This window comes from Cyrtonyx montezumae, unplaced genomic scaffold (genome assembly GCF_038088225.1).
Source record: "Cyrtonyx montezumae isolate F1298 unplaced genomic scaffold, pur_monq_1.0 scaffold_11, whole genome shotgun sequence".
NCBI lineage: Eukaryota > Metazoa > Chordata > Aves > Galliformes > Odontophoridae > Cyrtonyx > Cyrtonyx montezumae.
Window position 1 is genome coordinate 18,228,962 of NW_027071837.1, and position 72,089 is coordinate 18,301,050.

A 72,089-nucleotide genomic window follows, 5' to 3' on the forward strand; every position below is an offset into this window, starting at 1 on the left:
CCGGAGCACGGCTCTGCTCGGGCGGCCGCGCGGCCACTGATGCAGTTTTTTTGTTTTTTGTTTTCTTTTTTCTCTCTCCCTTCTCGGTTTCCATTGGGTGTAATCCGTGACATCCATGCAGAAAAAATGACAGCCATTAACATTAATTGACACTAGTGAACATTTATAGAGACCAAACAGTGGATGTGAGCACAGTGCAGTAGTGGGTAGTGTGTTTCAGCAGTGGTGACAGTGGGTCACTTCTGGTGCAGGTTTTTAAAAGTATGGCATGCAGGCTGCTGTTCATTGCTGACAAAAATAGAAAGCTAATGACTATGTTGAAAAATGGGTTTCTGTGGCTGAGAATGTGCTGTATCGAACAGTACTACTGTGCTCATTATAGCTGTTGTTTTCATGGAATTAAACAGGAGGCATTACTTTTGGAACGACCTACATATGTGGAGCCCAAGATAATTCCCATTCAGTGCAGCCTGGGTGAGCCGTAGGGTTGCATACCCACATTCTAAACACTACACAGGCTAGCAAACTATTGGAAGGAAAATATATAGACTTACTGTACAAAAGTAAATTAAAAGCCTGCTAATTCATATATCAGATTATGTTTAAATGTGTTTAAAGTCCCATATAGAAGTTCAAATAGTTGGTATGCCCTCGTTTTTGTATTTCCTTTTCTCACAAAGACTTTCAAGTGTGAATTGCATGGCATGCACAGCTCAGCTGGAACACTTTTAGTAGGTAATAAGCACTTTTGTGAGCAGTTGAACTAGGGCCTGGTTCACTTCACCCTTGTGTGTCCTGGTTAGATTTCTTCAGAACAAATACTTTGAAAATACTGAAAGTCTTTCTGTTTTGTTTTGTTTTGTTTTGTTTTTCCCTTTTCATTTTCTTTCCCCTTTCTTTCTGCTTTTATTTTTCCACTTTTCACTTTTTTTTCTTTCTCCTTTCTTATTCTCTTTCTTCTCTTTTTTTCTTTGTTTCTCTTCCTTCTTCCCTTCTCTTCCCTTCTCTTCCCTTCCCCTTTCCCTTCCTCTTTACTTCCCCTTCTTCCCCTCTCCCATTTCCCTGTTCCCCTCTCCTCATTTCCCTTTTTTTCCCATTCTCCTTCTCCCTCTTTCCCCCTTTCCATTTTCTTTTTTTAAATCCGGAGCATACACAATATATGCTCATAAGGATTTTTTTTCTGATATTATTTGGAACTTAATATTTTCAAAGGCTGTATCTTTCTCTCAGTCTTGCAGTCAGGATTCCTTAAAAACTATTAGTGTGTTCTCAAGACACCCATGCAACCACACCACTTTCACTGTGTATGAAATAGAGAGAAGATTGGCTACCCTGCTATTTACTGAAATATAAATCAATTAATTATATAATTAAATATAACTTGTGCCATGACCAATATAAAATTTCTCAGCATTTAATACAATTTTATATCTCTGACATTGATACATAATATGTAATTTTATATTCACAATATGTGCTTCTGTTTTATATATTTTTTTCTTCATGGATTGAATTTTTATTTGTCCAGAACTATCATAATCTTGGAAACTTTACCACCACTCTCTGTACTCTGCAACCTTCAAAAATATGTAGACAGATGCTGAGTTCTGTTTTCAGTAATGCTAAGTATCTTCAAATGGGAATAGAAGGAGTTATGAAAGTTCATCTTTAAGTTGAGATTTAAAAATGTGTGTATCTGAAGGAATTTAATAGGAACAAATTTCCAAGAAGGAGATCAAAACCTGATTGTGAGTTGCCTGCCTATAAAATGTGCTGATTTTTTAATTTTTATTTTTAATTTTCCCTTCAGACTTCAAAAGAAAAGCATCAGATTCCATTAAGAATTTATTAAGAAATGTTTTCAGTAAAATGAACTTTTCTTCATATTTCTATTTTATAAAAAAGAAAAAAAAAAGTATTTACGTGGGAATAAGAGATCAGAGGCTAATAATGCTTATATTCAGATGAGAAAGGATATAGGTACTGTAACAATGATTTCCACCCCAAGATGTGTTTTTAAATTACCCATATATCTTAAAGTTATATGTCAAATGAGTGGTCTATAAAAATAGGAATAGGAAGTCATAACAACAGATGTTTTTATGTTGATGATTTGATGCCTCCTTTTGCTCTGTCTTTGTAGTACTGATAGAGACAGATGTAATAAACACCAGTGTTTGATAGTACAAAATGTGTGTGTGTATATGTGCTTTGATTCTCCTTTCACTCATGTAAAATAATATTTTGCCTCTAAGGAGCCACAGCAATGTAAACAAATAATATTTTAGTTAAAAAAAAGGAAGTAATTTATTTAAATATGACATTGAGGAATTTGGATCTTTCTAGTAATAAAAGCAGGTTGAAATGTCTGAGAAACTGAACCAGGTAAGGAGAATGATCTCAGAAGTAGAATCTTCCCTTTGCTTGCATATTGCCTTTTCCCAACCTGAATCTAATTACATTTCTCATCCTTATTTCTTTACTGACCAAATCCTTTTCTTTCAAATACTCCTGAAAAGATAAGTCTCAGTTTAGTCTATAAGCAAGTTAAAAGCAAAGTGTCAGTTACTTTTATCTAATGTATGTAATGTAATGTATCTAATGAACATATACATGACCAAATTGATTTTCGTAACATTCCATGCTATTGTTCCTTATTTGGTATCCCTTGCCAGCTTTCTGGACTATTGTTATTTACTTAATGTTTACATCCATTATCTATGCTGCATTCAAGATAAGCCTTGAATTTATATTATACAATAAATTTTTGTGACTAGCTATATAATATATGTTCCAAAGATCCAGACCCAATTGCATGTTAATTTGTCGATTACACTGAATTTTCTTATTTTGTTTCTATTTATTTATTTATTTATTTATTAAAGAAGGGGAAAAGGACATCCTTCCACCTTGGATATGTTGGTACTGAATTATGTATTCTATAACTTTCCTTTTTGCTTCTGCTTTTTATAAGCTTTCTGAAAAGAGATTGCTTAAAGTTGTTCATAAGGGAAGTGCATCACCATTACTCTAAATATCATTTTATATTAATGGCAGATAAATGCAGAATTACATTAGCAATGTCAGTGGTGGCACACCACTTGGCTGCTTTTGACTTTGGTTCATACTGGAGTTCTAACATGTCTGGCATAGCAGCACTCAGTGGGGATGTGACTTCATCCAGGCCACTGTTATCTACCATCAGCCTCCATTCTCCTCTGGCTTTATGCACTGGAGTGAGTTTTGCTGATCACTCCCTGGCTCTCTAGTTGAAGAATTAAATTATGAATGGAAAGCAAGGAATCCCTGTTAGTATGGTACTGCTGTCTGTGCATCCTTTTGTAGCAATTGGTACCTATTGTACATTCCCTCTCAGCTTGGAGACTCTCTCTGGATCATTTTCTACTCTCTCCTGGAGACTCTCCCTTTTGGCCCAGAGACTTTCCCTTTTGGTTTGGAGACCCTCTCACTCTATTTCAGAGACTCTATGATTCTCACGTATAGTACTGAATAAGGTCCAATAAGCATAATCCAGATCACAAATAATTTGTGCCTCCCCTGATCTGTCTGAGCCGCAACATCCCTGTCTCAAATATCTGCTTCTGTTCTCAGGATCTTGCAGGTGTTCAGGAGAAAAGTTCCATGACAACAGTGATGCCCATTTCTCTAAAGTCTCTCCCAAGCCCCTCCAAACTCCCTGCCAGTCAGTATTCTCTGGCTTTGAGGAAGGCTTCCTTGAAATTTTATAAATGCAGATACTGTGTAAAATGATGAAGAGTACATTCAGGGAGACTGACACCATGATCATTATGATCACTGGATGAGAATTCAAAAAACTCACAAGGGATTCAAGGGAGAGACTGGGAGACTGTTTATAAATCACAAGTTCTGTAAAATTAGCAACTCCCCCTGGAGTCACTCCTTCTGGAGCTGTATGCCACATTGTAGGCAGATATCAGGTATTTACAAGAAAGTTTTTAATTTATCATATATACCTATAGCTCCATAGATCAAACTGGCAAACTGAATTAAGTCCCAGTATGTTCTGAGCATTAAAAGAGGAAAAATGATGAAATGCAATACCTTTAAGAGCAGTTTTAAAGAGAAAGCTTTTTATTCTTTTTTTACTCTTTACAGCCCCCAAATAGTTTATAAATATCTCAGAAAAATTAGCAGTCTGTTTGGACTTCAAGGCTGTGTTTTCAGTACAGCACCTGCAGTACAGATAAGCTTTCTAATGAAGCTCTCTGAGGGCAGAGAGAGAGAACATTTGAAAAGTATGTCTCTACCCGCCCAAAAGAGCCTCTACCCTCATCCTTCACCAAAAATGTCAATGCTTTAAGGACTCAGTTCCATGATGACTGGGGCAGGGGATCCCACAGACCTATGCTCCAGGAAAGTGGAAGTGGAAAAGGGAAAAAGGAAAAGGGAGATGGGACTAAAAAAAAAACAGCAGCAACAATCTGAGGAGGAAAGCTAATTTACTAAATAAGATACTGGAATGCAAAATAACACAATATAATACAATATAACTGGAATTAAAGCTAATAAATCAAATAAAATAAGATTTAGATAGTCTAAAACTGAAGACCTTACACTAACACTGAAAACTAGGTCGAGCCATTTTTCTTGGCTGCAGTTCCACCTGCACCACTTGGTTTGTAGTAGAGGCAGGAGAGCAGGGACTGTGCAGACCTATCCCCTTTTTTCTTGCCATTTTTCTTGCCATTTTTCTTGGCTGCAGTTCCACCTGCACCACTTGGTTTGTAGTAGAGGCAGGAGAGTAGGGACTGTGCAGACCTATCCCCTTTTTTTTTCTGAATTCACTGGGGCTGTGCCTGTTGGAAAGATGCCACGCTTCAAGAGAAGCAGATGGAAATTAGAAGCCATCTTTGGGAAATAAATTATTGTAAATAACTCTTTGTATACCACTGAAACTTAAAACTACAAATTTTCCTTCAGAAAAATTAGCTTTGGAAGAAAACAAAATGAAGGAAAACAATAACAAAAGTATTTCTCCATCTGGAAGTTATTTGTATCAAGATCTGTCACTAATTGTTTTAAAAAAATCTCTTGTTACTGGTCTGGAGAAGACCCTTCTTTATGGACAGGGCACTAAAATTTCATCCCTTATGTTGTCACTTGGGGCTTTCTTATCTTTCTTTCAAATATCTAGTGTTCATTACAGTCAGAAACAGCATACTCTCACAGAGTTGTGAGATTTAGTTTAGCTATTCTAAATTTCAGCAAATGAAACACTGTATTTGCAATTTGCTTAATGAGTAACACAAGACAAAGAATGTCCTTACCTTTCCTTAGAGAGATTGTAGAATTTTCCAAGGACAGTGCAGAGGACTTCTCAAGTGGTAAATTACCTATTTTCAGTAAATTGCCTCCTTTCTCAGTAGTACAAGCAAGTCTCTTCTATAGCTCTACAATAAGATACTGCAAGGTGTTATACATAGTGCAGACAATGCACTATTTTACCAGTTGCTACCAGACTAAAAGCAGTCAACATTTTTTCTATTTTAAAGTAAAGTAAGTTCATTAGTATTTTTCAAGCACACAAGCAAGGGAAGAATATCTCTCTGCGTATCTATCTCAGGCACAGCTCATCTTTGGTACTTTCACATGGAAACATTAGCAGCAGCTTCTATTACTCACATTTTTTGTCTACTCTATGAAGGTAGAACAGCACTAATCCTTTAATTTAACTTTCTCTGTGTCAACGATTTCCAGTCTGTTTCAGCCATGTACCATGACTAATGGGGCAAGGGGACCCACTGTCCCATGCGCTGGAAAAGGGGAAAGGGTAGGGAGATGGGCCTAAAAATGAAATAGTGGCAACAATTTGAGGAGGGAAAGATAATTTACTAAATAAGGTATCAGAATGCAAAATAACACAATATAATACAATATAATTGGAATTGAGGATAATAAATAAAATGAGAGTGTCCAAAAACTGAAGGCCTTGATCTAATGCTGAAGACAAGACAGCTAGAGAGCATGCACTGCAAAGATGAGCAGAAAGGGAAAATGGGGCTTCTTATGATTTATAGATTCATAGATACATTAGGTTGGAAAGGACCTACAAGATCATCTAGTCCAACCATCCTCCTATCACCATCCCTACCCACTGAACTACTCAATCAAATCCCTTAGCACCTCATCTAAATGCTTCTTGAACAGCGCTAGGGATGGTGCCTCAACCACCTCCCTAGGCAGGCCATCCCAGTGCCTGACCACTCTTGCAGAGAAAAATGTTTCCTCAAATCTAATCTAAATCTTCCCCGGCGCAACTTGTGGCCATTCCCTCTTGTCCTGTCATTATTTATCAGGGAGAAGAGGCCCACCCCCTCCTCACCACAACCACCCTTCAGGAAGTGGTAGAGTGCAATAAGGTCTCCTCTGAGCCTCCTCTTCTCCAGACTAAACAATCCCAGCTCCCTCAGCCGCTCCTCATTGTGCTCCAGACCCCTCCCCAGTTTTGTTGCCCTTCTCTGAACACGCTCCAGGGCCTCAATGTCCTTCTTGTAGTGAGGGGCCCAAAACTGAACACAGTACTCGAGGTGCGGCCGCACCAGAGCTGAGTACAGGGGGATGATCACCTCCCTGCTCCTGCTGGCTACACTATTTCTAATACAGGCCAGGATGCCGTTGGCCTTCTTGGCCACCTGGGCACACTGCCGGCTCATGTTAAGCCGAGCATCAACCAACACCCCAGGTCCTTTTCCTCTCTACATTCTTCAAGCCATTCTGCCCCAAGCCTATAGCATTGCATGGGGTTATTGTGGCTAAAGTGCAGGACCCGGCACTTGGCCTTATTGAACCTCATACCACTGAGCTCAGCCCAGCTGTTCAGCCTATCCAAATCCCTCTGAAGGGCCTCCTTACCCTCAGGCAGTTTGACACATCCTCCCAACTTGGTGTCATCTGCAAACTTACTGAGGGTACACTCAATCCCCTCATCTAGGTCATCAATAAAGATATTAAACAGTTTTTATATTTTCCTATGAATGGAAAACAGAAACAGAACAGTGAATGGTCTTTTGGGCTTTGTAGTTCTCATCTGGAGCTGGAGCATTAATTCTTTAACTCCCAGTGCACTACATGATATTATGATGTGGAATACCTAAAACAAAAATCATAAAACCATGACATTCCAATGTAGCTCTTGTAAAGCTCAGCTAGGAAGAAGATGCAAAGTGTGTGTTAACATTATCCTGAAAAGGGATAAAAGAAAGGGTTGTATTGCCTGAAAGTGCTCAGTCTTTTTTGGTCTTTTTTTCTTTTTAAGGAAGAGGATGTGGGTTTGAGGGCTCATTATGATGTCAGTTAGTGATAAAGAAGAAGTGTAAGCTTAATTGGAAAACAATAAATCAAATAAATATACCTGGAAAAACTAAGCAAATGTAAATATATATAGGAAAATTTCCCCATGTGCACTATCTGCATATCTCTGGAGATGATTTATTTTAATGCAAATTGAATGAAATATTTCCACTTGCTAACAAATTTGATCAAGCACAATTAATATTATGCTGGAGCATTAGTGTAATTCTATTACCTGGAAACCAGTACATAAAACAGCCATGCAGATACCTAACAAAACAGTTTCTTGAATTTGCTGAAAAATATCAGTGTAAGTCATGTAAGTCTAATAATCTATCGCAAAGGTAAGAGAAAGCAATATCTCTAGTCTTGTCATAAACATAAGTATGGAAGAAGGCTTATGCTTTGCATAAAAATGCATACTAGATTTAATGTAAGTGGTATTAAGGTAAAATTGAAATTAGGAAACCAATAAAAGTATCCTTTGATAACCTGATATAAAGTATATATTGGAAAATACAAACTGCACTGAAATAAAATCAGATAGAACTACTTCTGCCATATAGGTTTCATTATTCATCCCATCACACCATTACTATGCAGTCAAGGAGTTGCAGGGCACCTGGGGGCTTTAATCTACAATAAAATAAAAGTCTTCATTACTCATCCTTATTGTACCAAAAATTGCCTATGCCATTTACTCTCTTAACACAACAGGCACAGCAAGTGTCCTTAGGATAAAAACAGATATTTTTCTGAGGGAAATGTTCTCAAGTGCTCCCTAGCCAGACATTTGTCCAGTGCAAGGCAGCATTTTAAGTACTGTTTCTCTTGGAATATAACCTCCTATTGTCCTGTTTTCTACGTGGTCATGGCTGTGATTTTAATCTCAGAAAGTTTGTTAATGAGGATGTACAATTGAAATTGTAATTGTAGGTGAAAATTAATTTTGAGCTTAAAAGTTTGGAAAAGTGTTTGAAAGGAGAAGTGTTTTATCACAGCTCTGAAGGTTTTTCCAATGCCTTTTATTGCAGCAGTGGATGACACTTGTTGATCAGTACAAGTCATGTATGCTGATGGTCCTGAAGATGAGTCAACATAGTGAAGGTCAGGCTGTAAGGCTAATCCTGGACTACTGTCTCCAACGGAGGCACCTGAGGAAGGTTGTCAAGTACATATTTTGTGAAGAAAATTCACGTGTGTATATACTGGGTGAGCACTTATGAAAAAAAAAAGAAAACCAGCTGTAAAAGAAAGTTGAGTCCATTATTGCTCCAATTAAAGGGTTAGAATCTTTCTTAATGCTCATTAGAATAAAACTAACTACTTTCCCTGTCTGTTGACTACATGCTGTTTTTGTAAACGAATCAGTACTTAACAGATGAAATCAATAAGACCAAAGCTATTTTGCAGAACATAAAAAACAACAAAAACAGTGTTAATTTTATTTAATAAAAAGAATGGAACACTCCCTGACTTAAAGGAATGTTCTCAAATGAATAGAATGGATAAAACTCATTACTGTCAGTGGAAATTCCTTTTTCCTTTCCTGACAGTATAATATCACCTGTAGTGAAATCAAAGCAGTAATCAAATCAAGAAAGATTAAGTTTCCACCTAATCATGCTGGGAAAGAAGCTACATTTTGTTTGAAGAAAACATAAACAAACAGAAACATAATTCCCCTCTCGTCTTATCTTACACATGTTCAGAGCTTCAGGAGTTTTCTGTATCTGATCAGAATGCAGCAGCTCAGCAACTACTATTTAAAATGATTTCATGTAAGCATTCTTCCTGAAGAGAGTTTTAGTAGTATACTGGAACTGGAAATGGTTTGAATATGACAATGCTGAAATTATAATGTATTGCAATTTACTACTTGTCATGGTTGTATGTTTTTTGTAATTGGTATTCCACATCATAACATCATGTAGTGCATTGGGAGTAAAAGAGATGATGCTTCACCTCTGTGAGTCATTGATAGTTCTGGGTATACCTATCTCAGAAGAGAGGAAGAACTATGTACCCCAAGGGACTTAGCATTGAATTGTAGTTTTACATTTTTCCACTCAGAGGGAAAGATAAAAACAGTGTGTCACGAGACACTCTCTTTCCTTTGGGGGATTGACCCAGCAGCGGTGCTCGCTGCTGTCTCGCCTTCAGTATTTAGCATATGGCCTTCGATTTTTTCAGACACTCTCTCTTGCTCATTTGATTTGATTTATTAGCTTCAATCCCAGTTATATTGTATTATATTGTGTTATTTTGCTTTCCAATATCTTATTTAGTAAATTAGCTTTCCTCCTCAGATTGTTGCTGCTGTTTTGTTTCTAGGCCCATCTCCCTTTCCCCCTTCCCCCTTTCCTGGGGCGTGGGTCCCACACCCCAGTTGTCATGGAACCAGGCCGAACCAACCCGTAAACCATGGACACTACTATTCTAGTACACTAACTATCTGCTTTCAAACATACTCTGATAATGGACCTGACCTGTCTCTGCCATTCAATTCAACAGCATTGTCATTATCTTCTCTGAATGTATGTACCAGCCTGTTTGCATTGCATTGGGTTTAAAATCTGGAATACATACAAAACTGGAAAAGGGATCATCAGCTGAAGAAGACCAATGTATGAAAATATTAATCATTTCTTCAAAAGTTTTTATTTCACTGTGTCATTTTTTTCTTTAAAAAGTTCACCTGTCTTGGATGAAAAAATATCCATCTTTTCTCTAATGATGTTGGATCTAGCTTGGGAGAGACTCAGTGCCAGCAACTAACCTGACATGCTGTATTCTGGTTATTCAGTTGTGTCACATGGTAAAAGATAGGGTTACTTTTGAACTGAGAACTTGAGGAATAGCTACAGAGAGCAGTACCCATCGTTAAAAACATTGTGCTCTACACCAGCACATGCAGCTATTCCCTGATCTATCCAGAACTGTACTTACTATTGTTATGAGCAAATAACTAAATTACACACCTTAAGTAGCCTGGGATTTGAAAATAGGTCTAGGATCCCCTGATTTGTAAAGGTTATGATATGAGATGGCCCACTGAAAGTAGATTAATTACTAAGTATTGAGTGTAGTATGCATGAATGTGTGTGTGTAAATATGTGACTTGATTGCACATAGATTTTGTTAATGGATTATCTTAAAGTGCTCTCAGTATAATGGAATAGGTCGTGTCATACAGACTGACAGATAGGAAAATCATTGCTAAGTAAAATACTCAGTAAGATTACTTCCTGTGTTCAAATATCTAGCCAAGTATCTTCCCTTATGAAACAAAATTTCCTGCTCTTATCATTTCTAAAAGTAGAATATAATTTTAGATAGCTCTGGAAAAAGGAGGAGCAAAAGTAATCATTTCACACAAGTGTGTGATTACAGAATTTAATCTGAGTAGGCCAAACCTCTCAGGAAGATTGCATCTGAGTCTGTAATACTTGGGAAGCCTCAGAGAAATGTTTCTGCTTCTATGAGAAAAAGCAGGAACATTCTTACTGGCTGTGAACATTCTCTGCTGGCTGAGAAAATGCATCTAACTTTCAATCAGGGAAAATGGAAGAATAGCCCATACTACAAAGGTTGTTTTAGTGTCTTATATTTTATACTGAAAAAAATAAAGGACCTGAAAAGATTTGTGTGTAACTTGCCTATTTCTTCATCTTTGACACAGGCAGTTTTACCAGAAAATTAATAATTTGCATTGAAATATATATATATATATTCTGTGTCAGCCTTGATCCATATAGACCTTAGAGAAAAACAGGGTCTCCCTCCTTTATATTGGAGCATGACAAACTGGAGTGTGTGTCTCCTGTGCTTTCTGTATAAGCATTACACAGGTAGCTTCCAACTACTGAAGCCAAGCACTTGGTGCTATTCAGTAAAGTGATAGGAAGAGCAAGAACAGAACTGTACAGTCATACAAATTGAGATTATCTAAAGGAGAACATGTTTCAAAACTGTTAGAAGCCCCCAAACCTACAATCCAGGCTTCAGCAGATTTGTATGAAAGGGTACATACCTATATGCATACAATCCTATTGTATAGGCTTTATACAGGTTTTGTAAACTACACTGCTGATCACTGTGACTGAAGCTTAATTCAGCCTGTTTTCTGGCCTAATCTGGATATCATCTCCTATAATTCCATTTTCCTAAATATTTCTTTGTATCATACAGTTTTGGAGTTCATCCAAAATCACCTTAAGTGTTAGCCTGAAGGTTATTTCTTTAATTTTGTTGAAAGATTGGTGATCTCAATTAGAAGACAAACCTAATAAAATATTTTGCCAGCTGTCTTATTAGGTTGTCAGCTTGTTTTTCATAGCAGCTGCTATAAATTAATGCTTTTTATAACAGAAAATTTAGTGAATAAGCCAAAATGCAATTACAGACAAAATATCTTCCCCCATTCTGAATTAATAATGATAAAAATGTTATTGGGTCATTTTTTTGTATATGTGTTTATTTGTTGTTGTAGTTGTTTGACATTATGGGTTTGTGCTTTGTGCGTTTTTTTGTTTGTTTGTTTTGTGTTTGTTTGTTTGTTTTTAATGAAGAAAATAAAGCTTTCCTTCCTTCTCCATAGCTGGAGATCAGATATCTTGCTCTCAATACTGTCAGAATATCATTATAATAAGTACTTTTATTTTCCCTTGACAAATAAAATAAAATAAAATAAAATAAAATAAAATAAAATAAAATAAAATAAAGACATTGTGGTTAGTATAGAAATCTTGCTCAGTATATAGTCTCCAAATGGACACCATCCAAAACCTCCTAGAGTCAGTAGAAAAATGTTCATGTTCTTCATCTGATTTTTGATCAGCTTTTATTTTAGCCACAACCAAGATGACTTTTATATTTTTTGCATATTTTTGGATATTACAGGTCTGTATAAAAACATGTTCTTGCATAGATATTTGAAATCACTAAATCATCAGTCATCAGCCTTCAGGCTTCCCCAAGTCAAGTAAAAATAAGAATACCACTGAGTTTCACCAAAGATTTAATTCTCGCTTATTTTAGTTGTTGGCAAGATAGAATGGTAGTATGGATTATTTTTGTTTCAAATTTTGTCCTTTTTCTCCTCATGAGCTCCCAGTATATTTGTATTGCCAGGTATAGGAAATTAAGGCATTAAGAATGATCTGTTATCTTGGAAAAAATATTAATGCTCTTATTTCTCATTATTCTTCATTACATTGTTAATAGTAATGGAGTTGCATGCCTAATTTCACCCTTATATCTAAAATTAAGAGCAGTTCTGCTGCCAAGATTTTTGGAAGAAAAAAATTCACAAAGGAATGCTTGGATCTCATCTGAGAGAGCTGTAAAATTAAAAAAAATACCACATCTAGTTATCACAGCTTTTGGTTTTTTTTACTATCTTTCTCTCTAGTGATGTAAAGATCAAAGTTAGGTTTCACAGTGTGCATTTAATGAGCTAGTTTGAATTGTGACTTCTATTAAAATGCCAAAACAACATTTTTCTGTCTATTTGTATTTCATCCTTTCTGTGTTTAAACAATCTAGCACACTTCAGATAATTTCAATTCAACACTACTAATCAAGTTTCCACCAGACTCCATTACCAGCCGTTTATGCAGAGAAGAACTTCACTTTCTTCAGCTGTACTCACATGACTCTTTTACTCTTAAACAGTAAAAAAAGAGGCAAGTGAGCTTTATTTTCTTTTGCAGCAATTTCAAATTAATGCCCTTTGTGTCAATAAGCTATTTAAGGATAACAGAAAGACCTGTGTTTCTAACAGCAAAGAGATATATTTACTATTAATGGGTAGAAAAAACAGGATGTAGACACTACTGCTGCTTTTGCAAAAGAAAAACTCCAGACACTTGAAATGATCAAAGTGAAGTTGAGGAATCAATGTTGATGGTGAGAACCTGTAATCTACTTCATGAAGAAGACAGCTAACTAATGCAGTTTTGTATTTCAGTGACCACATGTGGGCTTCTAAATAATCACAGAATCACATAATCGTAGCTGTTGGAAAGAACTTCAGAGGTCTCCCAGTCCAACCCCCTGCTAAAAGCAGGCTACCTATAATAAGTTTCACAATGAAGCATCCAGGCAGGTTGAATATCTCCAGAGAAGGCACCACAACCTCTCTGGACAGCTGCCGCAGAATGCAGGTTTCCAAAATGATTGCTCTCGAGCAGGGAAGCACCACTGGACCCAACATGAGTGATCAGGCTTCAGTTTATTGCTGACAATACGTGACTTATATAGTCCTCTTGAGAATAGCACACAATCATTGGCTGAGAGTGCTGAAGAAAAACAACCTTAAAACAACTCCCAACAGTTAACAGCAGTGAGAAACACATTCTGGAAGAGGCGACCTTTGAGATCATCCTAATCCTAAAAAAACCAGACAGGAATGCATCGGCAGCAGATGTGAAAGGCAGTGCTGGCAGGGCGTCCCCTGTTTCAAAGTGCACTTTTCCTCTCCCACTTGCCACAGACCATCTCCTGCTTTTACTTTTCTCAAGGTTCAAACAGTGTAGTTTCCTTTGAGCACCATATCAGCGTGGCCAGTGCATAACACACAGCCCAAAGAGAACACCTGCTAGCTAAACAGAATAGACTACCAAGGACAGCTTACTCTAAAAAATACCTATAGTTACAATTATCAGCAGTTCTGTGAGGTCTTCGCTGAAGGCAGGCTGAACAACATAATCACAGAAGTTTCCCATAGACATCTTGGCAACTTGGGTTGCTCAGCTGAAGCAGTTCATGTCTGCCTTGAGGTGCTTATCACTTGGCCCAGGGACATCGTGACCTCCTATCAACATCTAATACTTTTCCATGAGTATAGTCTGTGCTGCTGTGCAAACTATACTCGTATGTATCACAGTGACCTCCCTGCCACAACAGACAGCCTGTTCCAGGTTCTGTCACTTCTAAAGTAAAGAAGCTTATTTTCATGTTCATATGAAACTTCCTATGTTCCAGTTTGGACCCATTGCCCTGTGTGTCTCTGGACACTGTTGAAAAGAGCCTGACCCCATCCACTTGACTCCCACCCTTTAGATATTGATATGTGTTGATGGGTCCCCTCTCCACCTTCTTCAGGCTGCAGTCCAAGGTCTCTCAGCCTTTCCTCATAAGAGAGGTGCTCCAGACCCTGATCATCTCTGTGGCCCTTTGCTGGATCAGAATAACTTCAATACCGTAACCTTGTAATGGACCTTTTGATGGGTTCTGAATACTTTTGCATATATGTAGTTGATGGCTGTGATAATGAGATGGAGTTCCCAGCTTGATGAAAGCATGAAGCCATTTAATTGATACACACAGCTGAGTTTATATACCTTTTCAGCTATAGCTAAAAATAGTACACCAATAATATTTCTGCAACTAGGCTATATTATTTAATCATAACTAAGTAACATTAATCAGAGCCTAGTTCAAAACAAACCAGGTATGAACAGTATTTGCGTGATTCCACACAGAACAGCATACTAAGCACATCATACCAAGCACTCTCTTATCTCTTGCATTCCTTCTTCGGGATCCCACTTTCTTTTGCCAAGGCTTGTGTTCTACTATAGCTTGTACATCTATATTGGTTGTTTGTAACTTCCAGTCCTGCTCTCTAACTGTATCTCCACATGTAGTTAAAGAATAACAGCGTTGGGTTTTTTCTATGCTGTCTGTGGTGAAAGCTTTTCTGCCTCTGAAAATTGATTACTTCACTCTGTATATTTTCCTAAGCCATTCAAATGCATCACAGCTATAAATGCTTGTCTTACTAAGCGATGGTCTGGCTATGGTAGCACTTATGGAAGTTAAGTGAATTGTTTCCAGTGAACTTGCCACATCCATACCATTAATATACTACCACCTACCTTAAAAATGGTCAATCAATTTGTTACATTGCATCTTTGTATTAAGAGAATTGTATGGATTAGTTGTTCTCAGGCTAAATATGTATCACTGTATCATCTTTTCCAAATGACCTAGCCTGTTTGGTTTTTACCTCTTTCAGTGTGTAAAGCACATAACATTAACACATACTGCAAAATAAAATGGTAAAAAGTCATAGATTTTCAAGATCACATTACCCCCTTCCTCTTGTTTTTCATTATAGTTCCCTTATTTGAAAGATATACCAGATACACTGTCACTGCAACAGATAGTGGTGAGAAAAGAGTAACTCAGAAAGCTTCAAATACTTCAGTGGCCAAAGATAGCTTGATAGAATCAGGCTTTTTCTAGGTGTGTGGGATAAGTCACAGTTCCAAAATACCTCAAGAGCAGACTGAACAAAATACTAGGATTTCATTCTTCTGATATAAATCTAAATCCTCTCAAGTCTGGTGAAGATTACTGAGCCTTCGTTTAATAGCTGACTGTAGATTTTTATTTTTATTTTTATTTTTATTTTTACAGTAGGTAAGAGAATATCCAAGATGTGTAACTATGTGTTCACTTTGATATTTTAAAGAACATTTGGTATGTTGGAAGAGTCCTGTTATATCTTTTTAAGCTTCATACTGGTTTCTTAGCTGTTGTCTTGTGGTGGATTTTCGCTATTCTTAGCAGATATGGTCATGATCCTGCATAAGAGAGCAAGATTGACTTCCATTTAGGTTTTGCTGATAATGAGACACTATGGTTTGTGAGAATACAAAGATTCAAAAAATCTCAGCAGTTGAAAGGGATCTCTGGAGACTCCCCAGTCCAAATGTTTTGCCAGAGCTTGTTCCTTAAAGTAGATTTTATGGAAAGCATCCATGTGGATCTTGGATATCTCCATAGAAGGAGATTCCACAACCTCTTGGGGCAGCCTGTTCCAGTGCTCTACCATCCCACAGTAAAACATTCTTCCTGATATTTGCATGGAACTTCTTGTGTTACAGTTTTTGCCCATTGCCCATTGTCCTGTTACTGCACACCACTGAAAATAGCTCAGCCCCACCAAACTGACTTTTGCACTTCAGATATATATAAACAATGATAAGATCACCTCTCAATCTTCTCTTGTCCAGGCTGAAAAGTCCCAGGTTTCTCAGCCTTTCCTCAGGCTGGAAATGCTCCAGGTTCGTAATCATTGTGTCCTTCCATTGGACTCTCTCTAGAATATCTCTGTCATTTATGAACTGAGGAGACCAGAACTGGACACAATACTTGAGATTTAGCCTCACCAGGGCAGAGTAGATGGGGAAGATCACAGAATCATAGAATTGTAGGGGTTCACACCCCAATTTCAAGAATCTCCCTAACTCAGTGAGAAGTTAATGCGCTCACATGGGTTTCCTGATGACTGTGTCAAACAGAAGGTTTCTTTCTTCTACAGCGTTAATGGTTTCTGGACTGGTTATAACCAACCTGCCACGCCTCCACATATTTATACTTTTGCTGTCACCCTTCCCCCCAGAGAAGTTTCATCCTCTTGGCTTGTTTAATTGTAGTATATATATCACAGTCATGAATAACCTGTGTGATAGCGTCCATAGTTAAGTCCACCCCTTGGTCGCTAGCCCACTTACATGTTGCATCTCTCTCTTGATGGCCCGAGGTCTCATGGGCACACCGAGCTAAAAATAATTCACCCTTTTGTTGCCAGTCCAAGTCTACTTGAGCCACCTAAATTTTGTCATCTTGATCTACCTGATGGTTATTTTGTTGTACTTCAGTAGCCCAACTTTTGGCCACATGAGCATCTACAAGATACACCTTTACAACCATATTCTTTATTCAGGCAGCAATGTCTTTCCACTGTTCAGCAGCCCAAATAGGTTTACCACTTCATTGACAGTCATTTTGTTCTCACTGCTGTAACAACCCCCACAAAGAATTTGCCGCCATCCATGAGTCAGTGTAAAGATAAAGCACTGGCCACCTCTCCCATTCAGCAACATCTAAGGTCAGCTGGACAGCCTTTAGCTCTGCAAATTGGCTTGACTCTCCTTGGCCATGATCATATCTGGGATTCCTGGGTGACTGAGGTTCCCCATCCAAGCTTTCTGTGTCATCAGTGCAATCCACTTACTCCAAGTGGCATCAGTGGCATGATGGGTGGAGGGAACCTTTCCTTTAAAAAGGAAAGGAGCACCTCAACTGCCAGTTCAGTACTGGCAGCTGAGGTGCTGAAAGGAGCTGTGTTTCATTACCAATTACTTCAGAAGCAGCCCTAACCCCTTCATATATAGCTAAGACCTCCTTTTCAGTTGGAGTGTACTCCAACTATGTCAGCCCAATTTATAGGAAGGAGAAGAGGATCTTTTTAATATATATATACCTGACAGTAAGATTAAGACACAATGGGTCAAATGTTAGCCCAACCAGTTTATTACAAATCCTAGTTGCTTAGGGATATGGGAAAGGGAAGATGGGCAATAGAAAAGAGATAAGAAATAAAAAGCAAGGAGTCTTTGTAGAAAGCAAGAGAGAAAGAGTGAGTCACCACCGTGGGTTGAGCGAGATTTGTAGTTTAGGTGCTGAACTCCAGTAGTGATTTATCGATGGACGTTGTGTTGTTTGGTTGATGATGATGACTTCTTTTTTCTCCACACTCTTTTTTTTTTTTTTTTTTCTCTCTAAATTCTTAATGAAGATATAACTTATTTATAAGTCTAAGGTGGTTGAGTCATCTCTTTTTGGAGAGGCAGCTCCTGGCTTTTAGATCTCAGCAGGAACTCCTTTGTTCCCATCTTCCAGGCCTTGCCAGCATGTAAGAGGGAGCAGGGAGATGCCCAAATTGTGTCTTGCCTTCACAGCATACATTGGTATCATCTCCCAATCTTCTGAACCAGTTATTTGGCCACAGGCCAGATCTTCTGCCAGTGAACACTCATGAGCGTTTCCTTTTGAAGGCAAACGACTCCAAAGAAACCCTTTCAAATGTAAAACTGTCCACAAAGTGATACCAGGTCGTGACATCCACCACTGCCTCTGAGATAAGTCAGATATAAGTCTTATCACAAAAAAATGCCTTAGAAAGCAAGTTCTGAGCCATGAGAAAAAGCAATTGTTGTCTTTCACACAGCCCCTCCTCACAGCTTTGTATCATCAGCTTGCTGAGGATGCCTTCTCTCTCACTAATGAAGATGTTGAACAATATCTGTCTTCACACTGATCCCTAGGAACACTAGTAGCAAGAGGTCTCAAACTAGGATTCTAAGCTTTGCTGGTCAGCCAATTCTCAATCCATCTTGCTGTCCACTGATCTATGCCACACTTCCTAAGCTTACCCACATGGATGTTAGAGGAGGCAGTGTCAAAAGCTTTACTGTAGTCAAGGTAGACAACATCCACTGCTCTCTTCTCTTCTACCCATCTGGTCACTACATCACAGAAGGTTACCAGGTACATCAGATGATTCTGTCCGAACCCTCCACACTCCTGGGTGAATCCTGTTGGGGCCCATGGATTTGTGTGCATTGAATTTTCCTAGACAATCTCTGACCAGATACTCCTCAACCAAGGGGGAATCTTGTTTTCTCCATTCATTCAAGCTGAAACCTATTGATCTACCAAAGTGAGTTGTTGATGGAGTATTGAAACAGTGACAGTGTTTATGATAAGAGCTATTAGAGATTTTGCAGGCTCATCTGACTCATCTTTCTTTGCAATGATATTTGAGGACAGAAAACTTATATTTCTGAGATGTGTGACATATTGTCCTGCAGCTCTAATCCATTTCAAAAGCTCTGGAGATATTTTCTTAATTTATTCTGGTATAATGGGAAGTTGCCATATCTCATGACATATTTAAAAAGGCAGATCATACTTTTAATTACTTAGTAAATCACAGCATGAAAGGGTCACTCTACTCAAAGACATTACTTTTTTCCAGGATAAAGTTTGATTGGATTCTGTCAAATCAAAGCTAGCTGTTTGATTGCAGAGAGTATAGCTTATATTGCTGATCAAACAGACAAGTTCACTGCTGACATTCTGTACTGTAAGTTGACTGACCTATAAAACACAGGTAGTTATTTCTTGCTCTCAGGTGTGGATTAGCACATGTGATGTCTGCCCCAGCTGTCACAACAAGCTCTTCTGTTTCAGCCAAACATAGATTAGAAAAACCAACAACAGTAAAAAAAAATAAAAATACAGACCTAAAATATAACTGAATGGCTAAATGAAGAGATGAATGACTTGGCAAACTAAGGAGTACCTAATCAGAGAATAGTTGAGGATCCAGCTTCCCTGAACTGATCAATAGACTCATTACTTCTAACCACTGAGAAACGTGCTGCTCTCTTTGTCACACAACCTGTCTCATCTAATTAGCAAAATGACTTGAACATCTTGACAGCATGTAACTATTTTCACTGCCTATGCTAAGTGATTTAAAACCAATTTGCTCTTCTCTTTGTAGGCAGGGTGTAACTGCTGATTGTTGCTAAGCTCCTCTAAAAGTTATTCATTAACTACAGTTCCTATAGGAAAATTATGACACTGTGAAACAGATGGTGCAATGCACCAGGATGCGTATTTCTTCTGTATGTTAATGATCTCCCACTCATTCCCAACTGGTACCTCAGTACAATGCCTTGAGTGCATTCAGACTGAATCAACATTCAGTGACTCAACAGACAAATTCTATATTGGCTCATTGTTTCTCTGAATGCTTTTAACGCACAGCTAATTCTTAGAACTGAAAGTTCAGGATTTTTTAAACACGTTGTTTGTGTCTGACAAACATATTTAAATGTCAAGCTTCATTTCTCTCATTTAGTACCATCCGTTTTAAAGGACCATATTTATATTTTTTTCCCCGCTGTGAATGGAGAGATCAAAACTTTTAAGAGAGGTCCTACAAGTTTGGATTTTTTACTGTACTATTGATTATGAGAAGGATATATCACCATTTAGCAACCGTAAATATTGAGTTCTGCATTCCTCAGAGACCTAAGGTTTGAGTGTTAACATCCAGCGAAGAAAACATAAAAAACAGATGTGAAAACATTTTTCATGTTGTCTCATCTCTGATAGTGAGTTGCCTGTAAAAGGTTGCTTTAAGCAACAATGCTGTTTTTATTGCTGCTGTCCACTTTCTAATTTCTATATTTCTGTAGGCAACTGGCATGCATGCTGGAAAAGTTATTTAATCTTGGGGAACAGCTTGTATTTTAATTTTATTCTGACGAACTCTAAAAAAAAAAGTTTCTACATCAATATCCTTTGTATTTTTTAATGGAAGATTTTGTTTATTTATTTTTAAAATTAAAAAAATACACAATTTTTTACTTTTTCATCACTGACCAGAATTAAATCTCTAAGAATTCCTATAAAAATTGTCTCAAAGTCAGAGAGACTTCTCAAGGAAAAGAAGAAATCACTTCTGTCATTCTTGTATTCATCTCTGCTGAATAAGGAATTCTTTATAAGTTTCATAAGACTTGGATGAATCCCACTTCAGACAAATGGTTACCAGATACATCAGGTCATTGGGGTGAAGTTATTTTTTTGTAAAGGCATTGAAGTGCTGTCCAAAGGTTCATATTTCAAATGTTTTCATTATTCCCCTCATGTATCAGAGAAGGGTGAATTTTATTTTCAATACAAATGCGCTTTTTTGGGAAATAGGCCTAAGCGATTAACTTCTGTCCTGCACAGATGTAATTGCTTCTTCCCAGTGTTGGTATAAAAGCTCACAGCATCAAGTCACAGAGTCTTTCATGTTAAGGAAGTTTTTGCCTTAAAGTGCCACTGTCAGCCTTTTATTTTGCTGCTTCAAGATTTTTCTTGCATATTCCTCTAGTACTATTTAGATCAGCTGGTCGCTTACGGCTCCAAGCTGTTGTCACTTGATTTATCTGCTCACAAATCAGCTAAGTCAAAATTAAGGAATTTTTTTTTCTGAGCTCTCCCAAATAATTCATTTGTAATTTATTCAAAGTAGTAAAAACATTTGCCTTGGCATTATTTGTCCAAGGTGACTATGAAAATGGATGTGCTCAAAAAATATTTGCAGAAAGATGTTTTTGAAATGCTACAAACTTGATTTAAAATGTCTCGTTTCATTGTAGAGAAGGAAAAAATATAAGCCTTACTTTTAGTTAGTGTGGAAACTAAATATGAAAGATGCCATACTACCTATGTACCTGCATGATAAAAAATAAAATAAAATAAAAATAAAAGCTGCATTTTCTTGACTCCTGGGATTAGACTGTCTAGCAGAAACTCATCAGAGCAAAGCATATAATTATCCTTTATTCTTCAACGTCACAATGTAAGTAGAGGGTATACACACCACACCACTGTATCAAGCTAGTAATTACGGTGTCACTACAGATTTTATCCTTTATAGGATAATGCTTTTATAAAGGAGAGCAGAAAACAAGTAGAATGTGCAGCAGTGGGAAGCCAGTATCTGCCTGTATTCTGTACTTCCTAAAATAAGCTTGATTTTAAAACTACACCATCATGTTTATTTCAGCAGCAGTAGAAAGAGAAACTTTAGAAATATTAAAGGAGCTTTCATCACTGGATGAACATAAACTTGGAGTAGTGCATGGCCCCCATTAATTTGCTGGGCGGGGGGAGGTTGTGAGTTTTTCAAAGACAAGTAATGGCCAAAAATACTGAAAGATGAGTCATATTTCCAAGGTAATTTGAAACCTGCCTTTTGTTAAGGTAATAGTTCCTAATCCAAGACAGATGAGCACTGCCAAGTACTGCTGAAGTCCCATCAGGATTGGCTTTCCTTGATTTTTGTGTCACTCACTGGCTACCTTTTCTACATAATTTGCTTTATGGGGCAGTAAGGGAATCTTTTTAGTCAGCGTGGTAGAGAGCAGAAAATGAGTGCAAACTGTACTGAAATATGAATTAAGGTAGCATGTGTGATGGCTTTATTTCATAATATTTGTCCACTGCAACTCCTCTGCAATGTCTGGTTTCCAGGGATGCAGGATGATACGAAGCATGATGATAAGTGTGGAAGAGAAGGCCCTTCTAGTGGTTTGCTAAGCAACAGTTTAGCAAACACCCACTCCTTGGATGATGTTTCAGTATCATTTCCTCTCTGTTCCCCAAGGAGAGAGTGGAACAGTGAAGTGCTGATTCATGCACCCACATGGGAGAAATTCAAGGAAGATGAGCCATGTTAAGATTGTACATTAGCTAAAATGCATCAAACTTTTTCTGAGTGAAAAGCAGCATTAGTTAGTTTGCTCATCTTATAGTAAATAAAAATGAGCAGTTCAGACAGGAAGGGTTTGTCTCCACCATCACACTTGGTTAATGATAGCCTTACTGATGGCAATTCATTTAGTGGTATAATCTTCATAAATAGGGTAAGACCAATCTCTTGAAATTCAGGACATGCTCTGATTATCATTCCAGGTAACTACTGAGATGCCTCATGTAAGCATGCCTAAGAATTCTCATAACATTTCTTCACTTATTCCAAAGTGGTTAAATCATTCTGCATATAGTTTCAGGCATACAGTCATCTGCTGTGTAGGTGTAAACAGTTGTTTTACATCATTACTGTAGCATAACAGAGAACCTGTCTTCTCCAGAAGTGCAGTCAGTTGGATAGTACTTGTAAAGAATATGTACTGCTGAGAAATAAAGCTGTATGTAACTAGAGCACTATAACTGCAGGGAAGCATTTGGCTTCATTTCATTTCATTTTATTTTGCTTTTACATGTAAAAAAGGTAAAAATGTTCAGATAGACATTCAGATGTTCAGAAAGAATAGCTTCATAGGTGCCCTGTAGCTCCTTCTCGTGAATAAGATGGCTGTTTCATAGGAACTCAGCTTATTGTCATTGTTTTTGGCAAACAAGAAGAAAAAGAGTTCAGCTGTTCCTATTATGAAATCCTATTCTGTAGCATCAACAAAGAGGAGATGCCTATCATTTTTCCTTTCTCAACCACTACAACACAGCCTTTGCAAACTTGGCATGGAAACACTGAAGAGAAGCCAGACCTATGTACGAAAACCTTATTCCTCTGTATCCATATTACTTCCTTCTAGAAAGGAAAACGTCTGCTCATATTAAAGGCGGTGATTCTACAAATTACCTTCTAACCAAAGATTTTTAATATGACAGTTATTTTCTTTGAAACTTCAGAAGTATATGTATGTTTGTTTGTGCTGCTGGAAGAAGAAAATTATGATGAAGCAATGGATGTTTTCTGCATGTCATGGGGGTCTTGACAATGTGTTCTTTGGCTGTTTTGCAAATGATTTTGAACAAAAAAATCCTTAAGTATTACTTTTCCTTGTTATTTTGATTGAACAACATGAATTATTCATTTATTTATTTTTAGAGATTCCAAAAAATAGGAAAATTTCATTGTTAGCATTAATTTCTTTCATAAGACTACTTCTCATTAACAAAAAAAAATGTAAAGGACCTTTGGTCAGCTACCTGTACCCATTTTTCTTCCATTTAGGTCCATTTGCATCAATGATAATTTCTTCTTTATTCTACCATAGAACACGGGTTAAAATATGGGAAATCTGACCTCTGGAAGTGTTCGTAAATTGTTTTGCTTTTAGTTCCAGATGCTGAAGTTGATCTCTCCTCCCTTCAAGGTGTACTCCCTTGTCAACATGCTATGTGTGCTAAGTCTGTTTTATGATCCTCTTAGCTTAGAGTGGGTACTGAACAAGGAGGGAATTGATTCTTAACATTGTTCCCAGCTTGTACTTCTTGACTGCCTTAGTACAAAACGTTTCAAACTCAATTGACAGATTTGGTGTTTAAATGGATTTTGAGCCTGAAACCAACTTCTAGCAGAACCTGCAGTCAGGGCTCACCATCCACTCTCTGGAAAAAGAGTTTGGCTTTGCCCCTCTGCATCCTCCTTCTGTGACCTGGCAGGCTGCCTCATGGCACTGCTAACTCCCTTGATGACTCTATTTTGTTCATACACTTGAGTGTTTTGTGTGCAACTGAGATACATTTTAGAATAATACAGACTGTAGGAGTTTCTTAGTTCTCCATTGGGTGTCTGTTTCCCTGGTATTCTTCCTGGAGTTCCTTTTTTGTCCTTGCTTCCATTCCCACATGAGGCCTGGAATCATCTACTGGCTTTACACACTGAGCAAGAAATTGGTAGCTGTTCAGCTTTATTAAAGAAATATCATTTTATTGATGTGTTATTGTGTTGCTTTTTTGTTTGTTTGTTTATTTGTTTTTTTAGAGTAGCAGCTGTTATTGCTTGTGTTACTTATATTTATGGAGTAAAATAATTATAACTTTTACTAGGAGTAGTTCTTAAACAAATATCTGTATTAATATTTAATTACCTGATGGGAAGTAACTGCCTGTCATAGTGATGTGCTGCATGAGACACTGCTTTGAACATAATAAATTGCAGCCTATTCCCATAAACATATGTTGTAATCATAGTCTCAGAGTAATGAAAATCACGCATCATAAAGAGAACAGTGTGTTAGAAGTACTGCAAAACAACCTTAATTTATCACAGATTCTGACTTGGCAATTATAACTGCAGTGGAGCAGAATCCCAACTGGCATAACTGCTTGTAATGACATAAAGCTGATAAATACCAATTTCAAAATCTATAATGAAGTTCCTGTCACATATGTCGAAGTGCTTCAAGTTGCATTCTGTAGAGTTTTCTATATTTGGTTTCTCAGTTCTTTCCAGTACTGTTATTTTTGGTGCCCATCTTTTGCCTTTGCACTGAATGGAATGGTTGAATATATTCAGCTACAACTGGGCCACAGTTTGGGATTTGCTTACCAACTTTTTTATGTCAAGAGCAGAAAAGCTGCACTACTAAGCATGCAAGCCAAGACAGCAACATGAATCAACCTTGAGTTTCTGGATGTGTTAGCAGACGATACGAGTTTCTTTCATAGCAGCTTGGTTATGGGCTTTGCTTTGTAATAGACTTCTCTTTTCTTGTTGTCTGACAGGAAAACAGGCTACAAAAGGTCTGGTCCTAAAAGAGCTGGTGTAAAGGACTGCTCAGTCAACAGAATTTTTTCAATGATCATTTGCTGTCATACAATAATTTAGGCAGAATACAGACAAGGAATGAGAGACAGATAACTGAAGGACTGTGAGAATCCACTGACATTGTAGATCTTCATACTTTCTCTCTGCTTATAGGATACTGATTGGTAATGTGTAGCTGAGCGCTGTTGTGCTCAAGGGAAGAGATCAGAACTTTTCTGAAGGAGGCTCAGTCAAGCTGAGCAAGTATTCTCAATGGATTTGGGGATGTCGGGGAAAGATAGATCTACAGCACAGCTCAGATTTTGCTGTGTGTACCTACCTGTGAAAGAGAATAGGTGCAAAAGGGAAATAAATGCCCACAAGCATTCTATTTGTGAAAGTAGACAAAGCTGGGCATTAATGTTTGTAGACATGTGAATTGAGTCGTCATTGAAAATATATCTTATATTGCCAAGATTAAGCAAATTCTTCAGGTATACCACCACTTCAAACTCCCTGAGTAATCTGGGACTGATAGCTCTCCCATACTACAACAGTATTACCAGTCAGTCAATACTTCTCTGCCTTTTGTGCCTTCCTTATGTGCTATCACTGCTGTCTGTTATTAATTAGTCTAATACAAGTTGAGGCTCCAGATTTTCTGACAAATACAATTTGTCCTGTTGTTTCTCATTTCTTCCGCCATCCCTGTTTCAGGCAGCACTTGCTTCCAGACTATATTCTACACCATAGTTTTCTGGAGCAAAGGGTGTCATTTCAAAGAGACTGCTGATGTCATTTCCATTGTAGGAGCAATTATTTTATGGAGCAGTTATTTTATAGTACAATTATTTTTCTGCATTTATGTTGAGTATAAAACATTACAGTCTCTTAGTTAAAATGAACAAACAAGACTTGATTAATGAAAAAAATAATATGGCTGTGACTGAAATTGGCAAAATTTCTACTCACTTTGGAAGACAACAACAGTTCATTCTGCATCTTATGTGGTGATAGTTTTCTTATGTCTGAATGTTGCAGAACACAAAAACTTTCATGAGTTCCTATTGTATTACACTAGAAAAGACTTTATTTCACTCCTTCACAGCCCAGCAGTTAATAAAGAATATATAGCAGATGTGTGGGTTAGGATTTTGAAATATTTCAGCTTTTCCTTGTTTATCCATTGAACTCATGAAAGACTAGAAGCTTTGTGAGGCCTTTCTGTTGATAAGGCTCTAACTGAGAAATGCAAATTATTTAGAGGGAGTCATTGTGCTACAGTGCCTTTGCTAATGGATAAAGATAAGCAGAAATAGGGGTAAGTAGTCTTCTTCGGGGTACGGCTTGGAGCAGCTGATCACTGCAAAAGATGATAATGCTTGTGCATGGCAATGAAGGTACCACTCCGTGCTGGCTTATCTGTCTGGCCAGATATGTCATACTAATAGAGAGAATAAAAACAACTGAGAAATGGGGGATAAAAGGCCTTCACAAAACTAAGGACTTTGGAGAAGAACTCCCAAAGTAAAAAAAATAAAACCTCTGATGGAGAATTCCCTGAGGGGAAAACCTCTTTGGAAGAACCTCCTGAGGCCTGCTTGCTGCAAAGCTTCCTGGCTTTCTCCCATCCCCCACAGTGACCAGAGAGTTCTTGAGGTCAACGGACCTACTATGAACCTCGCTGAATCCACGGTGGTGATTTTCTCTCTCTTGCTTTCTACCAAGACTCCTTGCTTTTTTATTACTTTTCTATTGCTCCTCTTCCCTTCCCCATATCCCTAAGCAACTAGGATTTGTAATAAACTGGTTGGGCTAACATTTGACCCATGGTGTCTTAATCTCGCCATTGTGTGTACTTATATTGAAAAGAGCCTCTTCTCCCTCCTATAAATTGGAGCGGGACAGTTGTAAAACATAAATTGGTTATTTTTTTAATTTTTTTTTTTTTACATTTAATGGATTCTAAACACTGTAAATAAGATGCTGGGTTTTTTTCCCTCTGCAAATGAAGGGTGTAATTAAGAATGTGCAATTTGAACAAATTTTGTATTAGTGGCTCTTCCTTGGGCTGATATGCAGATATCCAGAAGAAAAAAATACCATTTATCAATATTCTATCAAGATTCAAAATTACAAAGGATATGAATCATAATGCTTCAGGGCATGAACTGATTTTTCTGTAGGTTTATGAAGATAGTCAGCAGTGTAATTGTGTAAGTGACTGGCTAAGCTATTTTTAACTCCTAATCAGTGTAAACTGCAAGTGTGGGCCATTGCAGGAAGTGGACTGCTAGCTATCATTACCTCCTTTTTCCTCCAGAAAGCTACTTCTAAAACTCTTGAAAATGAATATCCTTATCAGTTTTGAGGAGACGAGGAGGGTAGGGAAGTTGGATCTTCCACTTCAGCAAGCATTATGAGTTTCCTCTATTATTGATAGACTTCTTTTAAAATTCTTTTGGGAATTACGTTAAGAACAGAGTGGACAGATGTTGTAGTTTAACCCAGCTGGTGGCTCATCACCACACAGTCATTTATTTGCTCATTCCACCCCTCTGCCCAGTGGGATCAGGAAAGACTAGGAAAACAAAAAACAAAACAAAACAAAACAAAAAAAGAACAACAAAAAAAAGTAGAACTTGTGGGCTGAGGTAAAACTATTTACAAAGACAGAAAAGAAAAAGTATAATAGTTTTGAATGTATATATACACATATATATATGTGAATGTATATAGCAAGGGGTGCACAAGCAATTGCTCACCCAACTGATGCCCAGCTAGTCCCCAAGAAGCAAAAGAGAGGGACATGAACTCCCACCCGCTCCAAAATTCACCTCATATTAAGTCATTTTTTATGGAATATTCCTTTGGCCAGTTTAAGTCATCTGTCCTAATTCCTGTCATAGAGAACACACAATCGTATCAGACACTGAAGAAAACAGTTCAATTCCAGCTGAAACTAAGACAGCAGAGATTTCTAACTGACATTTTAATGTAAGAATTTATGGGATTGCCTCAGTTTTGGCTATTTACTTAAAGTTTCTATTCAAAATACTTTTGAATGCAGTCTGAGATCCACACTGTCTATTAAAGATAGCTAAAGACAACCATTGGTTAACTCCCCAGAATACTGTAGTAGGAATTCAAGTGAGCAATGTTTATTACCTACATAAATCTCTGGTGATTTCAGCCCAAAAGGACTGCTTCAAGTAAGAGGCAGTGCAGAAAGTGAACAAGGACAGCAAATTGCTCCAAGAGGGGATAGGTGGATCTCAACTCTGCTGATAGCTATTGCTCCAGCCAGAGGAGTGGCAGTGATGGAAAAGCATAGCACCTAAGGTAGAAAAAGGCAAAGAGTCTGTTTCAATAGGAAAGCTTTGAGTGGAAAAGGAATGGTATCTTCCATACATCATGATGAAGAAAAGGTACTATTGAAGATAATATTTCCATGAAACAACTACTGCAGGAAAATCCCTAAGTATATTCAAAAAGCTCCAGCCTATATTGTATATGTATCTGTGTGTAATTATATATACAATGTATACACTCTATAAGTTCAAATTGTTTCATTGGAAAGAAGAGCAGTTTATAACTAATATTTAGTTTGTCAAGTACACACTGAAGTGTGCCCATTTGTACATACTGGCTTCTGAGATTAGAGATAAAATAGTATTAGGTCTTCTCTATACGAATTGTCTTTCTTCTTTAGTTCATCTGAACAAACTCTACAGCAAACCTCCTGCCCAACCAGGAAAGAATTCTCCTCTTTTGTTTGTCATGAATAGAATTTAGTTAACAAATTCAGAATGAATATGAGCAGTTGTACTAAGAAATTGCCTATCTATGCATTGATGTTTAAGCAAAGATGTTATAGAATTAGTGCTTTAGCTTAGTTAGTACTAAGTTATAGTACTGAGTTATGAAAAGCCACATATTATTCAGTTTTGCTTATAATTAATATTTAAATGATTTCTGAATGATGTGCGTATAATGTAAAGATGTGTGGTCTTGAAGAACTGATGGAAAAAATTGACTACTACAAGCAAGGTTTTCTTTTTCTTGTGAATTTATACAAAGTATGGGAACACAAGTGGGATTTTGAAGCAACAGTGGATCTCATAGTTTGCCAGTTACTCAGATGACTTCTGTAGACTCATTAGAACACAGTTAACTGTGCCTGTGTGACAAAAGACACCCTTATTGTGAGTTCACTCTAACATTCTACATATTTTAATTTCTAATTAGATGCATGATGCAATTTTGTTGCTGAAGATATGATTCAGTTTTCCTCATCAGAAGCCACCTATATATAATCTTCTTTTGCAGCTCTGTTTATATGGATCAATTTGGATTAAACTTGAGCAGCAACAGAGAGCAGAGAACTTATCTTAATCCTTATTCTGTAAAGCATTGATTGATTGGAAAATGATATTATTTATACAGAAATTTTATTGTAATAATTTAATTTTGATGTAAAAAATAAATTTGAATTGGAGTATTTTTAGACTGTTTCAAGGAACAGTGATTGCTGGCCCCTTATGGTTCCACTGCATTAAAATAATCTTTTGAACCTTAGATTTCAATCATACAAAAGAATGAGTTATCACAGAAAGGTAGGCTTTCAAAGGGGGCTCTGGAGACCGTATAGTCCAACTCCCTTTAGCAGATTCTCTACAGTAGGTTGCACAGGAAAATATCTAGGCAGGTTTTGAATATGTCCACAGAAAAAACTTGACAACTCCCTTGGGCAGCCTGTTCTAGTGCTCCGTTACTCTCAAACAATTCTTTAACTTCACGATCATAGGGATCTTCCTGTGTTTCAGTTTGTGCCCATTGCTCCTTGTTTTGTCAGCATTGAAAAGAACCTGGCTCCATCCACTTGATTCTTGTCCACTAAATATTCATGAGCACTGATAGGGTCCCTCCTCAGTCTTCTCTTCTGCAGGCTGAATAGACACCTGTCTCTCAGCCTTTCCTCCTAAAGGACATGCTCCAGGCCTCAGTCATTTTTGTGGCCCTCTGCTGGACTGTTGCTAGAAGATCCCTGTCTTTCTTGAACTGAAAAGACCAGAAAAAAACCCTCAAAATATGGCCTCACCAAGGTGTGCCAGGATATCATTGACCTTGGCCATGAGGGCACACTACTGACTTATGGCCAACCTGTTGTCTGCCAGGACACCCAAGTCCTTCTCTTCAGAGTTCTTTTTCAGCAGGTTATCTTCTACTCTATACTTGTTCTTCTTGAGGCTCATCAGCTTCTACTCCGCCCAACTCACCCATCTGTCCAGGTCTCCCTGAACAGTAGTACAGCATTCCACTGTCTGAGCCACTCCTTCCAGCTCTGTATCATCAGCAGACTTGCTGAGAATACATTCTATTCCTTCATCTGAGCCACTGATGAAGATATTGAACAAGACCTAACCTGTTGCCAACTCTCAGAGAACACTGATAGCAAGAGGTCTCCAAGTAGACTGTGCCATTTATCACAATTCTTCCAGCTAGCCAGTTCTCAATCCACCTCACCGTTCATTTTCTTGCCCTTTTTAAAGACAGAAGTGACACTGGCTTCTCCTGTTCAGCACAACTTTTCAAAGATGATGGAAAGTAGGTCAGCAATCATTTCTGCCAGCCCCCTCAGCACTCCTGGGTGCATCCCATCAGGGCCCACAAAGTTGTGTGCATTCATCAATCTCCAGACCTAGACTATCTCTGATCAGATCTTCTTTAATCAAGGAGTCTTCCTTTCTCTCTTACCTCCAGGGTCTGGCTTTCCTGAGGAGCAGTCTTAGCAGTAAAGACAGACGCAAAGAAAGCATTCAGTAACTCTGCTTTCTTGGTGCTTTCCATTACCATGGTACCCACTTCATTCAGCTGTAGGCCCACATTTTCCCTAGTCTTTCTTTTGCTACTTACAGACTTAAAGAAGCCTTTCATGTTGTCTTTGACTTATCTCCCCAGATTTAATTGCAAATGAGCCTTAGCCCATCCCTACACATCCTGACAACATTCCTATATTCCTCCCAAGTGACTAGACCATTTTTCCTCCATTTTCTTCCTCTTTTTGATTTTTTTTCCATGTGCTCCTTGCTAACCCATGCAGGGATCCCGCCACCTTTGCCTTATTTCTTGCTCTTAGATATGTACAGATCTTGATCTTGGAAGAAGTGGTGCTTGAATATCAACCAAGTCTTTTGGCCCCCCTTTATTTCCAATGCTCTAACCCATGGAATACCTCCAAATAGGTTCTTGAAGAGGTAAGAGTTGGTTTGCTGAAGTCCAGAGTGGCAATCCTACTCAGCAACCTCGCAGCAGTATCCCAGATTTTGACCCCTGGGAGACAGCAGAATTCAAGAGACTCCTTGTCAGTCTGGCAGAGGGAAGCCTCAGTGTCTTTTAACAGGGAGTAGCTACAAACATTCATTGTTTTGTTTTACAGTACCCACTGCTGGCTTTTGGTGTTATTTCTCCTTGCAGATCTTGGTCATGGTCATCATGGGTGTCTGTAGTTGTTAAAGCTTCATATCTATCTTTGATAGCAAAGCTGGAGGGTGGAAAATGAAGTGCAGCCCTTCTTATTGCCCATATGAAGCATTCTATGAAATAAACAAACAAACAACCCCCCACAGTGGAAAAGACACTCTCACTGAGAATATAGAGGATGTTACTCCATTCTACTATGTAAATATATATATATATTATTGATTAAATATATAATTAATGTAAGGTAGCCTCTTTTATGACATGCCATAAGATTATAGACTTACAGAGCAATATATTTTGACAAAAATAAATGGAAATTTATTCAGGAAGATTTATATTATGCTGTAAGACAGCAAAAGATGAATGATAGAAACTCCCATAATCAGAGTTATATACATGTTAAGTTTTCACAGTAGGCCAAATAAAGTAGTTTCCTGGTTTGTTTGTTTGTTTGTTTGTTTCCTCTAGAAAAGTTGCTTGATCCAAACAACAAAAGCAGCAGCTTTTTATTCATATTTTTGGCACTATATCAATCACAGGAATGAAGACATGCATCCTTTGTAAAGTGAGCCACTGTCTATATAGTGGTTATCCTATAACATGTCCTAGCATTCAATTGCTAAACGTCTCTTTTATTATACCACCCTATCAAAATGTTTCCCCTAGTTCCTGGTTATGTTGCCTTTTTAATTAAAAAGAAATAAGTCTGTCTACTTAACTTTGAATTAGATCCTCCAATCATGAATATAACAATTATATTGAAGTCAAATAGAAAATAAAAATAATAAAAAAATGCAAATGTACAGAGGAAAAACAAACAAACAAACAAAAAAACCTAAATCTTATTTCTCAGTTACCTTCAGATAGTATACTTTATAGTAATGACAAGGTTTTATGACTGATTAATGTACATGAGCTTTCATGAGGATCCACTCTGAAAATTATCTGGGATTTATTAACCACAAATGTTTTGCTTTTTCACTTTTTTCACTGAATTATTGACTGAATCTAAGAAATGATGTTCATGGAATTTGTGCAAAGTAAGTAAGTTAACTTTTAAGTTAAATTATCCTTAACTTTTAATTTGAAAAGATATAATACAATAATCTAAATATTTTTCACCCTACATTATTTTAGATTAGAAAATGCTTAATAAACCACTGTGAATTGGACCATCAAACTTGTGATCTACTATCCTCTATAGTTTATCATTTATGTTCTAATTATGCAAATCACAACATGGAGATGAAAGTTAATGAAACTTCAAATATACCTGATGAACCACTGATGATACCCCAGAATACACTGAAAAGATAGAAATGTGTAGTATTCTCTGGTCTTTCTTACTTCTGCTAGAGAGTATCAAGACCTCCCGTGAAAATTTACTTCAGTGGACATCAGTAACCGAGGCACTCATTTCCTTTCTACTAATGTCTGCAGAACATTTATTCCTTTAAATGATATCTGGAACAGTCTACTGGATGTACTTACAGAGATCCAGGGATATTCTTCATTTTTTTCTTTTTTCTTTTTCTTTTTCTTTTTCTTTTTTCTTTTTCTTTTTCTTTTTCTTTTTCTTTTTCTTTTTCTTTTTCTTTTTCTTTTTCTTTTTCTTTTTCTTTTTCTTTTTCTTTTTCTTTTTCTTTTTCTTTTTCTTTTTCTTTTTCTTTTTCTTTTTCTTTTTCTTTTTCTTTTTCTTTTTCTTTCTTTTCCTTTTCCTTTTCCTTTTCCTTTTTTTTCTTTTCCTTTTCCTCTTTTTTTTTTCTTGGTCAGGAAACATTATTACATTTATATTTTAATTGATTTCATTATATTTATAAGGACTTGGATTTTCGTACCTTGTGTGTGGAAGTGCTACTATTGGTATGCATTATATGTAGATAAAAACCCTGGTGATTTGTTTCTAACTGTAGGGAATAATTATGCATACACAAGCAGAACTGGTAAAACTTTAATCACAATTCATCAGATTATACCTGTACAAGTACAAAAACACTGTCTTATAACCTTCAAGGCCAGAGTGATTATCTGTAAACTTGTTGATTACCAAATCATTCCTACACCAGTCTATGGGAACTTGGCCACCAAAAACTGTTAGTATGTCCACTACCAGGTCACACAGAAACCTCATAGACTGAGTGTGTATTAGTGGCAATCACTTCTTTTTACATTTTAAAAATGTAAGATGGAATTTCATTTGGAATAAATTAATTAAGCTGACTACATTCTGCCTTAGTTCAAATATAATAGCACCTTTTCAACTTATCTATCCAGAATACCAAACAAGAAAATTATGCAAGCATTCTTTTGAGTGATATTTAAAAAGGCTAACATGATGTTACATGTGCATGTTTTTCACAGTCAGTTAAAAGGAAAAAATACTTGTGGTGTGATGTAACTAGTAGATAAGAAGCTTACATTAGGAAAAAAAAATGAAGAAAAATATCAATTAGAAATGGTTGATGATATTTTCGATGTACAGAGGCTTGTAAATGGATGACAAGTCACTTCTATAGCCTTATGGTATGAATAGCCCAATTGTAAGTAATCCAATTTTCAGAGTGCAGACTGGCCTGTGGAGGTGTGTATAAGTGATTAGAATTTCAAGGAGCTCAGAATAAACACCAGCTCTTTGATGGATTAATTTATGCATGACATGGCAGGAAGAGCTGCGTTGTTCTTGGAAAGTTCACACAGAGCACTTTTAAGGCCTTGAAAATAAGTTTGATATTTGATTGCTGGTAATATAAATGCAGTATGAGACCTTTACCAAATTAAGTCACTGAGAAAGGTTTCCCCATGAAGAATTTACTGAAGGCTGCTAGTACTGGAAGATTTGTATAAAAAGAGGAGGACATGTAGTACCAAAGAAATAAAATATTAGTTCAGAAGGCAAAATTTTAGTGTGATCATGCAACTTCGGGAAGGATTTTTTGTACAATACTAAAACATGCAATGTAAAAAGAAACTTCAATTTTTTCACATGAATGGGGAAGGAAACAGGATGTGGTATTCTGTTCATCAGGGATATCTGCTGGCTTTCATTCCTTTTCTGTCTATGGTCTACATTATTCCTTCTGATCTGAGAATACAGAAAGGTATGTCTGAAAATTATAAACCACTAGGTGACCTTTTCACAGCTGTTTGATCCCTGTCTAGTCTTATCTAAACTTCTACTGATGTTGAAGACTGTATAGGAAAAAAAGTGCTCAATTGTCAAACTGCTGTAGAAAATGTAAAACAGTGACTTGGACTTCAAAACTTCAGACAGTTGGCACTATATTGTGTAACCAAGAGATGAACGAGTTTTAGACAGGATATATACTGGGTTTTTTTTTTTTGGAATTTGAAATCAACTTTAATGCTTCACCTCCCAGTAAGACCAGTGTTACAGTGTTACAGGCTTTCACGACTGCTTTTTCTGAGTAAAGTTCTCATCTCCCTTTTGAACTTTGAGGATTAAGTATTGTCAGAGACAGTGCTAATTCTGTCAAAGCAGTGTTTTGCTCCAGTACTTTTCTTTTCAGTGACTTTTAGTTTATCAGAAAATAACCTAAGACAAAAAGCTGTTCATTTTCCTGAAATGTGTAAGAATAATAATGTAACATTGTAAAAGATAGTAAGGGGTGAATTTATGTTTCTCATATATTTTTATATATTGGGTAACATTTACACAGGTAATCTATAAAACCCAAACAATGATCAGAGTACAATGGACTCAGTAATGTAAACCATCCTTAAAAGAAGTGTATCTCCATTTCAAAATATGTCTTTGCTCTTGTAAGGCATTGCAAGAAGTGTTGGAATCATTAGATTTGTGTAGCTGGTAGACTTCAAAATAGTTTATTAGCAACATAAAGGAGCTGCTGCCCACCCAGCATAGAAGAATATGTAGCCTTATAGGACGAGATCCAAAATCATCTTCAAAGACAGAGAAGAAAACCCATGCTCAGAAGGACAGTGATTCATCTGGAAATTCAGATCCTGTGAGTATCCCATCCTTCCTCTGTAAGTAAAGATCAGGTTCATCACCACCTGAGGAACCCAAACATTCACATGTCTATGGGTCCCAATGAGATGCATCTCAGTGTCCTGAGGAGACTGGCTGATGCAGTCACCCAGACACTCTTGATTACTTCTGAGAAGTCATGGCAGTCAGGTGAAGTGCCTGGTGATTGGAAAAAAAGGCAACATCACACTCACTTTCAAGAAAGGCAATAAGGATGACTCCCAGAACTCCGACTGGCACAATCACCTCTGTGCTGGGACAGATCATGCAGCAGGTCCTCCGGAAAGCTATGCTAAGGCACATGGAATATAGAGGTGATATGGGATAACCAGCATGGCTTCACTAAGAGCAAACCCTGCTTGACCAACCAGGTGGCCTTCCATGATGCTCTCACTGCATCAATAAAGTAAGAGACCCTGATGTCATCTATCTGGATTTCAGAAAGGTCCTTGACATGTACCCTACAACATCCCTCTCTCCACACTGGAAAGATATGGATTTAATGGGTGGACTGTTTGATGGATGAAGATCTGGCTGCAGGATCAAAGCCAGAGAATGGTGGTCAGTGACTCCATATCTGGATGGAGATCAGTGACAAGGGGTGTCCCTCAGGGGTTGATGCTGGGGCCAATGCTCTTTTAACACCTTAATCACTGACGCTGACAATGGGATTGAGTACACACTCAGCAAGTTTGTGGATGACACCAAGCTGAGAGGTGCACTTGACAAGTCCAAGGGACAGGATGCCATCCAGTGGGCCCTAGACAGGCTGAGCAGTGGGCCCAGAAGAATCTTACAATGTTCAGTAAAACCAAGTGCAAGGTCTGTCACCTGAGTCCAAAGCATCCAAAGCAGTGTGTCCAGCAGGGCAAGTGAGGGGATCTGTCCTTCTCTTCTGTGCTGTGAGACCTCACTTGGAGTGCTGTGTCCAGATGGGGAGTGCTCAGCACAGGAGAGACAGGGAGCTGTTGAAATGTGTCCAGAGGAGGGCCACAAAAATGATCTGAGGGATGGAACAGCTCTCCTATGATCACAGTCTGAAAGAGCTGGGGCTGTGCAGCAAGGAGGATGGAATGCTCTGAAGTGACCTGAGAATGTCTACTGACCAACCTTTAGGATGGTTACTGGTGACTGGACAAGGGGAAATGATTTCAAACTTAAAAAGTGTAGATTTAGTCTGGATATATAAAGTTGTTTACGGTAAGGGTGGTGAGACACTGGAACAAATTGCCTAGCGATGTGGTTGATGCCCCATCCCTGGAGATTTTCAAGACAAGGCTGCATGTTCCCCTGAGCAATCTGATCTATCTCTAGATGTCCCTGTTCATTGCAGGGGAATTGGACTAGATAACATTTAAAGGTCCCTTTCATTTCAAACAGTTCTACTATACTGATTCAAAGTTTAGCATTTTAATTGGCAAACTAAAAAAACTGACTGACTAATATACTGCTATAATGCTGATGATAATGTTCTTATTTGTAGACTAGCCTTTGCCAGAATGCATAAAAGAGAACATTAATGGAATTTAATTTTTATTATTACCTAATAAGATAAAACAAACCAAATCTATTCAGACATATTAACTCACTGCTAAAGGTTATTTTCAAAGTCAATAAGCTAATACTAATTTTTAATACATTAAACTGTAAGTAACCAGAGTAAATATGGTTTTCGCGTTTTGGCTGCCATATTAATCTTCATGATCTATGAGTAGGTCAGCCAATTTTCTAGTGTAGAATTATTTATCTTCTCCCTTGAGTTCAAGAACTGAATATTGGTCAAAAAATGGGATGATGACCATGTAAGAATACTGATCTGATGCTGTAAGACATCTTACATATGTGTTCCTACATAAGGAAGTAGGAATTTCATCTACAGGAAAGACCAAATATTTGATTAATGTTTATCACAGAATCACAGAATTTCAGGGGTTGGAAGGGACCTCCGGAGATCATCTAGTCCAACCCCACTGCCAAAACAGCCTCCCTAGACCAGGTTGCACAGGTATTCATCCAGGCAGGTCTTGAACTGGAGTGAGCTCCAGAGGAGATTCCACCACCACTCTGGGCAGCCTGTTCCAGTGCTCTATCACTCTCTTCATGAGGAAGTTCCCGCACACATTTTTGCGCAACTTCCTATGTTTCAGTTTGTGGCCATTTCCCCTCTTCCTACCACCATGCATCGCTGAGAAGAGTTCAGCCTTGTCCCTTTGCCTCCTGCACCTTAGTTACTTATAGACATGGATCAGATCCCCTCTGAGTCTTCTTTTCTCAAGGATGAACAGACCGAGGATGTTCAGCCTTTCCTCATAAAAGAGGTGTTCCATGCCCTTTATCATATTTATGGCCCTCTGCTGGACTCTTTCCAAAAGATCCGTCTTTTTTTGTACCTGGGAGCACAGAACTGGCCATAATACTCCAGGTGAGGTCTCACCAGGGCAGAGTAGATGGGGAGGATCACATCCCTTGACCTGATGGCCACACTGTTTTGAATGCACCCCAGGATCCCACTGGCCTTCTTGGCCACCAGGGCACACTGTTGGCTCATAACCAACCTGTCATCCACCAGGACACCTAGTGTGAAGGACAGAAATAATATTCTCTATTATTGTTATGAAGTTGCTTAATAACACACACAAAAAAAAACAATCTACTATCTAAAGATTTAAAATTAATTCTTCTTGGTTATAAACTACATCATCAAACTTTTAGTAAAAAATGTTAGCTGTTTATCATAATTAGTTCTGTAGCACGTATGTCACAAATACCTGTCAAGAAGATAGGTGTTTGTGAAGGACAGAAACTGTTTTTACTTTTGTTGTCTCAAAGCTTGCTTCATGAGGCCTTTCTGGTTATAAGACTCTAATTGACACTGCAAATCATCTAGATGGTTGTCGCGGCCCCTCAGTGTCCCTATTTATGGTTGTAAAGATAAGCAGAAATGGGGGCAAGTAGTCTTTTTTGGGGTACAGCTTAGAGAAGCTGATCACCTGATACTGATACTTGTGCATGGCAACAAAGGTGCTACTCCCTGCTGATTTATCTGTTGGGCCACATATGTTACACAAACAGAGAACAAAACTTAGAAATGGGGGTGGGTATAAATCAAGCTAATACAAGAACGTGGAGGCAACTAAACCTGTCGATAAGAAAGCAGGACAGACATCCTGTTGTCCCAACGAGATAACCAAACAGATGTCTCTCTTAAACAAAACACACACAGGAATGGTGGGGATCTCTCCCCCTTCAAGGTATAAAATTTTACAGTAAAATTGACCCTTTGGTTTAATCTCTTCAATAACCAGAGTTTGGAATGTGATGAATATGCATGTGCTATACCTTTAAGTATGTATTTGTTTCTCTCTTTGGTGTGAATGTTTGGTGGAACGACCCCCCCCCCCATGTACCAGCACAGTAACGGGGGTAATAGCTGCTTGACATAACTCATTGGTGTATCAAGTTGCTCAGTCGGTTTTCTTGGCACCACTAAACCAAAGACTTTGAAGAACTTCCCTGAGGGAAAAACCTCTTTGGAAGAATTTCCTTCCCCCACAACTCCCCATGGTGCCTGCATGCTGTGAAGCTTCCCAGCTTTCTCCCATCCTCTGCGGTGACCATATGAGTTCCTGAGATCAACGGACTACGGACCTCGCTGGATCCACGGTGGTGATGGTCTCTCTCTCTCTCTCTCTCTCTCTCTCTCTCTCGCTTTCTGCCAAGTTTCCTTGCTTTTCATCTCTTTTCTATTGCCCACCTTCCCTTCCCCATATCCCTAAGCAACTAGTATTTGTAATAAACTGGTTGGGCTAACATTTGACCCACTGTGTCTTAATCTCGCCATCAGGTATACATATACATATAAAGAACCTTGTTTCCCTCCTTTATATTGGAGCATGACACCCAGGTCCCTCTCCTCAGAGCTCCTCTCCAGCAGATCACCCCAACGTGTACCTGTGCATGTGATTGTTCCTCCGTAGGTGCAAGACTACTTGTACTTTTTTACTTCTTATAATACATACTTTTTTTTCTTTTAAATTCTTATTTAATTTGTTCTCATGCCAGTGTGTAGAAGAATTAAATACATATTGTTCAAGTGATGATTAAAATAGTTATCCAGAGTTTAGTAAAAAATCAAGAGTTAAATCCTAGTATTACCCATAGACACGTCAGAGGATTTTTGTGAACAAATTCAGAAAACAGAAAACACAATAACCCCTTCGAGTCTTAACCTGAGCAAGTGCATGGGATAACTAAATCAAAGACAGAAGTTTACATATTTTTTACACAAAAGGACAGTGGGCTTTGAGTGAAGACAGCAGTCATATTGTTTGTAGATGTAGAAACATCAATTGGCTATTTTTCACTTTTTTAGACGTTTTATTTCTATGCACCTCACAATCCTGTTTCCTTGTAGTATGTAATTTATTAAAAGACTATCCAGACAGTGGACAGCTGATTGTTTCATCAGCTTGAATGCTTTTCATAATAGCCTTTGCTTCCATCTGTTCCGCTTATCCATTTCTCCACAGGCAAAATCTATCAACTCTATAGCATAAATATATGTGTCACATGCAATAACCTGACACAACCTTTGCATGTAAGTTTCTCAACAAAAGAGAAAGCCTAAGAGTTGGGATAGGTATATCTGTAAGTTTTCCCCCACATTAAAATTATTCAGAACCAAGATCATAATCTACTCAGTTACTGCTTTTTTTTTTTTTTTTTGAATTTACTAAATCGTTGTATTGTTCTGTGGGTAGAATATTCTGAGGTGTATGCAAACATATGTATGTCTTTCAAAATCTACAAGTGTGAGCAGAATTGAAGAGTTATGGAGAACTTGTGAAGAAGTTATTGCAAAATCACTATAAAATCACTGTAAAATAGAGATATCTGAAAAGGAGAGGTATTCCAGCCATCTGATCATCTTCGTGGTCCTTCTCTGGACCCACTCCAATGACATCACACCCTTCTTGTGCTGGGGGCCCTAGGTCTGGATTCAGTGCTCCAGGTGGGGCCTCATGAAGGCAGAGTAGAGGAGTAGAATCACCTTACTCTCCCTGCTGCCAACCCTATTTTGACACAGTCCAGGTTACACAGTCCAGCTTTTCTTGCTCTTTTGCATAAGTATTATGCAAAAACAGAAAAACACTGAATTCTTCATTATCAAAATTTCTTTTGATTTAATCAAAATCTCGTGATTAGTACCTTGTTAGTCAGGAAAAGGGAGCTGTCCTACTTTTGGTGTCTAGTAGAATCCCATTTAATGAACAACAGAGGTCTTATTTACATATCCTTCAGCCTCTGTTTACAAGACCAGACTATTGAGGTATTGATCTTATTTCATAATTTCTAACAAAAGTTTCCAAAATTCCTTTTTTTAATATATATTTTCTTATCTGAAGACAATCTTGTGCAAATACTGGCAACTTTGCCAACCTAATGGTACATGTGTATTCTGACAAATTCTAAACTAAAATCAAATGCACTCTTTTTCATGCTATCATTGCACTTAATAATGCCACTCAATAAACAAAAGACAATAAATTATTAAATTTCGAGGTTCAAATGTGTCATTATAATGTAATACTGCATTTAAACTGTGCTTTAGAATGTTGTGCATAGTATAATGAGTGAAAAGATCTATTACATTCAGCAAGGCAACGGATCATCCAGAGCAAAAATCTCATCTTTTTCATATATTTGTTTTCTCTTGATATTGAAGCATAAAAAGGAACTTAAAAATTGTTATTTTAATGAACCACAATTAAACATAAACAGTTTCAAATTGATAAAATAAACACCTGTCTCAATATTAAGCTGTTGTTTTTATTTTAAAGACAGCAGAATTATCATAATACAGTGAATATACTAAATACAGTAACCTATTGTATTAAATAGATCAGTGAACAGTAAAAGTGCATAATAATTTTTTTTTCTTTTCCACTGTGCTTCACTATAAAAAGATTTTAGGATAATCTTCTCTCAAGAAATTAAAAAATACAAATACCTTGATAACACTGGGCTCCTGAATTGATGATGGCATTAACTTAATGGCAATTTCTCCATTAGCTGGTTGTGATGTGTTGAAAATCTAGGGACTTTGAGACAGAATGTTGGTGTTGTAAGGCATTCACCTCTCACAACAGTAGAGAGTCAATGGAGATGCACAGCATAGTTAAAAAAACATTCTGACATTCTGACAAAAAAAAAGTCTGACATTCTATCTGGAGTACAATTTTCAGGCAGGATAATTACCATCTTCTTCTTATCAAAGAAATTTTACAAACAAAATGTGTTTTTTTTTTTTTGTAAGATCATAGAGGATGCAAACTTAGCCTACTTCCACTTTTTTTAAAACAGAAGCAAATTAAGTGCTTGTGTTTTCTATTCTTGTAAAGTCTTTAACCTCACACGCCTGGAAGTGCTAATCTTTCCATAACTAATATGTTAAGAGGACTTTTTATAAACGTGCATGACCTTAGCTTTTAATAATAGCAATGTTAGATGTTGATTTGCAGTCTAGCATTGTGTTAAATTAATTCTTTTTTTTTTTCCAGGTCATATTTTATTTTATGGTCAGAGAATGGGAGGACATCAGTTACAGAATACAAAACTTAGCTGAAAGCATTTCAAAGGTCATACAAACATTATTCACATTTACTTAATAGTCTATTTGTCATGAACAAAGAAGAGATACAAAATAATGACTAATAAGCTATTTTGTTGGGTTTAATAAATCCTTGGATTCGTTTCTGTATTTGTAACATTAGAACAAAGGAGTTTTCCTGGAAATAGTCTTAATAGAATGATTTGACAGTGTTAATTATTTCTTCAGTCCATGAAAAAGTAAATAATATTCTTGATTTTTAAACCATTAAATGAAATCTGTAATATGCATATTTTTATAAAATATGATGTACTTCAAATTACTTTAAGCATTCTTTTTAGGACTAGCAATTTAGTCTTTTTCCTAAGAAAATATAAAGTGGTGCAACCTTTATAACAGTAATTGCTCTTTCAAAGTATTTATTTATAGGGAACACTATCAAATGAAAAACAGTAGGTGGTTCTTCTGAAGAATAGTAAACTAGAACCTTCACTTTAAATAATTAATTTAAACAGTGGAGTTTCTTGAGTCTAGCCATTTTCTGGACTTTATTCTCTTTTTAGTAGTCTTTTAGCACATTCTTTCAAAACACATCATCATCTGCTTTTGTTCTCCTATCCTACAGATGTGACCTGAATTTTTGCTGGCCAGCATTTCTCCCTTTAATGATAATATTGCTAATAAGTCATAGAATTAAAGTTGTGGGAAAAACAACTACAGAAAAAAAATCTACAGAATGACCACAGAAGATCAAGCAGGAAAATAATTGGCCTTACAGAGTATGCTGAAGAGTCTGACTTTATAAAATACATTCACTCTTCTCTTAAAGATTTAGCTGCAGGACACAATTCGTATTTTCCAAGTTACAGAAAAAGCTCACAGCCCCTACAAATGGTAAGAAAGCAAGATCAATTCCTGAAATGCTTTAGTTATTGAGATAGGAAATATGCATTAAAAATAGCATAAGGATGAAGAAGAATTCTATGAAAAAATGGGGAGACAAGCCTAAAAATGATCTGTTGAAATGTCTAGTATGTAAAGAAATCTTTAGGTTCATAAAAATAGAGTGCTCTGACATTCCTGGTAATATCTGCCCACTGCAAGAATGGATTATAAAGGATTATAAAGTTTATAAGGCTTTGATTTATTAGGAATACAAATGAACTGAAGACTACCTGAAGAATTGTTATTTGAGGCCAGATTCTTTAAATTCTATGGGATTCTTCAAGTGATAGTATCCACTTGAGGAAATCATGCTGGTCCTATTTTACTGCATCAACTCAAAAGGAAGGTTATTGGATCCCTGGAATCCATAGAGCTCACACATTTATCACCAATTTTTAGGATTTTCATCAGATCTTCATTAGGTAAGTGCAGATACAAGTGTCACTTCAGGATCTTTCTAATTCTTTTTCAACAGGAACCTCCTCTGCAGAAACTGAAAAACTGACTCCACTACTCTGGAGATGAGGAAAGTATGCATAAAAGAGCCTAGAACCAGCACTTGCTACTTCTTTAATTTTTGAGCATGTAGGAGATTGCTGAGCTATTTCAAAATTCTGCATAGAATTGTTTGGGCACTTAAGGTTTTCAGATCTCTCTTAAATCAAGCTAAATGGCTAAGTGCCTCTAGTACATACAGCTGGGACTAAAGTTTTAAAAACATGGAGATTCAACTTGAACCCTCAGGCAAAGTTCTTATTTTTTCAAACAGCATAACATCCAGATAGAAGAATGAGCATAGGTGAGCATAGTCTGGGAGCTCTTGAGGAAACCTGAAGTGAGTAGTTGCCTGAAGGCTGATTTCTATGTAAGCACAACCTGGAAAGTTGTAAGGGTGGTGAGTCCATGGGAAACTTTGATGAGCATGGCACACAGGCACAGCTAATAGTGCTGGCTATGTTGAAAAAGAGTGTTTCATACCAGAAAATATGTTCTATCAATCAGTGTTATTGTACTTACACACATATCTATTTTGTCTTGAGGGAAAAAAAAATCTAAACAGTATTAAATTATCAAATCAAATTTCTGTTGCTATGGGAAACATTAAGTTATTCATGTTACAGTATACTTCTAAGATTATTTCAATAAACTTCTAAACTTTTGTTTTGATCGAAATATAGAAACTAAAGAAAATGTGTCCTCTCAAGTAGCTTGAAAACAATGGGAAAAGAATGTTGTTGAAAATTGGTGCTCATTCAAGGAATTATTATTACTTGTTGATAATGATATGTAGAGTGTATTCTAAAGAATTTCCATGCCACCACCCATCACCTCACTGTGCTCACATCCACTGTAGTCTCCTTAAATGTGCAGCAAGTCTTGATGAATGTCATTGGATTAGAACTTTTTCTGCATGGAGGAAATCAATTCCACCCCTTTTCTTCATACACACTTCTATATCAGGTGCCATTTTGTCAGACTGCCTCTCTGCTGCTGCCTGTTGCATGGAAACAAAACATAGAATACTGTTGGGAAGGTTCAGCCTCTACTGACAAACAATCAGCATCTGCCTCTGTCATGGGTCAACATAATAAAACAGGAAGAATTAATTCTGGAGCAGCCCTCATAAAATATATAATAACATACATAAATAACAAAACTCATTTTAATTTTTAATATTTTTATGAAGACAGTGAAAAATAGAGCAACAAGAACATAAAGCTAATGGAATATCTGCCCTTATTTGTGAGAAACTAATGCATCACTCTCGTTTGATGGCATTGATTGTGTTCATCAGAGATATTTTATGAAATTTTACTCTTCCTGTGTTTCTTTTTTGAAAATAGTTGTTCATAAATGGGTATACTGCCAAAAGTGATAGCAAGAATAAGGTATGACTGTGAAGCAAGGAATAATTTTCTCTTATGAAAGGTTGTAAAGAGACACAAACAGATTTTTTAGTTGAATATCTGATTGCAAATGTATTTATGCCAAATGAAAACTGAGTTGCAAATATGAAAAAAAAAAAGATTACTTTTTTCAGCTACCTTGAAACCATTTCTCAAATTCTTTCATCAAAATAGAAAGCACAACTGCATACTTTTCTCTGTTCCCAGGACTTCATTTAGGCAGTGTATCAGAATGTATACAATTATTTGCCATAACTTGAGTTGGCACTTCACTGTGCCCTCCCTGCACCCTTATTTCAGTTCTGACAGCACTGACAGCACATTGACAGTTAGGTTCTTGCTGAGCAGTGGGTGAGGGCCCAGGAAATGGCCCTGGGTGAGGGCCCAGGAATGTCTGGGCCAGGCCATTCAGTGGGGCAGAGTTGCTGCCATAATGGCACAGGCCACAGGGCAGGCTGTGGGTTGGACATGCCTGATGTACAGTTAATTATATATAGGATATAAGAGATACTGTGTTCTTAATGAAGTCTTGTGTGGTGCCGTCCATACTCAGAATAGTGGTATGCACTTAAGTTTGTTAAAGTTGTTGCTTATTGGAGACAATAGCGCTGATGGAAAAAAAATGGGGTCTGACTGAGACTGACATCTCTGTGATTATTCAGACGTGTTTAGGCACAGAGCTATACTGGGCTTTCTTGTTAGGAGAGGCAGGCATCTGTACTCAACAGCATGCCACCTCTGTCACTGTCTTTATGTGAGATGTGGTAAGCAGGACTGAACTGGAAGTGCTGAATTGGGTGTTCCTACGTCTGCAGTCTGGGTCTATGCTGGACAAGGAGCAAACATATATTGCTGGTATGCAATTTATTTTCATTCATGCACAATAGCTGACCTTCAGCTGTTTATTGAGCTGGGTCTATTTATCTCTCTTGTCATTCTGAGTCTTGCCTAAATCCATGATGGTATTTTTCACCTGCACTGTAGAACCAAGGCAAAACATTGCTAGTTTTGAGAAATGAAGCTTATGACTATTGAGATACTATCACACAGTCTCCCATAGGTGATGACAGACACCACATTAGATGCAACTAGAATGGGCCAAACACATGAAATGTATCTAGACAGTCCATCATGCACATTTAACTTGATGTTTCTGAAACAAATATAAAATTATGCATTTGAATCCAGATAAAAAAGAACAGAGGGTTGAGTCAGATATAGTTCATGCTTTAGTCTTCTCTCACAATGTTTATCACTTACTCACTAGAAAAAAAAATACTTTGCTTTTATTGTCTAAGGGGTTAACATTTTCTTCTGTTTTGCTTGTTTTCAGTCTTATTTTGTCAGCTAGAATGCAATCACTTTCTAACTATCTGTTCCCTTCTTTGGCATTTTTATGAAACTGCTATGCTCTGCTGTTCTTTATTCTGACAGGTCATCTTTTGAGCATTAAACTGTCCATTTTCTGCCTAAGCTCCATGCTCTCATGTGATCTCATATAATGTCTAATTTAGTGACAGAGGACTTAGAATGTTTCTCATCTTGAAAATGGTAGTTAAAAAATCTTTTCTTGAATTTCCAAACTCCTCCACCCCACTGATCTTTCTGTAATACATTTCCATTTTGTAATAAGCGTTATTCTGCTATGAATGTTTTAACAGAATGTAAATATTTTCTGCTTGAATTAAGCATCTTGAAGATGAAAGATTTTAGTATAACTTTATTTATTTTCACAGAGAAATATTCTACTGCATAATGCCAAGCAGTCAATGAGTAAGATAATATTCCAATATCAGAAAGCTTATCAGAATATGGTTAGTGTATCAGAGAGATTGCTTCAAAATTATGTAAAAGTAGTGGTTCTATTACAGTATTTCCATACTGCATTCCAAAGCATATGCATAAATACATTTAATTTTCATTTATTCTTGTAGAGACCAACATGTCGTTTGAAATACTAATACTTTGATGCATTTTTTAAGTTGTGTTGTTATAAAGCATCTGGTTTTCTAGTGTTTAAATTTCCGTAGGGATGTTTCTCTTTATCACAGAAATTAGTCAAGAAATAATAATGTCTCAAGGGGAGAAAGACCTTGGAACACTGCAGGGAAACCACTGCCAAGTTTAGAATTTTGAAGAAAGTAGGAAAAGGCAGGCAGTCACTTTATAGTACGTGCAACCTGGAGAGAGGAAGAAAGCGATAACCTTTCATTACAAAGTCTATCAATGAGCTCAAATCTATTTGACAATTTTCTTCTTTTATTATCAAAAACTTGTAGTCTTGTAGTCTTAAATAATGGGAACAAACTTTAAAAACAACAACAAGATCAACAACAGCAAAGTCACTAGTTTATTGTAAAAATGTACCAAAATCTGGGCATTCCAGTCTATTCAGTATATTGAATTGAACATTCCCAGAGTTATAAAAATCTAGACAGTTGATTGTAATCATTAATGCATTTGTGAGGAACTCCTGAATCTGAGATGATGATGACAGCAGTATCATTAATGTAGATATTAGGATTCTACATTGAGTGCAGAGTATTTAGATTCTGAGAAAACTATTTCACTTCCTATATGTCTTTTAAAGACTGAGGACAGAAAACTGCTTTCATTTTACTCTTGTTCACATTATCTTTCAGGGTCTCCTTTTCAAAACTCCCTGATTTTTTAAGCATTTTTCTTCCCACAGTAGACACTACTCTTTTTTCATTGTGACATGAATATAATTAAAAATACTAGGTCCTTCAATAGATTCCTTAATGCTGTTGTACTTCTAATAACACACAAGACAGGGTTCTGTTGGAGGCCAAAAAGAGGAGTGGTTGTGTGTGTGTTTGCATATGAACACTTTATTGACAATTTTTGTTTCATTCAAATGTTTGTATTCAGCAGCTTGGTTTCAGAATCTGCGCAGCAATGCAGTGTGAACTGTAATGAAGGAAAGAGTTACTAAACCAAATTAATCTTTGGGCCACTAGTACAAAAATAATGAACTAAAATCCATTTTACAAGTGGCAGTGTAAGTTGCAAGGCAAACATGCTTGTGCTTTGAGCTATCAACTCAGACTTTCCAGTCAAGTGAACTGGTAGATATGATGACATAATGATGGCATTACCTAACATAAACTCAGCCCTGTTTTTCTATTGCCATGACTACATGATCTCCCTGACTCCACTGTGCTGACATTAGCACTTGCGCAGCCACTTGGTGAGCTGCATCAGTGCTCTGAAGGGATAGGAATGAGATGTCTGGATGCATGCACATCTCTGGCAGCATCCTGAACAAATGTCAGATTAAAGTGAAAGTGTAACCCTGACCTCTGGCTCCCAGGGCCAAGAATCTGCAAATTGATTACCAGATTAAATATTTCACAGTTCATGTCACAGTGTTCATTTGCAAAAACTGAAAAAATATTCAACCAAGTGGAATTTCCTATTATAATCAGGTTTCCGTGTTCCTGAATGTGTGCATCTTTGTAGTTACTGCATTAAAACACAAAAATAAAATACTTTAAGTAGTATTTAGTCTAAATACTATTTCTACAGATATTTCAAATCCTGGTTACCTTCTATTGGCAAGTGAAATAAAAAAAAATTTCCTTGCTCAGCTGTTGAACTCCAGCTATTTTGTTTGTCCTGGATATTTATTTAAATCATTCATAGCTTCAAGAATTTAAAAATCAGACAGGACCATTATAATCCATAATCTGACCTTCTTCACAGTGTGGGTCAAAGACTTCCTCCAGTAATTCCAGCACCAACCCTAAAACTAACACAGTGTAGAAAGCTGTAATTCCTTATTCTGATTTAGGTGGCACTTGCATTTTCAATATTTGAAGGGCATGCTTAATGTCATAGTGTATTGGATAAATTATTTCCCAACTTATTATTGTAAAATAATGAGACTAATATCTGGAATCACTTCTGTTATCTTAGTTTTTTATTTATTCTTATTGACATTCACTTCATCTTTGAATGGTAGAGCCAGATGCACATTTCTTTGAGGTTTCTTGTTTCAAACAAATTTGAAAATTGGTGGCTATGTTACAAATTTTTGTGCCAAATTCTACTTTTCATTTTCCCTCCTAAAAATAGCTTTGCTAAAATGCTTTCTAATATTCAACCTCGAAATATTATGCTAATGTTCGGCATTAACTCTGATTTTGAGTGTCTTACTGAAACCTCATAAACCTCCTCCAAGACTCAAAGGAAGAAATCAGTCTCAACTATTGTATCAGAAATCAATAACCTCTTCACATCTTACTTTCCTTGGAGATCAGACAGAAACATGAATATTTGCTTAGTCTGATTTTATTCTTGTACCTTGGTTTACAAGGGTGATGCTAAATTCCCATTACTTTTACCAGTGTTTTAAATCATAAATAGTTATCTGTGTTTTAGGAAAATAATATTAAAAAAAATCATAAAGGTAGCATTTCATGGAGTGAAAATCTTTTTTACTATACTGATTTGGTCCATTTCATAAAAAATAGCCACTCGTGCAACTAGGGCTAATTAGAATGTGTGTGCTAGAGGTAGAATCATAGAATTATAGAGTTGCACAGGATGGAAAAGACCTTCAAAATCATCAAGTCCAACCACAACCTAACCATAGTACCCTAACTCTAACAACCTGATACTAAATCATATCCTTGAGCACCACATCCTAACAGATTTTAAACTCATTCAGAGAAGGTGACTCAGCCACTGCCTTGGGGGGCCTACTTGAGTGCTTAACAACCCTTTCTGGAAAGAAGTTTTTTCTTATATCCAACCTAAACTTTCCCTGGTGCAACTTGAGACCATTTTCCCTTGTCCTGTCACCTGTCACCTATTTGTAGAGAACAACCCTGCTCTTGCTGAAATCACCTTTCAAGTATTCAAAGAGAGCAATAAGGTCTCCCCAGACTGAACAGCCTCAGTTCCTTCAGTTGCTCCTCATAGGACATATTCTCCAAGCCCTTCACAAGCACTGTTGCCCTTCTTTGCACCTGCTCCACCACTTCAATGTTCTTTCTGTACTGAGGTGCCCAAAACTGAACACAATACTCAAGGAGGAGCTCCACCAGTGCCAAGTACAGAGGGAAGATTACCTCCCTAGTCCTGCTCACCACACAATTCCTAATACAAGCCAGGATGCCATTGGCCTTCTTGGCCACCTAGACACAGTGCTGGCTCATATCCAATTGTCTATCAGCAAACCAAGTTCCCTTTCCATCAGGCAACTTTCCAGACACACTGCCCCAAGCCTATAGGATTGCCTGTGGTTGTAGTGACCAAAATCCAAGACCTGACACTTGGCCCTACTGAAACTCATACAGTTTGCCTTGGCCCACTGATCCAGTCTGTCCAGGTCCCACTGTAATGCCCTTCTGCCCTCCAGCAGATCAACACTCCCTCCGAACTTGATGTCATTTGCAAACGTACTGAGGGTACACTCAATCCTCTCATTAAGATCATTCATAAAGATGTTGAATAGGAGTGGCCAGTACTGAGTCCTGAGGGACACTACTCATGACTGTCTTCCAACTGGATTTAACTCCACTGAGCACAACTCTTTGGGCCTGGCCATCCAGACAGTGTTTCACCCAGTGGAGTGTATGCCCATCCAAACCATGGGCAGCCAGCTTCTCCATAAGGATGCTGTGGAGACAGTGACAAGGGCTTTACTGAAGTCCAGGTAGAACACATCGACAGCCTTACCTTAATCCACTAGGTGGGTCTCTTTGTCATAGGATGAAATCAGTTTTGTCAAACAGGATTTACCATTCGTGAACCTATTCTGACTGGGCATGATCCCTCAGTTGGCCATTAACTGATCTGTGATGGCTCTTGAGATTATCTGTTCCAGAACCTTCCCTATCACTGATGTGAGACTGATAGGTCTATAACCACCAGGATCATCTTTGCAGCCCTTTTTGAAGATGGGCATCACATTTGGCAATCTCCAGTCCACTGGGACATCCCAGGTTAGCCAGGACTGTTGAAGGATGATGGAGAGTGGCTTGGCAACCATGTTCACCAACTCCCTCAGCACTCTAGGGTTCAATCCGTCTGGCCCCAGGTACTTGTGAGTGTCCAGGTTTTGTAGCAGGTCCAATTTTTCATGGATTATGCATTACCTATTCTCTTCCCTATCCCTATCTTCCAGCCCAAGAGGCTGTGTGTCCAGGAAGCAACTAGTCTTATTATTAAAGACTGAGATAAAGAAGGCATTAAGTACCTCAGCCTTATTCTGATCCTTGGTCACCATGTGCCCCACTGAGTCCAACAAGTGATGGAGATTCTCCCTAGACTTCCTCTATTGATGCTGATGTATTTATAGAAATATTTATTGCTGTCTTTCACCTTAGTGGCCAAGTTCAGTTTTTGCTGGGCTTTGGTCTTTCTCATTTTCTCCCTAAACAGCTTCACTATGTACTTATAATCCTCATAAGTTACTTACTTCCTCTTCCAAAGACCATAAACTTTCCTTTTGTTCCTGAGTTCCAGCCATAGATCAGACCAGTTTCCTTCCCTGTTGGCTTGCCTTCCATGTCTTGGTGATGGTCAGCTTATGAACCTTTGAAATAATTTCCTTAAGGAAATGCCCGCCAGAAATACCTCCCAAGGAACTCTCTCAACCATGGTCCAAAAGAGACCAAAGTCTGCCCTCCAGAAGTTCAAGGTGATAGTTCTGCTGACTCCCCTCTGTACCTCACAAGGATTGAAAAGTCTATAATTTCATGATCATTTTGCCCTAGATGGCCTCCAGCTTTTACATCCTCCACAAGACCTTCTCTGTTAACAAACAGCAGGTCAAGTATTTTGCTTCCCCTTGATGGCTACTTCACCAACTGTGTCAAAAAGTTATCTCACACACTCTAGTAACCTCTGGGACTGTTCCCTTTCTGCTGTATTATAATTCCAGGAGATATCTGAGAAGTTGAAGCTCCCCACGAGAACAAAGGGTAGAGTCCATGAGACCTCACCCAACTGCCTATGAAGTATCTTATCAACCTCTTCATCCTGGTTGGGTGGCCTGTAGCAGACTCCCATGAGAATGTCAGACTTATTGGCTGTTGCTTTGATTCTGACCTACAAACTCTCACCCCTATCATCATCATCATTAATTTCCTGACATTCACGATTTTTTTTAACATAGAGGGTCACACCACTGCCTTACCCATCTCTTTTGAAAAGTTGGTATCCATTAACCACAGCACTCCAGCTATGTGAGTCATCCCACCATGTTTCATGATGCTTATTATATAATAGTCTTCTAATCACACAGTGACCTCTAGCTCCTCCTGTTTGTTATCCGTGATGTGTGTATTAGCATAAATGCACCTGAGCTGGGCCATCTTTTGAGTGGGAGAAGTCCACTACCCTCTTGACCATACTCAGGTGTTTCCATAGTAACCAACTGTCATGGTTTCATGATTTTTGATATTGATATTCCACATCATAACATCATGTAGTGCATTAAGAGTTAAAGAGTTAATGCTCCAGCTCCATGGATCATCGATGGTTATGGGTATAACTGTCTCAGAAGAGAAGAAGAACTACATTCCCCAGAGGACTGTGTGATGGTTTGCACTTTTACGTGTTTCTGCTCAGAGGGAAAGATAAAAACTGTCTGCGGTCACGGGACACTCTTTTTCCTTTGGGATCAACTCAGCAGTGGGTGCTCGCTGCTGTCTCACCTTCAACATTTAGCGTAAGGCCTTTGGTTTATTGAACACTCTCTCTTGCTCATTTTATTTGATTTATTAGCTCTAATTCCAATTATATTGTATTATATTGTGCTATTTTTACATTTATTATTATTATATTTTACAATATCTTATTCAGTAAATTAGCTTTCCTCCTCAGATCGTTGCTGGTGTTTTGTTTTTAGGCCCATCTCTGTTTTCCCTTTTCCCTTCCCTCCTTCCCCTTTCCTGGGGCATGGGTCCGTGGGTCCCCCGCACCAATCGTCATGGAACTGGGCTGAACCAGCCCGTAAACCACTGACACCAACCCTCACACCAACCCTTGTGTTCCTCTTACAAAAAGATGTTTTGTCCACCTCCTTCACCAAGACAAAAGACTGTGGGATCTAACTAGCAAATCCCCCTCGCACAAGCACTAGTATGTTACATACAGGCCTCTCTTGTGATCCCAATTACAGCCCTCCCTACCCAACCTTTCATTTGAATCTCTATCAATGAGCCTAGCCAACTCCCATTGTAAAACCCCTTTTCACCAGTGGGATAAACTGTTCCAATAAGCTACCAACAGACCTGGTCTCACATAAATCACGTTGAGGTAAAAAAATCAAACCCCTATCAGGTACATCAGGTTCAGAACCAAGTATTAATCTGTTGGCCCATCATGTTCAGTTCCCCGTCATTCCCAATAACTGGAGAGATAGAGGAGAACACAACTTGGGCTCCAGAATCCCTGACCAGTCACCCCAAGGCTCTGAAATCGTTCTTCATAGACCTTAGAGAAGTTCTTCCTATTTCATCACTGTCTACCTGTGACAACAATATGGGATAATAATCTGAGGGCTATACTAGGGAAGGAAATTTCTTCCTTACATCTTAATCCAGGTCCTCAGGAGACAGCAGACCTCCCTGTGTAGTGGGTTTGGTCTGCATATTGGGCCTTCTGCTCCCTTCCGCAGTGAGTCAACAGTGACAATTCTTCTTCGATGAGGAGGTTTTAGTGCTAACAGTGGTCTGACTAGACTTAGGTGACGCCTCCAAGTGGGAAGAACCACCATCCCCACTGTTGTCCAACTGTCCCTGCAGAGTACTGTACCTGTTCTGCAGGGGCAGCTGAAGAGGTATGGGAGTCACTGGGCAGGTGCACCTGCATCGCCAAGCAGGAACCTTTTGTCATTGTCATCATCCACCAGTTCATCACCACTTGTTAGGGGGAGGAGAGGACAAAGGGACTGCTGTAGAAGGAGCACTCTCTGCCTGCTGGTTCCTTTCATTCCCCATTTGCAAGGTGGTAGGGGGTGATGTGCTTCATGTGTAGCCTCAGCTAGCTGCCTACATCTCAGGGCTGGTAGGGACTGACACCACCAATCATCTCCCTTTCACACTTCCTAATGTTCCTCAACATTTCCACCTTCTCTTTCAGGTCAGACACTAGGCTGGGTAGATCATTCATCTATTCACATCTAATACAAGTGCTATCTCCACTGCCTTGCACTGCAAGGACCAGGCTTTGGCACTCACTGCAGTCAGGGACGTGTGCACTAGCATGTTGCTGCGGGACATTTGTCTGGGTCTCCACATTTCTCCTGGCAGCAGCCTTCCTTTTATGTGTGCATGGGACCTCTGTCTGGGTCTCTACATTGTTCCTGATAGTAGCCTTCTGCCAGGGTGCAGCCATTACAAACCAGTGGACTTACTAGTGTTATTGAGGGTAGCCTTAATGGGGTGTCACTGATCTGCTCTGTCCTGTTCACTGCAGTGCTGACTCCACCCTTGCCTCATTACCTAGACCATTGACAGATTTCCCCATCCTTATCACTCGCTGAACAGTGAGATAACAAGCTTCCTCACTATGAAGTCACATGAATGGGAGGCAAAAGGTTGCTCCCTAGGTAAATAGCCCACAGAAGCTCTGGAACACAGGCCCGGCTTGTGTAGGACAGACTCAGCCTAGCCTGCTGCCACAGACACCACACTGTGTGAGAGGATTGGCTTACACAGTGAGGTGGCAGTGGTAGGTAGGGCAGGCTTCATAATTTTGAAGACATTCAGTGACAGTAAATAATACTAGGTTTGATATTCAAAATATTGTCAGAAAGCCAGGTTGTAATATATTGGAAACAAAATTTCAGAAGAAAGGTGTCAAGATGGAAGACTTTCCTTTAGTCAGGGAAGAGGTGGTCCATGAGCACCTAGGCAATACTAATGTTCATAAATTCATGGGACCCGATGGGGTGCATCCACAGGTGCTGAGGGATCTGGCAGAGGTGATTGCTGAACTGGTCTCCATCATCTTTGAGAGGTCTTGGAGAATGGGGGATGTGCCTGATGATTGGAGGATGGCCAATGTCACTCTGGTCTTCAAAAAGGGCAAGAAGGACGATCTGGGTAATTATAAGCCAGTCAGCCTCACCTCTATTCCTGGAAAGACGATGGAACAGCTTGTGCTGGATGCCATCTCCAGACAATTGGAAGAAAAGGAGGTCATCAGGAGTAGTCAGCATGGATTCACCAAGGGGAGGTCATGCTCGACCAACCTGGTGGCCTTCAATGATGTTGTCATTGGCTGGGTGGATGGGGGGAGGCCAGTGGATGTAGTCTACCTTGATTTCAGGAAGGCATTTGATACTGTCTCCCATGACAACCTTATAACAAAGCTGAGGAAGTGTGGGATAGATGAGTGGACAGTGTAGTGGGTTGAGAACTGGCTGACTGGCAGAGCACAGAGGGTTGTCATTGGCGGTGTGGAGTCCGGTTGGAGTCCTGTAACTAGTGGTGTCCCCCAGGGGGCTGTGCTGGGTCCAGTCTTGTTCAACATCTTCAGCAATGACCTTGATGAGGGGATAGTGGCCACCCTCAGCAAGTTTGCTGATGATACAAAGTTGGAAGGATTGGTTGACACACCTGAAGGCTGTGCTGCCATTCAGCAAGACCTGGACAGGCTGGAGAGCTGGGCAGTCAGTAACCAGATGAGGTTTAACAAAACCAAGTGTAGAGTCTTGCACCTTGGGAGGAATAATTGCATGCAGCAGTACAGGCTGGGGGATGACCTGCTGGAGAGGAGCTCTGCAGGTCCTGGGTGTCCTGGTGGACAACAGGTTGACCATGAGCCAGCAGTGTGTCCTGGTGACCAAGAAGGCCAATGGCATTCTGGGGTGCATTAAAAAGAGCATGGCCAGCAGGTCAAGGGAGGTGATCCCCCCCCTCTACTCTTCCCTGGTGAGGCCTCGTCTGGAGTACTGTGTCCAGTTCTGGGCTCCCCAGTATAAAAAAGACAGGGACCTCTTGGAAAGAGTCCAGCAGAGGGCCACAAAGATGGTGAAGGGCCTGGAGGATCTCCCCTATGAAGATAGACTAAGTGAACTGGGTCTCTTTAGCCTTGAGAAAAGAAGGCTGAGAGGGGACCTGATCCAGGTTTATAAATATCTGGGGTGTAGGGGACAAAGTGACAAGGCCAGACTCTTTTCAGCAGTGTGTGAAGACAAGACAAGGGGAAACAGCCAGAAACTGCAGCACAGGAGGTTCTGCATGAATGTGCGCAAGATCTTCTTTACGGTGAGGGTGACGGAGCACTGGCACAGGCTGCACAGGGGTGTTGTGGAATCTCCTTCTCTGGAGATATTTAGGACCCACCTGGACGCCTACCTGTGCGACCTGGTGCAGGGACCTGCTTTGGCAGGGGGGTTGGTGTCACACTCCAATATAAAGGAGGGAGACGAGGTTCTTAGATTATGTGTATACCCAGCGTGAGATTAAGAAACAACGGTTCAAATGTTGGTCCAACCAGTTTATTACCACTATAAACCAGGGAGAAGGGGAAGGCGGACACCGTTAGGGTGATGGGGAAGGGAAGGCGAGCAATAGGAAAGATAGGAAAGAAGCAAGGGTTTGTACAAAGCAGGGATAGTCAGCAGCCAGGATCCTAGGGGCGGTCCGGTTGCAAGTGGCTCCGACGGTCCGAGGCAGAAGAGCAGGGGTGGCAGAAGCGGGGAGAACAGCAGCAGCGACGGGCAGCCCTGAGCAGCAAGCAGCTGTCCTGGAGAAGCGGCACCGGGTAAGCACAGGAGAAGCAGCGAGGGGTCAACCCCAGGAGGGGCAGCAGCAAACAGCTCGTGAGGTCTCTTCAAAGAGAAGGCCTCTCCGGGAAGCAGCAAGCAGTGATCAGCTCAGGAGGTCTCTCCTAAGAGAAAACTTCTCCAAGAGGAAGCCACTCCAGATAAAACCTTCCAACTTCGTGGCTGCAGGACCCCTCTATTTATCTCCCAGATTTCTCCAGTCTACGTGATGAACCCCTCCTGCTTGGGCGTCAGGCAAGCATCTCCTGAGATGGCTATCTCCCCACGGAGATGAGTACCACACAAAAGAGTGTTCAGCAGCCATTGAGCTGCAGCTTATCTCTCCTTCATTGCCCCAGGACATGCCCATCTGCTTGTCCCATAGACAAAGGATTTCACAACCCTTGGCCAGGACTACTAGCTTGGACATGTTTGGACATGTTCATCAGCAAACTTTGAGGCAATGGTATAAAATATGGTCTCTTACAGTTGGATTGGATGATCTCTTGAGGTCCCTTCCAACTCCTATGATTCTATGATTTAAGATCACCAATTGCTAAAATTGCAAATAAGCCCATTATTATTCTGTAAATGCTGTCTGTCACAGACATATCAGAAGAGACAGCTATGACGTAAGTACTATATTAAGATTAAAAGGAACTGTGAAGACAAAGCTCCTTGCAGAGACCATAGGTTCATAGGTTCATAGGTTCATTAGGTTGGAAAGGACCTACAAGATCATCTAGTCCAACCATCCTCCTATCACTATCCCTACCCAACTACTACTAAATCAAATCCCTTAGCACCTCATCTAAACGCTTCTTGAACAGCACTAGGGATGGTTCCTCAATCACCTCCCTAGGCAGGCCATCCCAGTGCCTGACCACTCTTTCAGAGAAAAAATGTTTCCTCAGGTCTAATCTAAATCTTCCCCGGCGCAACTTGTGGCCATTCCCTCTCGTCCTGTCATTATTTATCTGGGAGAAGAGGCCCAACCCCTCCTCACCACAACCACCCTTCAGGAAGTGGTAGAGTGCAATAAGGTCTCCTCTGAGACTCCTCTTCTCCAGACTAAACAATCCCAGCTCCCTCAGCCGCTCCTCATAAGACTTGTGCTCCAGACCCCTCACCAGTTTTGTTGCCCTTCTCTGAACACGCTCCAGGGCCTCAATGTCCTTCTTGTAGTGAGGGGCCCATAACTGAACACAGTACTCGAGGTGCAGCCGTACCAGAGCTGAGTACAGGGGGATGATCACCTCCCTGCTCCTGCTGGCTACACTATTTCTAATACAGGCCAGGATGCTGTTGGCCTTCTTGGCCACCTGGGCACACTGCCGGCTCATGTTAAACCGAGCATCAACCAACACCCCCAGGTCCTTTTCCTCTCTACATTCTTCAAGCCATTCTGCCCCAAGCCTATAGCATTGCATGGGGTTATTGTGGCCAAAGTGCAGGACCTGGCACTTGGTCTTATTGAACCTCATCCCATTGAGCTCAGCCCAGCTGTTCAGCCTATCCAAATCCCTCTGAAGAGCCTTCCTACCCTCAGGCAGTTTGACACATCCTCCCAACTTGGTGTCATCTGCAAACTTACTGAGGGTACACTCAGTTCCCTCGTCTAGGTCATCAATAAAGATATTAAACAAGATGGGCCCCAAAACTGACCCTTGGGGGACACCACTCGTAACAGGACGCCAGCTGGACTTAACTCCATTAACCACTACCCTCTGGGCACGGCCCTCCAGCCAGTTCTCCACCCAGAGAAGAGTGAACCTGTCCACACCACGGGCTGCCAGTTTCCTCAGGAGAATACTGTGGGAGACCGTGTCGAAGGCCTTGCTGAAGTCCAGGTAGACTACATCAACAGCCTTTACCTCATCTACCTGTCTGGTCACCCAGTCATAGATGGAGATGAGGTTGGACAAGCACGACCTGCCCCTGGTGAACCCATGCTGGCTGGGTCTGATCCCTTTATTGCCATGCACATGTCGTGTGATTTCCCTCAAGATCATCTGCTCCATAACTTTCCCTGATACTGAGGTCAGGCTGACAGGCCTGTAGTTCCCCGGGTCTTCCTTACGGCCTTTCTTGTAGATGGGAGTCACATCGGCAAGCCTCCAATCTTGTGGGACCTCTCCAGATAACCAGGAATGCTGATAGATGGCAGAAAGTGGCTCGGCAATCACCTCTGCTAGCTCCCTCAGCACCCTTGGGTGGATCCCATCTGGCCCCATGGACCTGTGGCATTTCAGATGGAGGAGAAGATCTCTGACCATCTCTGCTTGGATCACAGGGGGTGCATTATGCGCCCCGTCCCGGACTTCCAGGTCAGGGCAAGTACCGTGTGGACAACTGTTCTGTCTATTAAAGACAGATATGAAGAAGGCATTGAGAACCTCAGCCTTTTTCTTATCATCTGTGGTTACATTCCCTGCCTCGTTGAGTAAAGGAGAGAAATTTTCCTTAGTTTTTCTCTTGCTGTTAATATATTTGTAAAAGGGTTTCCTGTTCTCCTTTACAGCAGCAGCCAGTCTAAGTTCAAGCTGGGCTTTAGCATTTCTAATTTTCTGCCTGCAGATCTTGGCCAGTTCTCTGTAGTCACCCCAAGTAGCCTGACCCATCTTCCAGAGGACATAGACTCTCTAGAGAGATGGTAGATAGACTCATAGACCATGGAGACAACAGCTCATATAGTTTATATAATTAAGATAACAACCATAATCAGGTAGACTACAAATTTTGATCTGCAAACTGAAGTCATACAGAAGGATATGTTAGAGCTGATCTATTTTTTGTCTAGCAAAAATATGTCTTTGTCTGCAGGAATATGTAGTAATTCTCCTGCTTGTTTATATGTTGGTGTCATGTTCTTCTACTTTTTTTTCTTGTTTCTTACCTCATCTTTTATTACTGACTTTTTAATTAACTAAGTCATATTTTATTAGCGTACTGTACTTAGCAGTGTTCCTCAGGGGTCGGTCCTGTTCAACATCTTCATCAGTGACCTTGATGAGGGGAGAGTCCAGTTTGCAGATGATACAAAGCTGGGAGGAATGGCTGACTCACTGGAAGGCTGTGCCACCATTCAGCGAGACCTGGACAGGCTGCAGAGTTAGGAAGAGAAAAATCAGATGAGATTTAACAAGAGCAAGTGTAGAGTCTTGCAACTATGGAGGAATAACCACATGCACAGTAGAGGGGAGTGACCTGCTGGAGAGGAGCTCAGAGGAGAGGGACCTGGGTGTCCTGGTGAATGGCTATGAGCCAGCAGTGTACCCTGGTGGTCAAGAAGGTCTGCAGTATCCTGGGGTGCATTCAAAGGAGTGTGGCCATCAGGTCAAAGAATCCTCCCCCTCTACTCTGCCCTGGTGAGGCCTCACCTGGAGTATTGAGGCCAGTTCCGGGCTTCTCGGTACAAAAAAGATTGGGATCTCCTCGAGAGAGTTCAGCGGAGCACTACAAAGATGATAAAGTATAAGGAACAACTCCCTTGAGGAGAGGCTGAGAGACCTGGGGCTTGTTCAGCCTTGAGAAAAGAAGACTCAGAGGGGATCTGATCCATGTCTGTAAATATCTAAGGAGCAGGAGGCAAAGGGACGAGGCTGAACCCTTCTAGCAGTGTGTGGTGATAGGACAAGGGGAAACGGCCACAAACTGAAGCATAGGAAGTTCCGCACAAATGTGTGCGGGAACTTCTACATGGTAAGTAAGGGTGACGGAGCACTGGCACAGGCTGCCAAGAGAGGTGGTGGAGTCTCCTTCTCTGGAGACATTCAAGACCCTCCTGTGCAACATGGTCTAGGGAGTCTGCTTTGGCAGAGGGATTGGTTTCAATGATTTCTAGAAGTCCCTTCCAACTCCTACAATTCTGTGTTTCTGTGTATTAAATCTGCAGTGACCACACACTTGAAAATCATGTGTATAGATGAAGATCCGTTACTTCTTAGAAAGTCCTGGATAACACTGAAAAATTGATCGAACATAAAATCATTGAATCATAGAACCGTAGTCATAGAATCATAAAATCACAGAATCATTTGGGTTGTAAGGGACCTTAAAGAACATCTAATTTCAACCTCCTTAATATGTCTATATTGGGGCACCTCCCACTAGACCAGGAACTCCCATCCAGCCTGACTTGAATACCTCCAGGGAGAAGGCATCCATAACCCTTCTGTTCCAGTGTCTAACCACCCTCATGGTACAGATTCCAGTTTAAAGCAATTTCCCCTCTTTGTTGTTATATGCTCCCAGAAAATTTCCTCCTCAGCTTTTCTGGGGGATCCCTTCAGGTACTGGAATGTCACCGTAAGGTCCCCCCAGCGCCTTCTCTTCTCCAGGCTGAAGATCCCCAATTCTCTCAGCCTATCCCTGCAGGGGAGGTGCTCCAGCCCTCTGATCATCTTTGCTGCCTTCCTCAGGACCCTCTCCAACATACTGAGGTCTTTCTTGTGTTTGGGAGCACAGAACTGCATGCAGTACTCCAGGTACTCAACGTGGTGTCATCATTAATCTTGCTGAGGGTGCACTCAATTCCACTGTCTATGTCACCTACATTGATCCCTGCACCTATCCCTGAGGAATTCCACTTGTCACTGTCTCCACTTGACACTGAGTCATTGACTGAAACTCTCCAAGTGTGACCATCCAGGCAATAGTGTTTTAGATTAGGTTAAAAGGCAGTAGCATAAGTGCAGCATTGTAGATATGGGAAAATGGTGACTATTTCAACTGAAGGAGAGGGCTTGTCATTCGCAAACAGTGCAGTAGATGAAAATGATAATTTTGATGACAGAATTTTTAAAGTGGTCAGTATGGTACAGATTTTCAAACACCACAAATAATTTTAGAATACATTAAGGAAGGTATTTCTGTGGGAAATAAAAAATCAATACTGTTGCTGAACAGCCTGCTATGACCATAAGGTCATATGTAAGCAAAACAGCTTCATAAAAGAATTAGAATTGGTTGAGAGAAGAAATGGGATGGTAGACAGAACAGATACAAGGATAAGATAAACAGATAAAATTGTGAGAGGAGATTCCTAGGAGAATATTCCTCCTTTATTATGAGGCATGGTAAAGGGGTTGTATGTATTTGGGGTTAGTAAGATGTCCAGAAATTCCAGGAACAAGAAGGATCAACAAGTGTACATAAAGTGTATGGCTCATGGACAAGAATTCCAGTATGTCTTCTTTCCATCCATGAGTAGTGACACATTAAGTCATTTGTTCCATTCGGCATACTTACACAGTGTATGCAAAATTCTGGACAGAAACGTGATCTTAGCTGATCTTGAGTTTCTTTTTTCTCTGTTTTTTTTTTTTTTTTAATCAGTGTGCCTAGAAACTGTACAACAAATTACAGCTTGAAATTACTTCCAAGACAAAAAAAAAAAAAAAATACAAAAAGGAAACCAGATATGAGTGAAAAAGGCGCCTTTTCAAGTGAATTTTTGAATTGTCAAGTAATGGGTCATCTTTCATCAAAGAAGAAAAAGAACTTTCATATTCTTCTTTCATTTTCATTAACAGTAGAATATCAAACTAAAGCTTGCTGGAAAAAAATAGAACATCTAATTTTAACAAGCTTTAAATCTTACACTTTTTTTTTTGCTAGAAGCTAAGGCATTTTGGTATTTCATTAACAAATACATCTTTTTATTATAAAAGTACTGTGTAGTCCCTAGGAAACTACTGAAAATATAATTATACTCTTTCTTAAAAATATAACGTATTCACTATATATTGTTCTCCAGTAACTTGCCTTGCACAAATAACCAGAACTTCAAGATAAATTCACTAGTAAGACATGGCACAATGCAGAAGATGATAGCTCATTTCGGGGTTTAAGAAGTATGAAAAGAAAGAGAAAAAGGACCCAGGAGCAAATCTATAAATTTATTGTAGAAATATTTGATGTACTACTAAATGATGTATAACTTGTAAATCATTCTAGTGAAAATACTGTAGATTAGCTCAATAAAATACTGCATGAATTTTCATTCATCACTATGTGCTACAAATGCAGAAATTGATCATGTATTCATATATATTTTTAAGTAATATTTAAGTCAACAAAAAGTACTGTTGATGAATAACTAAACTCACAGATATTTAAACGTAGTGTGAAGTCTCCTTTGCTGTACTCATTCCTCATTCAAGTTGTTTCTGTGGCCTTCACAGATCTCATTTATTCAAAAAACTGAGACAAAAAGTATGGCTATGACTGAATGAGAGATGACTTCTTAGTGCATTCCAAAATTCATATTTCCAAGATGGTTATTTAAAATTATATTTAAAATTCTAACAAAAATAATCAGTGAACTAATTGATGTCATAAGGCTAGTGATCACACAATAGTGGAGTTCACAATCTTTAAGGATATCACACAGGACAAGAGAATGGAGCAGTGCTGGCAGATATTTAATTAAGTTTACCTTAAGGTACAAGAAATCCATCCCAAGGTGTAGGAAGTTAAGAAACTGGCATGGCTGAAATAGGACCTGCTAGTCAAACAAGAAAGCAAGGAGAAAAAGCACAGGCAGTGGAAACAGGGACAGGTTACCAGGGAAGGTATAAGGATGCTCTTAGATTATGTAGGGGTAGGTAGAAGGGCCAAGGCCCAATTGAAACCAAACTTGACAAGGGGCAAAAAGGATAAGAAAGGTTTCTATATGTATATAAGCTGGAAAAGTCCAGAAGGGTATACACTCCCAGGTGAGCAATACAAACAGGCTACCAAGAATGAACAAGAAGGCTGAAGTATCCAGTGACCTTTTTCCTCTCTTCAATTGTTCTACACAGTTCTCAAGCAGATGGTATGGAAGGTGGGATCTGGGGGAGCAGTGCCCCTCCCACTGTAAGTGAAGTTCAGGTTAATGATCACCTGAGGAACCTGAACATCTACAAGACTATGGATCCAGGCTAGATTCATCTTACAGTCCTGAGGGAATTGGCTGGCATAGTCACCTAGCCACTGATATCTGAAAAGTTGTGGCAGTCGTGAAAAATAATAATATCACACTCATTTTTAAGAAGAGTAGAAAGGATTATTCAGGAAACTACTGACCTGTTAGCCTCACCACTGTGCCAGAGATCATGGAAGAAGGAAGTAGGATGAGGTATTCTGTTCATCAGGGATATCTGCTGGCTTTCATTCCTTTTCTGTCTATGGTCTACATTATTCCTTCTGATCTGAGAATACAGAAAGGTATGTCTGAAAATTATAAACCACTAGGTGACCTTTTCACAGCTGTTTGATCCCTGTCTAGTCTTATCTAAACTTCTACTGATGTTGAAGATTGTATTGGAAAAAAAGTGCTCAATTGTCAAACTGCTGTAGAAAATGTAAAACAGTGACTTGGACTTCAAAACTTCAGACAGTTAGCACTATATTGTGTAACCAAGAGATGAACGAGTTTTAGACAGGATATATACTGGGTTTTTTTTTTTTTTTTTAATTTGAAATCAACTTTAATGCTTCACCTCCCAGTAAGACCAGTGTTACAGTGTTACAGGCTTTCACGACTGCTTTTTCTGAGTAAAGTTCTCATCTCCCTTTTAAACTTTGAGGATTAAGTATTGTCAGAGACAGTGCTAATTCTGTCAAAGCAGTGTTTTGCTCCAGTACTTTTCTTTTCAGTGACTTTTAGTTTATCAGAAAATAACCTAAGACAAAAAGCTGTTCATTTTCCTGAAATGTGTAAAAATAATAATGTAACATTGTAAAAGATAGTAAGGGGTGAATTTATGTTACTCATATATTTTTATATATTGGGTAACATTTACACAGGTAATCTATAAAACCCAAACAATGATCAGAGTACAATGGACTCAGTAATGTAAACCATCCTTAAAAGAAGTGTATCTCCATTTCAAAATATGTCTTTGCTCTTGTAAGGCATTGCAAGAAGTGTTGGAATCATTAGATTTGTGTAGCTGGTAGACTTCAAAGTAGTTTATTAGCGACATAAAGGAACTGCTGCCCACCCAGCATAGAAGAATATGTAGCCTTATAGGAGGAGATCCAAAATCATCTTCAAAGACAGAGAAGAAAACCCATGCTCAGAAGGACAGTGATTCATCTGGAAATTCAGATCCTGTGAGCTACTCAGTGCTGTACTTCCATATCTTAGAAGATTCATAAGATAAACAAATATGTTGGGTTTTTTTTCTTTATTTGTTTTCTTCCAATAGCAAACTGGTTTCTTGCTACCTAATGAAATTCATATATTTATATCCATAAATACTGACTTAATGTAGCCACATGCAAGAGTAAACCAGAAAATAGGTTCATAGGTTCATTAGGTTGGAAAGGACCTACAAGATCATCTAGTCCAACCATCCTCCTATCACTATCTCTACCCAACTACTACTAAATCAAATCCCTTAGCACCTCATCTAAATGCTTCTTGAACAGCACTAGGGATGGTGCCTCAATCACCTCCCTAGGCAGGCCATCCCAGTGCCTGACCACTCTTTCAGAGAAAAAATGTTTCCTCAGGTCTAATCTAAATCTTCCCCGGTGCAACTTGTGGCCATTCCTTCTCATTCTGTCATTATTTATCAGGGAGAAGAGGCCCACCCCCTCCTCACCACAACCACCCTTCAGGAAGTGGTAGAGTGCAATAAGGTCTCCTCTGAGCCTCCTCTTCTCCAGACTAAACAATCCCAGCTCCCTCAGCCGCTCCTCATTAAGACTTGTGCTCCAGATCCCTCACCAGTTTTGTTGCCCTTCTCTGAAAACGCTCCAGGGCCTCAATGTCCTTCTTGTAGTGAGGGGCCCAAAACTGAACACAGCACTCGAGGGGCGGCCGTACCAGAGCTGAGTACAGGGGGATGATCACCTCCCTGCTCCTGCTGGCTACACTATTTCTAATACAGGCCAGGATGCTGTTGGCCTTCTTGGCCACCTGGGCACACTGCCGGCTCATGTTAAGCTGAGCATCAACCAACACCCCCAGGTCCTTTTCCTCTCTACATTCTTCAAGCCATTCTGCCCCAAGCCTATAGCATTGCATGGGGTTATTGTGGCCAAAGTGCAGGACCCGGCACTTGGTCTTATTGAACCTCATCCCACTGAGCTCAGCCCAGCTGTTCAGCCTATCCAGATCCCTCTGAAGGACCTCCTTACCCTCAGGCAGTTTGACACATCCTCCCAACTTGGTGTCATCTGCAAACTTACTGAGGGTACACTCAATCCCCTCGTCTAGGTCATCAATAAAGATATTAAACAAGATGGGCCCCAAAACTGACCCTTGGGGGACACCACTCGTAACAGGACACCAGCTGGACTTGTCGTGACTACTGTAATAACATCCAGTAAGGATTGTATAGCAAACATCTTTATTGAGAAAACTATGAATTCTGTAAGCAATCGCAATTGCAGGAGAGCTGCTTTATTATGGTATCCAAAAGCAGCCATGATGGTGGACTTTCAGTATCTAAAGGCCTTCTGTAAGATGGAAGGGGACAGATTCTTTAGCATGGTCTGGCTTGATAGGACCCAGGAAATGGTGTCTAACTGGAAGAAAGGAAGAATTTTTTACAATAATAAATAAATTAAAGGGAGGTTTATATCTTACTTTATTTATTCTTTTTTTTTTTTTTTTTGTTTGTTTATTACTAGTTTCCCATCTTGCAAAATATTAAAAAGAAATTACTCATCATTATCCAAATTCTTAAATTATGGCTTGAACTTAATTCAAATAATTGCTAAAGTATTTTTTTCTAAAAATACTGACTTTTCCTAGTGCTGAAAACTGGAAGATAAAATTTCCAGTACTTGTCTATCAGTAGTCCAATGTAGATATAAAATTCTTTTTTTTTTTTTTTAAATAAGTGTTAGTCACATTTTCCTCTTTTTAGATATGTTTCATAAGTTACACTGGTTCAAAACATTTATTATCATAAGCCATATACATCGCAAACCACCAAAATATTCTGAATATTTAGTAAACATACTACCAGAAAGTTTCATAGCTATAATAGTTAGCTTGGATTTTATTAGGTTACTTGCCAGTTGAACTCTGTAAAGGCTAGTGAACAATAAACGGCTGATTATCTGAGAGCTTCAAACAAATTCATAATTAATTAGCTTTGTTAAAAACTATTTACAAATGGATCCTCAGTATTAAATAAAATCTAAGTGTGTAAGAATTCAGGACAAAAAGCAAGGAATATGACTTGTCTTTCTGTCTCCTTTTATAAAATTGGACACAGAGAAGTTTATTTCTCTGCTTTCATGGCTCTGCAAACACCTTCCAGTGCACATCTCAGATCTTTGGCATTCTTGCTATTTGAGAGATCTGCAACCCTTTTCTTCCATATGTGAGAGCTTCAGCTTCCTCTTTGTGATGAGCTAGGTGGGCTGCTCTGAAAGCAGTGCCTCCTATTTTATTATGTCTACCTACCTAGAGGCAGATGTTGGTGAGATGGCAGTAGAGGCTGAACCTTCACTACCACTTCCTGAAGGGTGGTTGTAGTGAGGAGGGGGTGGGCCTCTTCTCCCTGATAAATTATGACAGGACAAGTGGGAATGGCCACAAGTTGTGCCGGGGAAGATTTAGATTAGATTTGAGGAAAAAAAAATTCTCTGAAAGAGTGGTCAGGCACTGGAATGGCCTGCCTAGGGAGGTGGTTGAGGCACCATCCCTAGCGCTGTTCAAGAAGCGTTTAGATGAGGTGCTAAGGGATTTGATTTAGTAGTTCAGTGGGTAGGGATGGTGATAGGAGGATGGTTGGACTAGATGATCTTGTAGGTCCTTTCCAACCTAATGTATCTATGAACCTATGAATGTATTCACAACAATATTCTGTTACATTTTGTTGCTGTGTGACAGGTGGCAGCAGAGGGACATTCTGACAGAATGACATCTGACATGGAAGAGTGTATGAAGCAATGGGATGGAATTGAATTCCTCCATGCAGAAAATGGCTACTGAATATTTATGGAGATAGTGGATGTGAGCACAATGAGGTAATGGATGTAAGTACAATAAGGCAGTGGGTAGTGCATTTCAGCAGTGGTGAAAACAGTGGGGCATCTCTGTTAGTGCAGATTTTGACAAGTGTAGCATGTAGGTTCTCATTTGTCGGTGGTGAAATTGTATAGCCAATTATGGAGACTATGTTGAAAAAGTGTATTTTGTAGCTGAGAATTTGCTTTCTGAAGCAATGTTATGCCCATTGTCTCTGTTGCAGTGTCCATGGAAAGTAATGGAAGACGCTACCTTTTGAGCCACCTGCATATTTTATGATGGAGTTACAGCATAAATGGATAAAGGAAGGTGTCATCTACCTGGACTTACTTACACCTTATGACACAGTTCTGCATGACATCCCGGTTGCCAAACTGTAGAAAAATGAATTTGACGAGTGGGCCAATTGCTTGATAAGGAATTGGATGGATGGTCACACTCAGAGAGTTGTGGTCAATGACTCAATGTCCAAGTGGAGGCCAGTGACAAGTGACGTTCCTCAGGGATCAGTGCTGAGACTGGTGCTATTTAGCATCTTTGTGAGATATGTGGACAGTGGGATCATGTGCATCCTCAGCTAGTTTTCAGGTTATACCAAGCTGAGTGGTGCAGTTGACATACTAGATGGAAGGGACGCCATCCAGTGGGACCTACATGAACTTGAGAGGGGTGTTTATGTCAACCTCATGGAGTCCAACAAGACCATATGCAAGGTCCTGCACCTGGTTCAGGGAAATCCCTCACACCAATACTTTCTTCTAGTGAGTAAAACTTACAGGAATTACTCTAATAAAAAAATCATGAGAACATAAATAGATTCAGAATTGAAAATGACATAAAGATTGTTATTTTATACTCTTTGTAGGAAATGATCCTATTTCTGTCACTAAACCTCTGCAACACTGCTCAGTCAACTTTAGTGACCTCCATTATCTCTCATTTATTCTTAATACTAGTCAATCTAATTAAGTTTTATACTGGTTGTCTTATTTGTTACTGAACCTGTGTGTATTATTTATGATGAGAAAGGAGAACATATCTTTTTACAAAAGTGTGAATAGGCCGGAAGATATGAGACATATTTGAGATCTATAAAGATGTATGTTCTGCGATGCTGACTGCATCTTGAAAATCACAAGAACTTGATATGGTACTTGTATGATGTAAACATAAAGTATGTATAAGTCTTCCAAACTACAAATCCTCAGACATAAAATCCAAGTTGAGCTGAGAGAGACCTTTTGATTTTTAATAGCAATGAAGACAAAACTATAGCTAAATGTAACTACTTTTGACCCTCGGGATGTAGATGTCTGGCTTCAAATCTACCTGGTAAATTTTTTAGGTATGTTTATATTTCATCTTGGAAAAGATCAAGCATCAAACTTGGTACATAATTGTTTTCGGAGAAAACGGCCAGAGACATGACATACACCAATATGGTTAAATCATGCTCTCTTTATTACCTGGACAGCCTTATTCTTATAGTGTTCAAGACAGGAGCATACAGAGAATTGGCTGAGAGCCTCAGAGAAAAAGACAACTTTAAGCAGTTCCCAACAATTAACAGCAGTGAGAAACCATCCTGAGGGATGTAACTCTTGATATCATCCTAATCCTAAAAACTTAAGCAGGAATGCGTCGGCAGCAGATGTGAAAGGCAGTGCTGGCAGGGCGTCCCCTGTTCAAAGTGCACTTTTCCTTTCCCATTCTCACAGACCACCTCCTGCTTTTACTTTTCTCAAAGTTCACACAGTGTACTTTCCCCTGAGCACTGTATCAGCATGGCCAGTGCATAACACAGAGCCCAAAGGGAAGAACACCTGCTAGCTAAACAGACTAGACTACCAAGGACAGCTTACTCTAAAAATACCTATAGTTACAATTATCAGCAGACTGTGAGGCCTTCTTTGCTGTAGGCAGGCTGAACAACATAATCACAGAAGTTTCCCATAGACGTTGTGGCAGCTTGGATTGTTCAGCTGAAGCAGCTGATGTCCACCTTGCTGTTGCAGGAATTCTTCAACACATAATCTGAAATTTTTTAGATTTGTGTACAGTATGCGGCATAATCTCTGGAAAAACTTGGTCAATGAGACATCGATTTTATTCATGTTTCTTCCCTATTAAATACCATTTAATACTATTAAATGCCTATTAAATCATGTGTATTTTCCTTTTATTTTTTTTCTGAACGAATTTCCTGGTTGTTATAATAGAGGAATATGTTCATGCTCTATGCTGTGATAATCAGAAAAGGAACATTACTGTCTCTGAGTGATAGAAACAACTATAAATTGTCACAAGGAACACTGAATCTACCAGTAGACCTGTGTAACTCAATGAAAAATAAAACCTGCAATTTTAAGTGAAGCCTTATTTTTTTGGTTGTTTTTTTGTTTTGTTTTGTTTTGTTTTGTTTTAAAAGAACAAGAGCAAAAAGTCTAGTAAGACTTTTAAAATAATAAAAATTTAATAATTAAAAATCTAACGTTAAAATAATAAAGAGGAAGAATAAATCGAGATAAACCATTACTTCAGTCCTGCTTTTCTCATTTCAGTCCTGTATTATTATGCTGAATCACCTTTTCCGGAGCGTGGTTTATGCAAGCCACTCTTGGTGTGTGATATGCTACAAAACAGGAGGAGGGCATGTTTAGAAAAAGGTATACAGCTGAGCAGGAAGAATTGCCTGCATTTTGCTTAACTTTCTTGCTTTGATCCCTCCAGAAACTCTACAGAACTGGACAGTTTTAATCTGCACACTTTAAAGGGTTCATTTTGTTCAACTCCAGAAAGAGTGACATGGTAATACTGAAGACTTGTGAAAATGACGTTACTGTGGTAGGGTTGTTATCTGCTTTTCCTGCCACTCTTTAAATGGGAGGAAAAAATTTATTGTGCAATTACCTTCGATAAGAGAGGAAGATTGGTGCAATTATTGACTACAGGATTGGGTAAAATATTTTTTCTGCATTGTATTTTGCTTGCATTACTAATAGTTGCCTGGGAAACTAGCAGAATCTAAACTCCTCTGCTAGGAAGGCAGCTACAGTTATAAACGGGGTTGTTTAGAACAGGCTGAAGATTATGAAGGAGCTAGGGGGACCCTAATGTGGATTCTGATCCCATTTCCGGTGGCCTTCTGCATGCTCAGTTGTGATTAGATATGAAATGCTTATCTCTGTTGGTATTAAATGCATTTTTTTCATTTGTGTATTTATTTACTTATTACAGTAAGCAATTAAACACATTATTCTGATTTATCTTGCAAGGAATTGTCCTGCACTGAGGAATGATGTTTGTCACTTTGGCTTATAAATTCATTCTGGCTTCTACCTCCAGAGTGTCTGTGCTCTGTCTTCTCTGCTTTCCATGAGATCACTGGATACTGGACATTTAAATAAACCTTTAAATATCACAACAAATTTATACCATAGCTCTCCTTGTACATGAAGTGTAACAATTTTCCAAGAGGTTAAGCCTGGCTAACTGTCTGTTTGCCTTTCATCTAAAAGGATGATGTTTCTTACTCTTTACTGTGCCCCCCATGTCAGGCACAACCATGAACCTGTATATAACCACTGTTATTCTTTCAGGGAGGAAATCCAAAGTTTATACATAAATCTTTTTAAGGAACTAGTGCTTATGATATTTCTCTCACACTGGATTTATGGGACTGACTTTTATTACCTTACTTATGTCAAATTTAAGATGAAAATAGGTAATAATACATTAATGAGAATCATTTTCATCTTCAAAAGATCCTTGTGTCCTGAATTAAATAATGATCATAAAAACAATTTGTGTATCTTTGATTTTTCTTTTTCTGATGTTAATGTGCTTTGTAAAGGAATATTTTCCATGGTGTTTCATCACTTTGAATAATGCTGCCATTTCTGGCTGACTTGATTTTTTTAGTCTCATGCCTAAAAATGTTCAGTTCATTAAGACAAAGTCAATTAATAATTATGAATGCTTCTAGAAAACGCCACAGACTATACATGAATTTTTGTACCTTAAACAGATAGTTTCTTCTGCCTCCAGTCCTGCATATTTTACCATTTATGACTTAGTCTTGTTTTTTTATTTTGCCTTTTTACAGCTGCAAAAAAAGGCAAATCTGGTTCAGCAAGTGATCTGAGACAGGCAG